The sequence below is a fragment of the Armigeres subalbatus genome, chromosome 3, assembly GCF_024139115.2.
Source record: "Armigeres subalbatus isolate Guangzhou_Male chromosome 3, GZ_Asu_2, whole genome shotgun sequence".
NCBI classification, from domain to species: Eukaryota; Metazoa; Arthropoda; class Insecta; order Diptera; family Culicidae; genus Armigeres; species Armigeres subalbatus.
Window position 1 is genome coordinate 324,451,683 of NC_085141.1, and position 71,325 is coordinate 324,523,007.

At 42.6% G+C, this 71,325-nt stretch overlaps 6 protein-coding genes across 6 annotated transcripts; 2 read left to right on the forward strand and 4 right to left on the reverse strand.

Annotated features, from left to right (window-relative positions):
• Positions 1 to 417: 417 nt before the first annotated feature.
• On the reverse strand, positions 418 to 16,254 carry LOC134222698 (zinc finger and BTB domain-containing protein 18-like). Its single transcript, XM_062701861.1, has 5 exons — positions 15,344 to 16,254; positions 9,696 to 9,700; positions 9,060 to 9,627; positions 691 to 981; positions 418 to 619 (listed from the first exon to the last, which is right to left on the reverse strand). The coding sequence occupies exons 1-5, from the start codon at positions 16,252 to 16,254 to the stop codon at positions 454 to 456; spliced, it is 1,941 nt and encodes a 646-aa protein (XP_062557845.1). The 3' UTR covers positions 418 to 453.
• Positions 16,255 to 19,108: 2,854 nt separating this feature from the next.
• On the reverse strand, positions 19,109 to 21,200 carry LOC134222699 (uncharacterized). Its single transcript, XM_062701862.1, has 4 exons — positions 21,079 to 21,200; positions 20,358 to 21,005; positions 19,774 to 20,038; positions 19,109 to 19,597 (listed from the first exon to the last, which is right to left on the reverse strand). Exons 1-4 carry the CDS (start codon positions 21,198 to 21,200, stop codon positions 19,109 to 19,111), a joined length of 1,524 nt encoding a protein of 507 aa, XP_062557846.1.
• A 6,332-nt stretch (positions 21,201 to 27,532) lies between these two features.
• Positions 27,533 to 28,223, reverse strand: LOC134222700 (gastrula zinc finger protein XlCGF71.1-like). The gene is made up of 3 exons (XM_062701863.1): positions 28,153 to 28,223; positions 27,792 to 28,082; positions 27,533 to 27,731 (listed from the first exon to the last, which is right to left on the reverse strand). Exons 1-3 carry the CDS (start codon positions 28,221 to 28,223, stop codon positions 27,533 to 27,535), a joined length of 561 nt encoding a protein of 186 aa, XP_062557847.1.
• A 26,276-nt stretch (positions 28,224 to 54,499) lies between these two features.
• On the forward strand, positions 54,500 to 55,404 carry LOC134221089 (exosome complex component RRP41-like). The gene has a single exon (XM_062700276.1). The coding sequence runs from the start codon at positions 54,610 to 54,612 to the stop codon at positions 55,345 to 55,347; it is 738 nt and encodes a 245-aa protein (XP_062556260.1). The 5' UTR covers positions 54,500 to 54,609; the 3' UTR covers positions 55,348 to 55,404.
• Positions 55,339 to 56,847, reverse strand: LOC134221088 (peptide chain release factor 1-like, mitochondrial). The gene is made up of 2 exons (XM_062700275.1): positions 56,325 to 56,847; positions 55,339 to 56,269 (listed from the first exon to the last, which is right to left on the reverse strand). Exons 1-2 carry the CDS (start codon positions 56,733 to 56,735, stop codon positions 55,415 to 55,417), a joined length of 1,266 nt encoding a protein of 421 aa, XP_062556259.1. The 5' UTR covers positions 56,736 to 56,847; the 3' UTR covers positions 55,339 to 55,414.
• A 3,742-nt stretch (positions 56,848 to 60,589) lies between these two features.
• LOC134221090 (zinc finger protein 691-like) lies at positions 60,590 to 62,294 on the forward strand. Its single transcript, XM_062700277.1, has 4 exons — positions 60,590 to 60,874; positions 60,936 to 61,486; positions 61,542 to 61,832; positions 61,894 to 62,294. The coding sequence occupies exons 1-4, from the start codon at positions 60,734 to 60,736 to the stop codon at positions 62,099 to 62,101; spliced, it is 1,191 nt and encodes a 396-aa protein (XP_062556261.1). The 5' UTR covers positions 60,590 to 60,733; the 3' UTR covers positions 62,102 to 62,294.
• Positions 62,295 to 71,325: the final 9,031 nt, after the last annotated feature.

A 71,325-nucleotide genomic window follows, 5' to 3' on the forward strand; every position in this document is an offset into this window, starting at 1 on the left:
ATATTGATAAGTTCTTGTTAATAGCAAAACCTGATATTTTTATGATATTTCGGTGCAAATTTTTGTTATTTTCGCTTGTTATTTTTACTCTTATTTCAAACAAGTTCATATCATGTTTTGTTATCAATATCACGTTTTACTGTTAATGAGCTATTATCGTCTACCCGGGTTTCCATCAAAGTTTTCCGGAGTTGTCGAGTCTCATTTCCATAAAAACTACAATGATAAATGACGGCAATCCATAGTATTGTTAAACTATTTTGAAACCATTTGACATTATCAGCCTTTCAGAAAAGCCTTTTTCGTCTTATCTCGGGTAAAGGGTAACCTTAGAATTTTTAAAGGGTAAACTAGAATTATGGTATTTCTTTCAATTTAAATAAAAAATCGTTAATTTTTTAAAATACCAACAAAAATGTTTGTATGTACCTATTATTTATGTTGCTGATCCAATCAACTTTCTTTTTTTGGTGCAGATGCCTGAGCCCGAACGCCTTCCTTTCTCTGGTGTGTTTTCATATGGGTTTTGAGATTGCTGTTCCGATAGAAGGCTCTACCACAAAGTTCACAGGCAAACTCTCTTGGTAGGTGCATTCTCAAATGGTTCCTCATTGAGCCACTGAAAAGAGGAAAGGCAAGGTGTTACGTTTATAAATCGATAATACACTAATGAATACGTTTTTAACTAACGGGCAAAGAAACTTGCGACCACACTCGGGGCACGGGACTGATGGTTCTTCGAAATGCGTTCGTTTATGCCGACAGAATGCCGTCCGTTGGTAGAAAGTCTTCTCGCACACCGGACACACGTATTTCCGGTCCTTGGTATGCGTTGACAGGTGCGCCTTCAAGCCGTTTCTCTGCGAAAACTCTTTTCCGCATTCTTCGCACTTATATTCTTTGGCTCGCGTGTGGATGTTCAGGTGGCGGTACCAGTTTGACTTTGTGTTGAAGTCCTTCTCACAGTACGGACATTGGTACCTGTTGGATGAGTAATTTATATCATTTTTGCGACGGCGTATTTTTTTGTGTTGAGCATGGTCGGGATGTTGTAATCATTAATGTAGGTTTGTAAGGTACAGTTTTATCATCGGTACCAGTTGAATGTGGTTGAATGAAAATGGTTCTCGACAACGATCCGACGGACACAAGAAGGCGAGGTGCGCAGCGGGCAAGGTGGATCGATCAGGTGGAAGATGACTTGCGGACCCTCCGTAGACTGCGTGGTTGGCGACGTGTAGCCATGGACCGAGCCGAATGGAGAAGACTCTTATATACCGCACAGGCCACTTCGGCCTTAGTCTGAATAAATAATAATAACCACCTGTCATAAGACCACCACTTAATTGTATCTTGACAGATACGTATTTCGACCTCAAAAGTAAGGCCGTCTTCAGTGTCTCGTACTTGACTCGACTTCGTACTTGACTCGAAGTCGAGTCAAGTACGAGACACTGAAGACGGCCTTACTTTTGAGGTCGAAATACGTATCTGTCAAGATACAATTAAGTGGTGGAATTCAATGGGATTGTATAAACTCGTCTTATGACAGGTGAAAACATTCCACTAAAAAGCTCAAAATAATTTTCTTATCAATAATAACCAGTTGAATGTCCCCATGAGTGCAACTAGCAAGTCCGTTGAAGACAGTCCTATGTATTACCGCGGAGATGATCCCCATCTGAGGAAAACGCTGGAAATCGGTTTGATTGGAAGACAGTAGCAGTAGATCGATCTTCTGCCATTGACCAGCACACAAAGTTACAATTTTTTTAGTGGTGGCCATAGCTACTGAACATTAAATCTACATCGGCCGAAAATGGAGATTTTTTTATTGTCCACAATAAACACAGAGCTGTCATTGCGTCTAACAATCACTTTGGTCGCGTTAGAGCGTGCTAGAACCAAAGCAACCAAATACCTACGAGTCCTGTCAAAGGCATTCGGCTAGCTAGAGGAGGAAGTTCAATACTTCCGTTGATGAAACAAGCGTGCATGGATGGACTCATTCCTGGCCGACGAAGAAGAGAAAGCCGCAACAACTGGGAATATGAAAGACGCGACCCACTGATCAACTGAAATGATGCAACTGTCAAATACAAACGCACGATGAACCATCAACATCTCGGCATGGCGTTACCCAATAAAGGTAATATTATTACCTCTATTCATAATCTGTATCACCTCGTAAGCCCTATCACTGTAGAACATAGAAGCAGCTATCTTAGGCATGAAATCCAACAAGGATCGGGGGTCGATCGCATTACAGCAATGTTTAAAGCTGACCTCGTCCCTAGAGCAGCACAATTCAGATATAGTTTTGATTACTGAAACTCATGATGGAAGCTAGGCAGTGACTCTACTAAACTCCAAAACGTAGCATCCCGTCATGATGGAGCGAAGCAACGCGGCAACCACAATTATATTTAGTGGCCATGAATCTGAAGATCATACCAGAGTCTTTTGATCACATCACAGCGGCGTTGGAAACCCGTGCGGACAAGGACTTGACGATGGAATTGGTAAAAATCAAGTTACTGGATAAGCAAAAAGAGAATGGAGAAGTCCCATCAAAGTGAGTCCATCCTACGCGTCGCTTCCGAGAAAAAGATAATTTCGGGCCACATAAAGCGTGACTGTTCGATGGCGAAGTACGAAGCATCAACATCCTATACGAAACGTGATTGTTCAATGATGAAGAGCAAAGTTTCTGCCACATCCGGTGGACGAGGGTAACAGAAGCTTGAGCAAAAGGGGATAATAGCGAAAACCTAACCATTTTCTTTCATGCTTTCCCACAACCGGAATCAATTGAAGAATTGGATAGTCGACTCCAGTACCACCTCGCATATGTGTTGCGACCGAACATCCTTCGATGAACTGAAGCCAAGCACGGATGTAGCCATCACTCACCGGTTCCGGTCACTTGAGTTGTTACAATGAGAACGGAGGCCAACAAAAGATCATCCTCAACGACGTATATTATGTCCCGGATTTGGAATCTAATTTGCTGAGCCGTTGGAAACCTCGTCAACAAGGGAGCGGAAGTTACATTTGAGAAAACCCGTGGCTGCTTGATTAGATGTGGAGACGTTGTGACAGCAGTTGCAAAGAAGATAGGTGAAATGTACCAACTGAAGACTATCCACGAACGAAGCATGAAGGTTGTGAAGCATACGAAAGATTGCATTCATCCTTGGCAACGCAAGCTAGGACACCGGGACCCGAACGCAATCCAGCGGGCTGTCCGTGAAGGACTGGCAAAGAACGTATTTATCAAGAAATGTGTCATTTTTTGGACCTGCGTATGTTGTGTTGAAGGGAAGATTGCACGGAAGCCACGGAAAACGGAGCGAGAGTCGATGAAGATCCTGGACCTATTACGTACTGACATTTGTGGTCCCATGAATACAGTGACACCGGGCGGATAAAGGTATTTTTTCATAAACGACGACTTTAGCCGCTACACGACGGTGTATTTCTTGAAACGAAAATCGGAAGCAGCAGAAGTGATCGAGGAATACGTTACCATGGTCCACAGCCGTTTTGGACGAAATCCCGTTGTCATCCGTTCAGATCAGGGCGGTGAATATAAGGCCAAGTGTTTAGGTTAATTTTATCGATCCAATGGAATTGTTGCACAGTATACAGCAGGTCCCGCATCAAAACGGAGTTGCGGAAAGAAAAAATCGGACGTTGGTGGAAATGGGTCGATGTATGTTTAATTGATGCGAAGCTTGAATATCGCTACTGGGCCGAAGCCATCAATACAGCTGTACACCTCCAAAACATCCTATCATCTAGGTCCATCGAAAAGACACCATTTGAATTATGGTACGGAAAACATTCGGACAACAGCAAACTACACATTTTTGGATGCTTAGCTATCGTTCATGTGCCAGCTGAGAAACGCACGAAGCTTGATCCTAAAGGGTAAGAAACTGACTGCGAACTTTATATAAATGGAGGATCATGAGGACATCAAGCATTCGGAAAAGTTGGATACTGAAATCGTAGAGTACGAACCAGAAGTCGTCCAGCAGTTCAATCTCGATATTCTGGGTGATCTTGTTGATGCGGCTCCAGAATCTGAAGAAGATATCAACGATGAAACTCTGGTTGAGGAGGAGCTATCGAATGTAGATTCAAGCATGTACGATACTCCGAACGAAGATGAAGATGACGATGGTGCAGCAGTCGACGAGGTAATTGAGCCAACTGCCACGCCGGTTAGACGATCATCCCGAAACACAAAAGGTGTGCCGTCTCTGCGTTTCCGAGAAGCAACAGGAATGGCAAGAAAATTTAAAGATGAGCCGAAAACATACGGCGAAGCAATGAATAGTCCCGAAGTAGAGCTATGGAAGATTAGATCAAATCATTGCATGAGAATTGTAAATGGCATTTGGCGGATCTACCACCTGATCGGAAAGCGATTGGCTGCAAATGGATATTTGTACGCAAATTGGACGACGACGGAAGATATCGAAAGTAATTGAATCATTTGTTTGAGAAACTGCATAAGTCCGTTTTACACTATTTCGAGAAAACAACAAAAAACAGTTTTTTAACAAATTTGCACCGAATCTTTCGATTTCTTCGATACAGATCAATAGTTTTTGGCAAAACTCAACATCCTGGGGCACTTTCAGTGCAAAAAATGTAAACAGTACTCCACAATTGCTCTTCAAAGTGCGTGGACATATGTAGTTTCTCAAACAAACGAAATTTTTTTCATACATTCCTGAACAAAAATTTTTTTTTTCGTATTTTTTGCCAGAATATGTATTTTTGGACGAGGATTCAGAATATATAAAAATCTCATTTTGGCCAAAAATGTTACATATGCAGTTTCTCAAACAAACGGTTCAATTGGTGGAATTAAATGGAGAGTACTTAACTCGTCTTCCAATCATAGTCCTTATTTCGTTGCCGGGTCGGTTGCCAAAAATAACGTTCTCTTTTTCTTCTATCTCCATTTTTCGTGCTATTTGAGAGGCTTCAGTAAGCTACCTAACCGGGGTCGCGTTACCTACATCGCGATGATGGGGCTGCCACCTTAGGTATAGCTGACGCGATACAGCATTTCGTTAATCAGCCGCTGGGTACCAGGCAGACGCTGTTTGAGCCGCACCTCCTGATGAACAGACGCTCGAGGCGTACCTTCTCACTCTAGCTGATGTCAGAAGGACAATAGTGCCCAGGCTGCACTACCAGCTAAGTACACAACCCTTAGCTGGCGGTCTTTTGTCATCGGACGACCCGTGGAAGCGTGAGATAGGGACTTGTGGGGACCAGAGCTCTGTTGGGCGCTCCTTCCTTGATGTCAACCCACCATTTTGCAGCCCATTGGAAACTCGGTACCTGGAATGTCAGGACCCTACATGAACCTGGACGAGTGAGCCTTCTGGCTCGTGAACTGCAGAAGGTTGGAGTGAACGTGGCTGCTATTCAAGAAGTCCGATGGCCTAGATCCGGAGAACGTGAATTCCGAGCCGTGGACCCCACGACCAATACTGCATTCAAGTATAACATCTATCACAGCGGCGGTGAAACAGCAGAGAATGGAGTTGGTTTCGTAGTGATGGGCAAGCAGATGAAGCGAGTGATGCGGTGGAAACCCATTAGCGAACGAATCTGTGTGTTGAGGATACAGGGCAAATTCTTCAATTACAGCCTAATCAACGTTTACGCACCGACAAACGATAAATCCGACGACGTGAAGGACACGTTTTATGAATGTCTTGATAAAGCCTATGGAGAGTGCCCAAAGCATGACGTGAAAATTGTTATCGGAGACGCTAACGCCCAGGTCGGTAGAGAGGACTTTTTCCGTCCCATAATCGGTAGGGAGAGCCTTCACTCCGCTACCAATGACAACGGCCTACGGCTAGTAAATTTTGCTGCTGCCAGAGGGATGGCCATCAGTAGCACCTACTTTGCACGAAAGAACATCCGAAAGCACACCTGGAGACACCCAAATGGTGAAACTTGCAACCAGATAGACCATGTTCTGGTGGATGGGCGCCATTTCTCGGATGTTATCGATGTGCGGACATTCAGAGGTCCGAACATTGACTCTGATCACTACCTCGTTGTCAGTAAAATTCGATCACGGTTGACAACTGTATCGAACGAAAGATCACAGCGAACGATGCGTTACAATATCCAGCGATTGTCGGCGGAAGGAGTATCGGCTGATTACCGCCAGAAGCTCGACGAACGGATAAGTGCAATCAACGTTAGCGACAACATCAACGATCTATGGGAGTCGATCCATGGAGCGGTGAGCACAACAGCACGAGAAGTGGTAGGCACTGCACAGAGGCGACCCAGGACGGGTTGGTTCGATGTGGAGTGTCAGAGAGTGACAGACGAGAAGAACGTTGCCAGAAGCCGGATGTTGGTGTCAGGTACCCGATCGAATAGAGATCGGTACAAGGAAGCAAGAGCAGCCGAAAAACGAACCCACCGCAGGAAGAAAAAAAAACGAAGAACAAGTCATTAGTGAGGCGCAGGGAAAAATGGAGCAGAACGATATGCGGAGGTTTTATGAGTCTGCAATGGCGTGTGGAGAAAGACAGCGCCATCTCCCGTCATGTGCAACGACCAACAAGGGAATTTGCTGACAGATAAAACTGAAGTGGCTGCCAGGTGGAAGCAACACTTCGAGACTTTGTTGAATGGAGGAAGTGACGGTGCATCGGTGAACAGAATAAATATTAGCGACGATGGACAAGCTGTGGAGTCACCTACACTAGATGAGGTTAAAAAGCTGTCAAAGAGCTGAAAAACAATAAGGCTGCGGGGAAGGACCAGCTCCCGGCTGAACTTCTCAAACATGGCAGTGAGCAGCTTTATGAAGTTCTGCACCATATTATGTCGAAAATATGGGAAGACGAGGAAATGCCTGCTAGCTGGTTGGACGGCCTCATTTGCCCTCTCTTTAAGAAAGGGCACAGACTGGAGTGCGCCAATTACCGAGGAATAACCCTCCTTAATTCGGCGTACAAAATTATGTCCCGTATTCTGTTCAACAGATTGAGACCGCTTGAAGAGTCCTTCGTCGGCGAATACCAAGCAGGTTTTCGTGAGGGCCGATCAACGACGGATCAAATGTTTACCCTGAGACAAATCCTTGATAAATTCCGGGAGTACAACTTGCAGACACATCATCTGTTTATTGATTTCAAGGCGGCGTACAATTCAGTGAAACGGAATGAATTATGGCAAATTCTGCTTGAACATGGTTTTCCGGCGAAACTGATACGGCTGATTCGTATAACGTTGGACGGATCGAAATCAAGTATAAGGGTAGCGGATGAAATATCGATGTCATTTGTTACCTTAGATGGATTAAAGCAGGGTGATGCACTCTCGAACCTACTGTTCAATATAGCGCTCAAGGGAGCGATTAGGAGAGCTGGTGTGCAAAGAAGCGGTACCATTATCACTAAATCGCATATGCTCCTGGGATTTGCGGACGATATCGATATTATCGGAATTGATCGCCGTGCCGTGGAAGAGGCTTTTGCGCCTTTTAAAAGGGAGACAGCAAGGATTGGACTCACGATCAATACCAGCAAAACGAAGTACATGGTCGCTGGCAATCAACGTGGGTTCATTAGTGGTGGTGATAGCGAAATAGTGCTGGATGGTGAAAAATTTGAAGTGGTAGAAGAATTTGTGTATCTTGGAACATTAGTGACGTGCGATAATGATGTTACCCGCGAGGTGAAAAGGCGTATTGCAACTGCAAATAGGGCTTATTACGGACTTCGTAACCAGCTTAAGTCCCGTAGTCTGCAAACGAAAACAAAACTCGCGCTGTATACTACTCTGATTCTTCCGGTGGCTTTATACGGCCATGAGACATGGACGTTACAGGAGGCTGATCGGAGAGCTCTCGGAGTGTTTGAGCGTAAGGTGCTGCGGACAATACTCGGCGGTAAACAGGAGAACGGTATCTGGCGGCGTCGCATGAATCTCGAATTGTACCAGGTGTATAAAGGGCTGGATATTATTAAGCTAATACAACACGGCAGACTACGGTGGGCTGGTCACGTTGTTCGTATGCCGGAAGAACGTCAAGCGAAGATAATATTTAGTAGAGAACCCGGAAGAGGCCGCAGGCTTCGTGGAAGGCCGCGTACACGATGGCTTTTTGCAGTTGAAGAGGACCTGAGGGCGCTCAATGTTCAGGGCGACTGGAAGCGATTGGCCCAGGATCGAGTCCAGTGGAGAAGGATACTCCATTCGGCGTAGGTTCATCGAAGAGCTGTAGCCCATCAAATTACAAAATTACTTAACTCGTCTTAGACGGAAATAAATAATGAAATTTACTCTAACTTAAATCTGTGTTATAAGCGAGAGATCTCATAAAAGCTGCGAGTATTCATCAAGTATTCGAGAGCTTAAATAGATGTAGGTTGCGGTCACACATTTCGAAAGACCGGAGAGTGACGAAATCTATTTTAAATATTTATTGGATTACAATCCGGCAGAACATCGCAGCAAATGCAGACCCAGGGGCTCGTGATGAGTTTCCTCAACAAATAAATCATGGAATTCAATAGAGATCTGACCTGGTGAAGGCTAAAAGCGAGCAGCCGCCCAGGATAGAGATTCTCTACGTTGGCCCTATGTATCCCTAGAGGTGCTAATGGCCTATGATTAAGTGAAGGGAAATGTCCAATTTGAGCCTGGATTGAGGCCTGAATAATGTCGTTGAAAGGCACTTTGCTTCGTGGATGGCGGGGAGAAGCGGCTGCATAAACGAAACCAAGCAGCCGGATAATTTCTTCGAGAAACACACAAAACCGACCTTAATTCCCACAACACGTTGGTAAGCAAACTTGGTAACTTCAAAAAGAAACAAAAAAAGAACAACAAAACGCAACATTTTTTTTCAGTTGACTCTTCAAAGAGAAATTGAATTTGAAGTTGTATCCAAGGTTGTATCAGCAATAAATATTGGTATTCATAAATTAATGCGAAAATATTGTTGAGTTTAAGGAGAATTTGATATAATAATTCTATAGGGTACGTATAATACTTACTTATCACCACAACCGTGAATCCGAATGTGTTCCGACAATGTAGAGACGAACTTTCCGCAGACTGGACACATCTCTCGGCGCGGTGGGGCCTTATAATCCAATGGATAGATCCTAGGTCTGCCAAGTTTCTTTTGCGGTTGGTCGGTATCCACTGATGGCTTTGATTTGTCGCTCTCGTTCGGTGAATGTTTCGAAGCTCTAGAGACTGGCGATTTCTTCAGAATTTTTGCTTTTTTCTTTGGTGCTTGTTCTTCGAAATCAGTTGTATCAGTTCTGGGATCAACATCGTTTTCAGAGAGTTCTATCTTCTCGCTTACATTTATAAGTTCGACCTCAAGGTACATGCGAGGTTTTCTAGTTTCTACTGCCGAATTTTCGGTAACTTCGTCTTTCAGTAGCACTAAATGTTCTTGTTGATTGAATGCATCACCAACTCTGTGTTGCAGCCGTTCTTGATAAATTTGATCATTTTCAATGCACGACGTGCAGAACCTGTGCCACTGATAGATCAACGAACTACAACCAGTGCAGATGAATGGATAATCAACATCATCCTCCGTTTTACGATCTGAAAAATGAAGAACTGAAACTATTTCAAAATTTCTTACAACGGAATTTCTAGACGGAACAACTTACCTTTACTGGCAAATATTGCAGAACAAGTTGTTCCAATTTCTTTTCACCGGGCGAGGAGTTCTCCTTAGAGCTATCGTATCCATAATGACTGGGATCGAAATAGGAACGTTCTGCCAGGCACAAACGACACACAGTTTCCATCATGCAGAACTCTGTGACTCTTGAACAGAAAGTTCTCTGTGAGTATTTAGCTTGTGTAGAAATTGGTTTCTTTTGCAACAGCACTGTTGTTGATTTCTTCCTTGATCTGACGATGTTTTGTTTATATGCTTTGGATTCGGCGGAGCTTTTTAGTTTCGCCGTCAATAGGGAAGAAGAATACCGCCAGCTAAGCTTTCATTGGAAATATGTATATTTTTATATTTTTGTTATAAAACAAAAATTAAAGATTTTTATCATAAAGTTTTTGGTTTAAGGGGTTCGAATTTTAAAAGCACACAGAATGATTATGTTATCTCGATTTTTTTGTTTCACTTGAAAAGCAGCTATTAGCATAATTAAATTAAATTCTTAAGAATGTTGACACTACAGACCAAAAATAGTTTGACTGAAATTTATTCATAACGTTTTAGAGGCATTTTAATTAAATCATGCCATTTCGAATTTCCATGTTACTACTTTTTTCAAGTTTTTTGTAGGTGGCGGCACTGATGAACGAACCCACCCCTATGGACCACGAGCGTCTTCTTTTTCCACGATTCTTCTTCTCATCGGTCGGAAAAGTGACATCCGCTGTGGGCCGATAAATAAATATTTCAGTGACCTCGGAGCATTTTAATTAAAGTGACCAGATATATTTTGTGCCAACGCGGGACAAAAAAATTCAGATCCTTGTTTTTATTCAGAAACGTGCTTAAGTCAAAACTTTAAAATTTGATAAACGTCTTTTGGACTCGCTTGGTCCTGAATTAATCACGAAATCCTACCCCTGTTGTGAATGAAGAGCGAGCTTCACTTGAATCTGTTTAACTTTTTACAACGGTGCGATTTCCGGAAGGTTAAACTTATTTGTATTGGTTACATGGTTACATGATTCATTTTGCTAACTTTCAATCTGATCGTATTATTTGTTTCGCGAACTCCACCGGCAGTTCCTCCGGGAAATTCCTCCAGGAGTTCCACCAGTTGCTCTTCCAGGAAATTATTCAGGCTTTTTTCAGGAAATCATTTAGACTTTCTTCAGAAGTTTAGCTAGAACTTCCTCCCGAAATTCTTCCGATAGTTTCTCTGGGAGTTCCTGCGGGAAGTCTTCGAGGAATTCTCGCTTAACTTTTCAAAAGGTCCTAAGTAACATTTTTTTCATGAATTAATTTGAATACTGCAATCAATAGATTTCATGTTGTTCTGTTGATTGCGCTATTCAAATTAAATCATGAACAAAATGTTACTTAGGTCCTTTTGAAAAGTTAAGCGAGAATTCTTCTAGGAGTTCCTCCTGAAATTCCTCCGGGAGTTCCTCCAGCAGTTCCTTCAGGAATTCCTCTGGGAGTTTCACCGGCAGTTCCTCTGAGGAAGAACTCACGGAGGAACCTCCAGAGTAATTTCCAGAGGAACTCTTTGAGGATTTTCCGGTGAAATTCTCAATGGATTTCTCGGAGGAGCTACAGGAATAATTTCCGGAGGAAATTGAGGAGGCTTGTTGCACAGAGAAACAGACGTCTCACTTAGAACAAAATGCAATCAAAATCATCGTCACGGAAACATTATCGCCCAATGCTAAATGCACTGTGATTGGACAATCGGAAACCAGATGGCGGTAGTGTGCAAACGTCAAACACAAGCAAAATCGATGGAAGCGCCATCGGTGGCCGATCGACCACCTACAAAAATTTGAATCTTCCGTTGAAAAGGTGAACGATGGAACATGTGTTGAGTGAGACGTCTGTTTCTCTGTGCTTGTTGCTTCATTTTTAACAATTTCTTTCTCATGGTCATTGTTAAAAATAGCGTGTAAAGCATTTTTGATAGCAGAGTATCCGAATAACAGTGCCTTCACGGCATCTGCACGACAAGACCATCTCGTATCGCTCAAGTTTTTGATCGTATACTTTCGTTCAGTGCTATCCAATGCTTCAGTCAAAATCTTATATCTTCCATTTGAGCTTGTAAAGAAAGTATACAAGTTTTGGACGAAATTGAAAAACTTAACAGCATCCGCACAAGCTACAGCAGCAGCTTTGCCAACTAAGTTCAACGAATGTGCACAACATGGAACAAAAGTCGCTGAATTATTAATGCTTGCATGCCCTTGTATTTACCGGACATGTTCAGAGCATTATCGTACGATTGACCGCGACAATCGGCGATATTAATCTCATGTTTTTCCAAAAATGATAGCAGAGCGTCTGTCATATCTTTTCCAGAGTGTCCACAGTTAGGAATGAATGTCAAAAACCGCTCAACTGGCTTGGTGCCTTCCATATATCTGAAAATGATTGTGAGTTGGTCGATATGAGCCTCATCCGGAGAAGAATCAACGGATATGGAATAATACTTTGCCATTTTTATTCTCTTGACAATATTCTTAACCATTTCTTCTGCCATTATCTCAATCAGCTTTTCACAAGTCGTCGATGAAAGATAATTTACATGACCTCTATGCTTGTTTCCGTGCTTCTTAATGTGCTTAGCCAGAAATGGATCGAATTCGGCAATAAGCTCCAGGATTTCCAAAAAGTTCCCAATAAATGGAGATCCAAAAGTCTCATCAGTTCCCCGGAAAGCCAATCCACGCTGTAATAAAAACATTACGGTACTTACAACTCGCTTAATAACTTCTCTCCAGTCCCAGCTCTCCAGTACTTCGTCGACTCGCGGTCCTGTGAATGTGGTGAATGTTTCTTATAATTTCTGGAAAAGAACTTATACGATATATGAAATTAACATACATTCATTAACATCGCATTTTTGTTCGGATTTGTTTCAGATAAATTCGTGGAGTTACATGGCGGTCACTCATTTTGACTACTTGTTTCAAATACTATTCTCAATCAAAACTAATCAAAACCAGTCAAGTGACACTTTCGTTTGTTTATGTTTATATCACGGTTATCCCACTTATCCCTTGCACACCACAAGACAGAAGTTGTGGTAGTGCATAACCGTCATGGGCTGCAACAGGCGAGGATAAGAGTAGGGACCTGCACAGTTAACTCCGTGAGGTCTCTCAAGCATCTGGGCGTGATGATCGATGATAAGCTCAATTTTACGAGCCACGTCGATTATGCATGTCAGCGGGCTTCATTGGCGATAAAATCTTTATCACGAATGATGTCCAACAGATCGGCGGTGCATAGTCAAGTGCGTAGGCTGATAGCTGGCGTAGCATTGTCTATCATCCGTTATGGCGTGCCGGCATGGGCCGTAGCACTAAAAGCCGAGTACAATGTAAAGAAATTGATCAGAGTACACCGGCTTATGTGCTTACGTGTCGCGAGCGCATATCGCACCATATCATATGAGGCGGTGTGCGTTATAGCTGGAATGATGCCGATAGACACACTCCTAGAGGAGGATGTGGAGTGCTACAACGAAAGGGACTCGGTGCAAGTGCGACGTGTCAAGAGAGCAGCTTCGTTGCTCAAATGGCAAAGAGCATGGGACACCGCAGTCAAAGGTCGTTGGACCCACAGACTGATTCCAGATGTGTCCAACTGGGTTGATAGGAAGCATGGTCAAGTCAACTTCCACCTAACACAGGTGTTGTCTGAACATGGCTGCTTTAAGAAATTCCTACACAGGTTTGGCTTCGCAGATTCTGCGGAGTGTCCTGAATGTGTAGGTGAGGTAGAATCGGCAGAGCATGTGATGTTCGCATGCCCGCGATTCGAGGTAGAACGCAATACCATGCTGCTTATTAGTGGTATGGATACAACCCCGGACAACCTCGTCGAGAGGATGTGCCGGAAAGAAGCTATATGGAATGCGGTGAACACAGCATCTCAACAGATCATGTCGAAACTGCAGCGGTGGTGGCGTCTTGAACAAAACCAACGAGTGCAGTAAGGGCACCTGTGATGCAGTGAACACCTTGCTCACCCCGACAACCAACATGTCGCGGGTGGGCTGCGGGGACCTCAGTATGTAGATATAGAGGTCATTGCGGTTCACGTGCGGTGGTTGTTGTCGGGGTGCTCGTCTCCAACGTGAGATTATGATACGGACCGTTAGGTTACTATCATAGCTTGCGATCGACGGGTGGTGAGGTAGCCACCCTTGAAGTCGATGTTGTGTGTATTGACGTCAAGTGCGTTAGCATAGGCGTGAGCGTTCTCAATAGTCCCCCTGATGTATTGCTTAATTGCGGGCCGGGGTACGGACTGGCGAAAGGGTTTTGGTTTTAGTGGGTCGGGTAAGAGTTACATGACATACCCATCCCCACACTACCTGAGTACCTCCTCAGGTGTCTGGTTGCAGATTTCCGTTTACCCTTGCTCAAGAAAAAAAAAGTGTTTATATCAATAACTCATACCACTACACGCTCATTTTTTTCTACTCAATAGTTAGTAGTTTTGTATTGCCGTTTCTTTTTTTTCCACAGAAACTTTTTACCGTAGAACCCCGCTCATTCGCCACCATTTAATACGACACTTTTTAATCCGTACCCCGCTCGTTCGACAATTGTCGAATTAAAAATGGTTTAAGGGGATACGGGAAGCACGAACAATCATCAAATCGTCATCATTTCATCATTGAATGCTTAATTTTTTTTCTACTACAAATATGATTTTGAAAAAGTACCAGCGTGTGCTTACTCTCCATCTACATGCTGATACATTTACAGTTTCATCAAACAACTAAAAACCCAAATACACCGCTCCAAAGTTACGAGGTGAAAATGCCAGAAAGAGACAAAAGATTGGAAAAATAACTCGGTGTGTAGTGCTTCCCCAAGTCACCTTAAAAGTCACTTTGATTTGACATTAAGAATGTCATCACAATCATCCCAAAACATTATTAACACCAAATTCTGTGAACAGTTGTAGATACCTTCTAACTTTTCGAAGTAGATAATGAAGTAGCTGTTCATATTCACTCGAATAATGAAATAATAGTGAAATATTCTGTATTACAGCTTAGTGTTATAGTTAACTTACTACTAACATCCATCGACATTGAAGGAATATAGAGAAAAGCATAAGTGTATGGAAGGCTTGCTCAGCTCTTATCCTCTTGATGATTTCGTCGAGAGGAATAAGCAATGCTCTAGATGGGACAACGACTGGTATTTTCGGCAGGAGTCACATCCCCGACACAGGTTTAACATATTAAATAGAACGGGTAGCGTGATAGTCACATCGGTCCCAATATTATAGATACCTTTTGTTGAATAAAAAAAAACGACTAGATTTGTGCCTAATCAAAATACAGATTAGAAACAATGAAGGTAATTGTACTGAAACTTTTGTTGAACTAATTATTACATTGAAAAGTATGAATCAAACCAACCTTAATGTTGACGACGTTGCCAATCCGATTCAATTAGCTTGCTTCGCAATTTCCGTAGTTGAATAGATTCCGCTGCATCTCGTCTGTGATCCATTAAATCGATCAGGAAATCAACGCAATCTATTGATTTTTGGTGGTTTTCATATGCCTCTTCGTATGGTTCAATAACAAGCAACGGCTCACTAGACAAATTTTCTAACCAGTCCTCATCGGGTTCCACTTTGTTCTCATGTAGAACGCTGTCCAAAATTTCGTTGTCAGTGTACACATCACAATCACCGATGATTTTGTTCCCTTTGCTGTCACATACTGAGTCATTCAACCAGTCTTTTATGTCATCGTTACTGGGATTCTCCTGGTAGAAATGTGCTGTAGCTTTCACAAGAGACAATACGTCATTATCTAACGACCCACTTTCAGCTTCTTCTAGATCGAAGAGCGGATATTCATCTAGAAGGTTCTTCCAAGAACCCTCAATTGTCTTATGTGAGATTTCATCCCATGATTGATGTAACCAGTCAATGACTTGGCGCAGACTGATTTTCTTAAGCCTTTCTTCAAAGATACTGCAGTCGGTGTCATCAAGAAGCAAATGAAGCATGAGTTTTTTCTTGTACCGTTTCTTCACCGCATGGAGTACTCCTTGATCCATTGGCTGACCGAGTGAGGTGACATTTGGTGGAAGGAAAATCACTTTTATTTTCCCGTCATTGCTTTCGAGAATGTTGCCACCATCGTGGTGCGCCGAACAATTATCTAGGAGCAACAACGCTCTAGGTTCTCGTCCTTTCTGCTGTGCAAAATTCTGTACCAAGGGAATTAACTGTTCGAAGAACCACTGTTTAAACAAATCTCGGTTCATCCAAGCCTTCTTCGAGCTTTTGTAATATACTGGAAGGTCAGACTTGTCTTTGGGCAGGTCACGTGGATTCTGAGACGTACCCAGGAACATCAGAAGTAGTTTATTCGAGCCGTCAATGTTGCAGCAAGGCATAAATGTAATTCTTGATTTAATCACCTTCCTACCTTCGGCAATGTCTTCGTCGTTGAAGACCAATGCGCGAGAAGGAAGTAGCTTGACGAACAATGCCGATTGCCGATTCATCAGCATTATAAATTTCCCATTTCTCGTAACGATTCTCCTGAATTTGTTGAAAGAAATTAATATTAAACTGTTCGAAGACATTAACGTTTGCAGAAGCACGTTCGCCTTTAACACCAATCATTATCAATCCGAACCGCTTCCTAAATCTGTCGTACCATCCGTTGCTCGAAGAAAATTGAACATCCAAATCATAAACATTCCGAGTCTGCAACATCGAAAACAATTGTTTCGCTTTTGCTCGCACTATTTCCGGGATTAGTATATGCTTCTTCCTACGCTCCCGTAAGATCCAAAGATACAGAGCTTCCTCTAGTGCAACCAGCTTTGCTGTTTTCATCGTGCGCCGTTCCGTCACGCCGGTCTCCTGGTATTTATAGGCGGTGTTCTCAATGGTCTCCTGGTTCTTGATGAATCCCAGAAGCGTAGTTCTTCCGATGTTATACTACCGAGAAACTTTTGTTACTGTTGATCCGTTCTCAACGCTTCGAATCGCTTGCAGCTTCTGTTGAAGCGTTAGCACTACGTGCTTTTTCTTTGGTGGCGCAGATACATTATTAAAATTTGATAATTTATTATACAAATTCAGTCTAAAAATATATTCAATATTTACCTGCTGTTCAGAGTTGCTAGGGGTTTCCTAGAACTACCAGGGGTCCATGGAACTACCTACACAGCACTCTGTTGGGTTTGGATACCGGATCCCACGCAATTTAAAAACTTTATAGATCGGCAGAAGCTGCAGCAACGGTAACGGGGACCATCTGGCACTTTCCGCGATAATAAATATCAAAGTGTTGAGGAACCAAGATGATTTTAAATAGTAATTCGTACGATTGCGATATTCACTTCAAATATTTTTCATAACTTACGATGCAAAACAAAAACAAACTTAGGGTTGCCATACAAGGTCCACCCTATCTTCCATCCATACCTTACAGGCATATCATACATTCAAAGAGACGGTGAGAGCCCACCAAAACCTAATACACTCTTGAGTGACGCTCTCATCATCGGCAGACTCTCTCCTCTCACCAGCAACCATCAATGAGTTGGAAGCAACATAACACATCAAAGTCAAACTCGGGACTCGAAGTCAACAAACAATATCGCGCTGTGACGAACACTCTTCTAGCTCCTACTCTATACTCACTTGTGCTCTGTGCCTAATGTTTACGTGACGTCACGGATTTGGAGGGCGCTCAGCTTCTACCAAGCCTGCGCTCCTGGTACTTGACAATAATTTTGGGTGGCAGCAGAACGGGCTCATGCACGCATATTTTCACGGGTCCGTGATGGAGGACCCAAGCGATAGTCGGCAGGCTTTCCGACTGGCACAAAAAAACGTTCCTCCGCGGCGCCCTCCTCGGACGCCGCACCCCAATCAAAATAGGGTTTGGTGACTCACCGGTTTGTTGTGGTTTCTACTTAACCAGTCGATGACCTGCTGGTGGGGTCGACGCTCCCGGCTTGTTCACGCTTCTTAACGAAGCCGACGAAACGGAATGGCGGTTGCTTGCCGTCTGGTGGATCTCGTCCACGCCAGGAACATACCGTCCGTTAGGGCGTCGCGCTTGGGTGCGATAATTAGCTGCGTGTGGGAAATATCTAGCCAATCTGGCGAAACAAAACACTTGAGTACAAGCACATCATATGCATATCACATTTAGAGCACAATTTGCCTATCTAGATGGTGGCATTTGCCGCACACAAATATTCACGCACACTTTCGAAATCTGACTATTGGAGAGCGAACAATAAATTAATTAAATAATCACATCTAACGCCACTATAGGAAACATACTTCAGACTATTGAAAACCAACTTTGCAAACGCGGACACTTCCAACTCATTTTCTGATCACGGACGAAATGATTGAGTCTGTGAATCTTCAGATTTAGGAAGGTGGGCTCGGACACAACCGGAAATACGGCATTTCCAGACTCTCTTTGTGTATGGTCGGGACCTTAAGTATCGGTACGATGGATAAACTGACACGAAAGTTGTGCTGCTTTCCATCTCCCACCTTATCCAGAAAACAAATGGCCTCGACCTTGGAGAGCCTGGCTTGAAGGAACTCTCAAATGCATTCCTGCAGGAAATACCGGAGATTTTTCTGGAAGAATAGCCGAAGAAATGTCTAGAAGTAAAACTTGGAGAGAAGAAAAGAAATCTTTAAGGAATTTCCTAAAAAAAAATAAGTAAGTTTAGAAGTTTCTAGTAGTTCTAGTTTCTAGGAGTAGTAGTCTAAATGCGATTTATGAATTTCTTAGTGAACCTAGATAGTCTTGAGAAAACCACTAGATAATATTCAAAATTAGGTTGGATTATAAATTATGTACGGATATTCGTATCCACGTTTTGATTCACTACAAATTTGTTTTAATTTTTTTAATGAACCATTGTTAATAAATATTTAAAATCTTAGCAATGAAAATGTAGGTGTCGATATCTCGATATTTATTTTTACTTGGTTGTTTGCTTGATTTTCGTCAGCGTGATATTTGGCCGCCACCCGCCACGTGGTGAATTTTGGTGGTGGATGCTTTGATAGCACGTACTTTTTATTTGTACTGCGGATATATTTTACATATCTATGGAAAATGATCACGGAAGTTGTCATTTAGTGGTAAGGCACAATACTTGATGAAGCATGAAAAAAAAAATTACGATAGGATTTTTTCAAATATTTTAAGCTCTTTTTAGTGGAATGTATTCAACCGTCTAAGACGAGTTTATTGGAATAGGAAGACAAACACAGTTCGACTGAACTGAATGACGGTTAACTAAAGACTAATTTATTTGTTCTCTTCATTTCATATAGACTACATCAATAGATTATGATTGCTACGATTCGTTAACTCTAACACTCCTCCTCGACATCGATAGCTAAAACACCTGTTGCTTCACGTAGCTTTCCCAATTTCACGCTTGTTAACGGTTTCGTCATCATGTCTGCCAGCATATCTTCCGTAGGACAATACAGCAAGCTAATGACGTTCTTGTTTTTCAGGTCCTTGATGAAACAATACTTCGTATCAACATGCTTCGAACGGTCGTCCACTTTCTCGTTCTCCCCCTGTTGGATGCAGCTGTGGTTATCCTCGCGTATCCAGATCGGATGATCCACGTTTTTCTCGAGATCCTTGAGCAGCTTCAGCATCCCTTGGATTTCTTTACATACTTCGGCTAGAGCAATGAATTCGGATTCGGTGGATGATAGGGCTACGCAGGATTGCTTTCGGGAGGCCCAACTCACAACTCCACCGCCGAAAAGATAAGAAAGCCTGATGTTGATTTTCGATCCAGCGTATCTCCAGCCCAGTCTGCGTCGCAGTAAACTTCTAATTCTCTATTTGTGGATCCTAGCTTCAAATAGTAGTTGCTCGTGTATACAAGATACTTTAGCACTCTCTTCGCTTCAGTCCAGTCTCGAACGCGGGGGTGACTAACAGATCGTCACAGAATTGATGCGCTAATGGAAATATCCGGTCGTGAATTTACTGCAATATACAGCAAACCACCTACCTGACTTTGATACTGGTCGCTGTTGGCTAATACAGCTGAATTCTCCTCCTTTTGCTGGTAACCAGGGTCCATCGGAATTCTCGAACCTTTCGCATTTGACAGACCAAATCTAGTAGCTAGTTTGGTGATGTATGCCTGCTGGTTGATAAGGTATCCACCTTGAAACTTGGTGATCTTCATTCCAACGAAGTGCTTGATGTCGCCCAACACCGTAAGCTTGAAACATTTTTTCAGGTGGTTCACTATCTCACAAAACTCGGCTTCACTGGAACAGAATACTAGTATATCATCCACATAAATAAGGATAAACGATCGCCGACCCTTCCTAACTCAAACGTATAGACACATATCGGCTGATGACTGCACCTGGATTGCCAGTTTCATAACCAGGGGGCTGCTTCATGAAGATTTCTTCTTCTAGTGTGCCGTATAAATATGCAGTCTTGATATCTACATGTTTGACTAGAAGTCTCTGTTCAGCTGCTACCGTTAACAGTGTACGGAAAGTGACTTGTTTAGCCACCGGCGCGAAAACTTCGTCATAGTCCGCTCCGTATTTTTGTGAGTACCCTTGAGCAACTAACCTGGCTCTGAATCGGACTACCATACCGGTTTCATCTGTTTTTCGTTTGAACACCCACTTACATCCAATTTTCTTACGATCCGGCGGCAACGTTGTGATTTCCCAGGTTTCATTTTCCATCAGTGAACGGAATTCGTCGTCCATCGCTGTTTTCCAAAATGCACTTTCCGGGCCGTTGATTGCTTCTTCAAAGCTTCGTGGTTCAGAAACTACATCTGATGCCATGCCCAATGTATCACGGTAGCGAGCTGGCAAAATGCCCTTGGTTCCTCGAGAAGATCTTCGAATCGGTCCTGGGTTGTCATCGATGCTACATTCGATTACCGTGGATTTGGTCGCAGTGTCATAATCAAAATCGTCCTCATCTGGGTTATCATTATCCACGTCCGACTCATCCAACGATTCAGTTTCATTGACCAGTGGAGTGGCTTGAACTTCAGCTGGCTTCATGGACAACTCATAGTTCAACCTGTTTTCCAATTCCTTACTGACTACTTCTTCGGGTACGACGCTTTCCTCCTCCTCAACGAAATTCGCATCTCGACTGATTATTATTTTCCGAGTCGATCGATCCAAAAAACGGTATGCTTTGTGCTCCAACGAGTACCCTACGAAAGTTAGCTTCATTGATGCAGGGCTTACATTCTTCCTTTTTTGCATCACGATTTGGACATGTGCTACACAACCAAATATTTGCAGATGAGTCACGTTTGGATTTTTACCATTCCAAATTTTGTACGGCGTTGTCGGAACTGATTTCGATGGTAGAAAACCGGTAGAAACTTACCGCCTCTGCCCAGTAGTACTCTGGTAGTTTAGCGTCGAACAGCTTACACCGGCTCATCTCGATTAGATACCGTTTTTTTCTCTCGGCTACACCATTTTGTTGATGTGAGTAGCTTGCTGTATACTGCACCCGTATGCCTTTACTTCTGTAAAAGTTCCTAAGCTTGCTTTCCGTATATTCGCCAACTTGGTCGCTTCTGATGACTTTCGGGGTTCACCCAAATTGTGTTTCATCATGGCCACATCTTTTATCTTCTCGGGTACCTCTTCCTTCTTCCGCAACAGATACAACACACAAAACCTGCTATAATCGTCGATGACGGTCATGAAATAACGATAACCAGACACCGATACATTCTCTACAGGCCCGCAAACATCGGTGTGCACTAGATCGAGAATTGAACGACTTTTTCTTTCTACTGATTTCGGAAACGGTTTTCTGCTCAATTTCGCTTTCTGGCAGCAATCGCACCCTTCGCGTACACCACAGTCGTATATCTTCAGACCATCCACGAGGTTATTCCTTACCATTTCATCAAGGGCATTTGGGTCACGATGTCCAAAGCGTCGGTGCCATACGTGCTGACAATCAACTTTGTGGTGGTCTCTGGCCGTCATCAGCACTTCTTTCGTTGTTCTTAATTTATACAGTCCGCCAGTCTTGACAGCTGCTGCTGCTAGTTGACCACCAACAAGAATTTTGCACCCAATTTCATCGAACATCACAGCAGCACCCTTATCCACTAGCTTCGGTACAGAAAGGAGATTGATTTCCAAGCTTGGTACATAGAGCACGTTGCTAAGAGTAACCGTCGTAGGTTCACCGTTGTCATGGTAACATAACAGTTCACCTGAGCCAACACCTTCCACCTTTGCAATTTTTCCATCCGACAAACTGATGGATTTCACTTCGCTTTCCATCATATTCTTGAAAAATTCTGGTTGGCCACACATGTGCCTGGTCGCTCTTGAGTCCACGATCCATTCACCGGAATCTTCATGTGCTCCCGCCATCAGAGCGAATGTTATGGACGATTCTTCACTACGAGCCGTTTTTGCTTTAGGTGACCTACCTTTTTCCGCTTCCGTATCCTTTGCATACAGCTTGCATTCTTTTTGCTTGTGGCCACTTTTCTTGCAAAAATAGCACACTATAGGCTTCTTTTTCTTCGCAAAACTTGCTTTAAGTGCTGAATCCGAAAGTCCATTGCTTCGCTTCGCTACTTCGTCTAGAAGCTTTCTTTTCACCAGTTCCAATTTCAGCTCGTCATCAGAACGGCTTTCCAATGCCGTTGTCAGCGTATCAAATGAGTCGGGGAGGCTCCTCAGTACTAGCGCAACCATTAACGGTTCACCAAGGTCCAGTCCAGCACACGACAGCTTTGCAAATAGCTCTCTGAGCTCGAAAAAATAGTTCTGCATGTCGTCCCCGTCTTTGTACGTTTTGTTGCAAATCCGTTTCAGCGCCGCAACCTTCGATCAAAGGGAAGTTTTCTCGTGGTGTTTCTTGAGATTCTCCCAAGCCTCCTTAGCCGTCTTCGTATCTCGTAGCAGGGTATGTTGCTGATCCTCAACTAGCAGTGCTATGGTCGCTCTTGCTTTGCTATCTCCACCCTTCCATGCGTCCGTCACCGGCTCCGGAGCGGCATCTTCAATGTACTTCCACAAGTCCTCTCGAGTCAACAGCATTTCCGCCTTGAATTTCCATACGGAGTAGTTGGAATTATTCAGTTTCACTATCGAAATCTTGCTTGCTTCCATGACTTCCAGAACTTTCCGGACCGACGATAAAAGAAAACTTCTGTTCCGCGCAAGGCCTACTGTAACTGGGGCCCATAACCTATTGGAATAGGAAGACAAACACAGTTCGACTGAACTGAATGACGGTTAACTAAAGACTAATTTATTTCTCGGGTACTTATTCAAAAGGACGTATGTGATTTTGTAAACAAAGATTCAAACGTCGATTTGTCCGATCTAATAGAATTCCCACGCAAACTATCAACACAGACAAGAAAGGAAAGCCTTCGGCTACCTGTTGGTGGTGTTGGTTTGCGTGTGAGTGCCATCAGTTTGGACAAATCGACGTTTGAATCTTTGTTTACAAAATCACATACGTCCTTTTGAATAAGTACCCGAGATTTGTTCTCTTCATTTCATATAGACTACATCAATAGATTATGATTGCTACGATTCGTTAACTCTAACAGAGTTTAGCACTTTCCATTTTCTCTCGGGGCAAGACGAGCCAGAACCAAAAAGTATATCAAAAGTGTGCTGAATTTATTTAGAACGGGTGACACATTTCTTACACTTCTTGTAATTATGTTTAAATGACTGGCTCTACGACAATATCTGAATTTGCTTAAAGCTATTTTTTACGATTAAAACCATATCCTTTTTGCCTTTCTCGTACAACAAAGTTGTACCGAAAGGCTATATGATTGCTTCAAAAAAGAACTTTTGATAGAAGGGCCGGAGACCCATAGTGTTATATACCGATCAACTCAGCTCGACGAACTGAGGCGATGTCTGTATGTATGTATGTGTGTGTGTGTATGTGTGTATGTGTACAAATTTTGTAGACACACTTTTTGGAACTTAGCATTATCCGATTTACTCGCAACAAGTTGCATTCGACGTGGAAAGCGGTTTCATTGTTTGCTATTGAAAATTGTTTCGATCGGACATTGCATTTCGGAATTATTGAAAAATCATTGTTTTTTCCCAAGGGTCATCCCCCCTTGGAAAAAAAAAATTCAAAACCGAAAAAAATTTTTTTTTCGGGATTGGTGGCAATGCTTTTTAACTAATGCAAAAACATGCAAAATTATCGAAAAAATGTGATCTATTCTCCTAAAGAGCTTTTTTGACCTTTCTAATTTGATTTTTTCAATATATTTTATAATGCACGAGAAAGGCATCATCACTGCTAGGTGGATTAATCTGGGTTTTTTTTAATCATCTCTGATTCAGGCAGAATCTATTTTGATGATTTTTGCAATGAAATTGGGCGACTCTTAATCCTTGAAATTACCTTGTTCTTAATACAGTTGGCAATACCGTCGGCATATATCCAACTACATATTTATATCCTATCGATCATAATTACTGTGAATCTTCTTAAATTACTAATGTATGAAGATAGGCTATCCAGCTTTCCACGCTCGCCATAATGGCGGATGCTATAAACATTTTGACATTAACTGCTTCCCGACACTGAACTGAAATTTTCATCCAAGCAAACTATATATATTTTCCGTAACTAATAACAGTCAATGTGTTGATCATCAACAAGAAAATTGATAATGGATTTTTTTCGAACAATTCCCATTATTTCATATTAAAATACTAATGTTTGTTTTATTTTAGAAACCCTAATCACTATTATGAGAGCAAATACCTTATGAATGTGTTTTTTCCGCAAGCTGAGAATCTGATTCCAAAGACGCTGATGAACATGATGATTTACTTTTACCGGTGTAATAGTAGACGCCAACCCAACAAACAATTTTAGCTGAATAAGCTACTTTCTTAGCTGAAAAAGCTGGTTTTGGTGCAATAAGCTTTTCATCAGTTTTCAATGTATGTTGGGAAGTTGTGCCATCTCAAGAATGTCCCTGCCCTCGAATATCAATTCACTGTGAACGAAATGTTATCGATTAATACTTTTCGTATACGAAATCTAGCCCTTTGTCTCAAGCTAAAGAAAATTGTTCATTTCGTCTTTCTCCGTTTTGATTCCTGGGCATACAAGCATACAATTTTATCAGACACTCTCTTCCCATCAACAGAAGACGTGGCTAAAAAAGGTGTGTGATGCCAAAAATGCTATGCGACCACTATCTGCCTGCGCAAAAACTGTGGAACAATATGAAGACAGAGGGGGTCAAAAACAATGTATGAGAATAGCTCACTTCCCGAAAGAACCGATGTTGATGGACTAAACATTTGGACAGACCCAGATTGCCAACCGCTGTTTCTCCATGCTCAGTGGATATTCATGGTGTGACAGAACTCAATTTTTGCCATACGACCAGCGAAGAATACCAAAATATACGAGATTCAGACGAATGCTACTGGAACAGATGAGATCCCATTTTCTTTCATTAAACTATTATGTCCTTTCATTCTTCCTCATCTGACTCACCTGTAAACACAATTATCGACACCAAAAATAAGTGAGTTTTCTTGGTTTAGCTTCCGTACGTGGTCTTGCCAGGAACTAATAACCTGGTCTTGCCTTGGTTGTTTCCTCTAAATCTGTTTGGGTTCTGTTGGTAAAGCACAATTTCTTTCAGAGAAACTACCTGCTCGATGTTCGTTGAGAAATTGGCTTGCGCCGGTCGATAGCACGGAAGTTCCTGACAAGGATAGTTTATAGAGTAGATTTACGTATTAGCAAGCGAGAACACTACCTCGTGGTTTGTAATAGAGTTTGCACTAGTTTGCAGTGCTGCTCTTCAACGTGAATACTGAATATACAGTCAGGAGAGTTTGTGATCAGAAGAAAGATGGTAGTCATTGTATTGTCGGTTATGCGTGTGGGGCCCGTTGGTAGTACACACTTCAACCTGTTTATGTAGTGTTTATACGATGTTATGCTCTGTGGTTCGCTGTTGGCAAGGAAGTGGAGGCGGCGTTAATGTTGAAATCTCCGACCACAAATAGCTTGTCGAACCAAAAATCAAGAAGATCAAGAAACATCTTTACATAACATTCTCGTGAGGATTCCAGCATATAGGATTGTAAATGGTTGCCACGCCGATATTAAGGTTGTTGATCATCGCTTGGACGGCAAGGAACTCGAAACTGGAATCTCAGGGTTAAATGTTAATTTGAGTATTATAATAGGGGTAGCATTGATTCCCTTTTGTACGTACAATACATCTCCACCACACCAAATTAAGCCACCTCCTCTGTTGACAAGAGAGTGTCTGATAAAATTGTATGCTGATATGCGAATGAGGCTCAGTGAGGTCAAGAAGATGTTCTGTACTGTTGACTGGAGTATACTTCTTTTGCCCTGGATTAAAAATGAAGATGTTAATACGGACAAAGATGGAATGAACAATTTCCTTTGTTTGAGACGAAGGGCTAGATTTCGTATACAAAAGAATTAATCGATAACATTTCGTTCACAGTGAATCGATATTCGAGGGCATGGACATTCTTGAGATGACATATCTTGGCGTCCTTGTGCGATTCGAAGTACCTCCCGATCCTTAATATTGTTACATCTGCTATTACACCGGCAAAAGTGAATCACCATGTTCATCATCGACTTTGAGATCAGATTGTCAGCTTGCGGAATTTTGATGTCCATATAGCTATGAGGGTATCTAAATATCTAAAATAAAACAAACATAAGTACTTTAATATGAAATTTGAAAGAATTCCATTATCAATTTTCTTATTGATGATCAACAAACAACACATTGGCTGTTATTGGTAACGAAAGATATAGTTTGCTTGGATGGAAAATTCAGTTCAGTGTCGGGAAGCAGTTAATGTCAATTTTTTTATAGCATCCGCCATTATGGCGAGCGTGGAAAGCTGGATAGTTACAGTCAGTGGCGTAGCCACGGGGTGGTTTTGGGTATAAACCCCCCAAAGAAACCATTTTTGAGAGAAATATTTTTTCGAAAAAAAGGTTCAGAAAATGCCCCCAGACCAATTTTCTGGCTACGCCACTGGTTACAGTATCCCCCGCTTATCCGGACCTCACTTATACGACGACTCGTTAGTCCAGATCTCGCTAATTCGGAATTTTCCAGATGGAAAAGTATAAAACACCCATTTAAACACATTATGCTATCAGGTTTCAAATTTTTGCTGTGATTTTGTTTTGATTCATTTGTATGGATTTGAAAGTCGGATTAATGAGATAAACCTCGATAAATCACCCATACATTTGTCGGAACAGCGGGGGTATGCTGTATATAAAAGCCTTGGTTAATATCACTTTGTGCTGAAAAATGAGTAATTTTGTCTTTAAACTTTACATTATGTAACTACAAAATTATAAGAAAACACGATGATACTTTAAATTATGTTGTCCATATACATTTTTCAGTTGTATAGCCCATTTACACTGTTGTTAATCATTCCCTCGTAATAATAATATGAATATAATGCTCACTTATCTCATAATCAACGTTGGCTGTCTTGTCCCATATGGCGATCTTGCCCCACTTTCCTCTACATCTCAAGGCAGAACTATTGCTAGATATCAAAATAATCTATCAAGTAATACAACTACAATTCACAAACCATTTGGAATAGCATAAAGAGTTTGTTTTGGTATACCATTATATGGAACGTTTTTTTTTGTTTTCTTTTATTCACAACTCAAGAAATGAAATTCCACATACATGAGCGATCATCAAATTATGTATCGTAATCCTCTTCATCGCTGACCGCACCATCAGGTGACTTTTTGTCCGCTTTTGGTCCACTTTTTGTCTTCGGTAGGTGTATCTTCATATGCGTTCGCAGGTTGCACTTCCGATAGAAAGCACGGCCGCAAATTTCGCAAGCAAACGGCCTATCCGGTAAATGTTTCTTAAAATGCTTGTTCAGCTCACCACTGGAAATAAATTCGAATTATATTTAGGCAATAACATGTGCGGAACTAATCGTTACGTACTTGGTGTAGAACAAGTGATCACACTCAGAACATTTGATCTGCGGTTCCTCGAAGTGGTTTCGCTTGTGGCGGGCCAGCGATGTCATTTGACGGTACGATTTGTTGCATATCGTACAGACGTACTTCCGTTCCCCGGTGTGGATAGCCATGTGCTGTTTCAAGCTTTTCACATAGATGTACTGCTTGTCGCAGAGTTTACATTTGTACCACTTGGTCCGTGTGTGGATGTTTACGTGGGTGAAAAAATTGCTCCTTCCAATGAACGTTTTCGCACAGTACGAGCACTGATACCTTTAATTAAACGGAATTGTAATTACATTTATTCATATGCGGTACGAAAAACAATATCAAAGTGAATTACTTGCGATCGTTATTGTGATTTCGAATATGCTCGCGTAACACCGTGAAGAACTTTCCACAAATGGGACACATCTTAGGGCGGGGTTTGTACTTCTTCGGCTCATGATTAATTTTTGGTCTTCCACGCTTTTTGTCCGAGGAAGGCGACAACTTTTTCTTCTTTAATTTCAAAGTGGGTGGGCCTCGCTTTTTGGCTGTCGATAATTCCGTTTTTTTCTCACTCGTGTTCAATCTTGGTCGACCACGCTTTCTCTTTGGAGGTTCCTCCGGTTCGGTGTAAGATAATTCATTGATGGGGAGCGTTCTAACTTCAACCGTTTCAAACTTCACTGTCTGATCTAGGTTCCAACTTTTACAGATATTGTCTGAAGATTCTTCTTTTAAGGTAAACGATACTTCTGGTTGCGCATCATGTGTTCCGCCAAATAATTCCAAAATTCGTAGTTGATAGATTTCGTTATTATTGACGCATGTTATGTAAAATCGATGCCATTGCTTTATCTGATTTTTACATACTGTGCAAATGTATGGGTATGAACAATCTTCGGTTTTAAAAATCTGTAATTTAGAAGTACGATTACTTAAAAACATTTCCAAAGCTTTATTTAAATTTTTTATCAGTGTACATATACAATAAACACAATGCACTATCCGAAAATTTTGGCGTGAAGTTAGCATAATGTTAATAAACGTTGCACATTACAATTCCTGTTTATACTATTTCTAATCATTGATTGAATAGTTCCATATTTTTGTCCAACAAAACATCCTGAAATCGGAACATGGTAATCGAAAGCACTATAGGAAAGCGTATCTTTCCATTACAGATCCCTAAGATTTGTACTGTTGGACACATTCAGTTAGACATTCAAGTGTTGACTTTGTTAGTTTGTAACGCGGTGTGGATTTTTTGGAATAATTTTATTGGATTTACTTAAAGCTTCAGACATTTTTATTTTTTTAAGCAAAATCATTTGTAAATATATTATGAAATTAAATTATTATGTTTAATTAATAAATAGCTTTGACGTTTTATCCTTTTAAGTAAAATATCATTGAAATGAGTTGAAGCTTAATTATTAGTAATAAATTATTTTTTGCTTTATTTTTTGTTGTTGTAATTATTAGATTATTTGAATTTAATTAGCTTTGGACGTTTTTCTCTTTTTAAGCAAAATAATGCTTGAATTCGTCAAGTCGGCTTGACGATTCACAGTCCAAAGCGAGACCATAATATTATCAGTATTTGCCCGACTATTTGACTGTCTTGGGTGAGGAAATATTTCGAGCGGTTTGCGTCTCGGCTAAGCAAAGTGGTATACTGTTTCAGTGAGTGCAGTAATGGCTCCTGAAACTAGATAGCTCTTTTTCAACCATTTGCTCGATCCTGGGAAGGCGCCAAATTGATATCGCCATTTGAATCTTTATACATAACCAGCAATTGTCCTTCAAGGTTTCTTGAAGATAGAAATCCTTAAGCTCGTTCATTTTCGCTCGCACTAGAGGAAGAGAAGTATCGCGGTTTCCAAGTTCCGAACAATTTAAGTTTTCTTCAAAGTGAAACGTGTTCCTTCAAAGTTTGCAGAAGGTAATAATTGAGAACAGTGGTGTAAAGTGAAGTGTTTGAAACAAAATCTTTTGGTGTCTTTCAGATAGCTGCTTATTTCGGTCAGTGCGTCTGACACTTTCGCGATTCTCTCCATTTGTCGGAGTAGATATTGCTTTCCTCACCGCAGAATAGACTACCGTGCAAATTTGTCGAAGTTCCAAAACTAATGCTCACACGTCAAATTGTATAGAAATTAGCGAAAGCACAATCCAAAACATCATTCTTGCACCTTTTCTCACACCCCAAACAGCTCTTTCTTGCAGTGGAGACGTCATCCATATATGGAGAAACTGGTGGGAACATATTGTGGTGGGACAATATTTTTTGCATGGGAGTCGAACACGGCGCAAAATTTGCAATATTGAGACAGAAAAAGGTAATTCTAATTTATGACTTTAATTTTGCACACGACTAACGTTTGCCATTCGCGTTGGACTTCCAGCGCGTAGGCGCTTTTTTTGTACGGGCTGGAATTTTGTGACGACCAGCGGAGTCGAATTGGGGTTCCATCTATTTTGCTGTGGATCGCGGTGCGACCAAAATTGAGCTTGGGTGTCCGCTAAGGCCCGCCTTTCGGGGTAGTTAAACGGAGGGGAGTGCAGTTCGTGAGATAGTCGAGCGAAATTCACCCGACAGTCGCCAAAAACTGTCGATAAGACCACCATTACGTTACACCCCCCCTGGTGGTCAGGTGTCGAGAGCGCGGTTCCCGTACGTCACCAATTATCGTACGCAGAACCGAACCCGAACCGAGAATTAGTAGCTTTCTTTTAGTCCTCGCCCGGTGAATCGGAAAGGTACGTGAAGCCGGGTCGTAAGGGAAAGTGGGCTACTAGTTCGAGGGAACGGTTATTCCGGACGCTCTCGGGAAGTTAAAATCGGAAGCTTTCCGTCCAGCCGCCACTCCCTCCGCACCTTTAGTTCGGCCATTTTCACCCAAGCTCACGCCGCCATCGTGTGGAGCATCGAACGCCCACTGGCCAGTCGCCGGTACTACGACGCCATCGCGACAACTGCGTCATCAGCAACGAACCTTCGTCTTCGGCACGTCGCCGGAAGAACCTTCGTCTTCGGCACACCGCCGGAAAAACCCTTCGTCTTCGACGTCCCGCCGGAAAACATCGTCTTCGGCACTCTGCTAGAAAGCCCTCCGTCTTCGGCACCCGCCAGAACCCGTCATCGCTACCAAAAATCCTGCGCAGGTACGTGGAAACTTGAATAATCATGGCCATGAATTAGTTTCCCCTAGCTAGTACAAAACCCCGTCCAACCCGAATGAAGTCGTATGAATAAATTTGTTGAATTTGAAGCTCTGAGAGTCAATTGATTTGTTTCGGCAGTTCCGTGAGAACCTGCTGTTCTCTTTTATGTTTCCGTTATTTCGTTGGTAGATTGCATCTCAGACTTCGATTCCTCTTTTGATTTTGCGTTTATTGTTGAGCGAGCTTAAGTGATTACAAGGGTAATCAGGGCAAGGGATTTTAGGGTGGTTTTCCAGGTAACAGCGGGTGATTTTGAAAATTCAGCCAGCAACCGTTCGAGGATTTCCCCTGAGGAATTGTCTCAAAAATAGTCGGGCAAGTCAACAGACTGGTGGTCTCTCGTACGCGAGAGTGGCGCTAAAGCCACCAAAGTTTAAATAATTCCCTCAGACGATTTTGCGATCGGTTACAAGTTAATAAGTGTTGAATCCAACCGTATGCTCTGTCCATCATCCGTATGCTTTTGCCTTTCTGGTATTGAGTGAACTAAATGATTGAAATGTTATTTAGTATAAGTTACTGCAACCCTTCAATTCCGATATTAGTGACATCCAAACATCAAACTATTAAACAGTGTTGTGGAAAAACCTTCACACCAGAAGTCCACCATACAACACATTTTGAAACTCAGCCTCTGGAATGAGATATTGACAAACTACTAGATGATCAAACTCAGATAATTAAATAATCGATAACATCCTTGGCTTGATGAGGATGTGTTTGAAGTTTTTGAAGAATTTGTTTTCCTGGGAACGCTTGTGACATGTAACAATGGCGTTTCCCCTGAAGTGAAATACGTATGTATTGTTCCTGTGAAGAGGGCGTTCTGCGGAATACGGAACCGGATTAGCTCCCGCAGAGACGCCGACAGAGGCGTATTGGAATAAAATCGGGGTTTCTGAGCAAAAGTATTGCGTACAATACTCGGAGGGAATCAGAAAATGGTGTGGGGCGCAGACGCATAAATCACGAGCTGTATCAAATGTACAAAGTACAAAATATTGTGAATCGTATAAAATACGACAGGCTTCAGTGGGCTGGTCACTTAGTGCGAATGTCGGGGAAAATGGAGGAACATCGCCCAAGAGCGACGATTATGGAACTCTACAATACGCTAGGCGTAGATGTATCTACGCTGTAGCCAACCAGGTATCCATGTAGATAGTTGATAGGCGTTTGTTAGCATAGCCTCTAACTGACCAGTTAGTTTAAAACGACCTAAGTAACATTGTTTTCATGAATTAATTTGAATATTGCAATAACCAGGCACGGCAAATGCTGGGTAAAGCGTACCATTGGTACTTCGCGTACCTGAAGGAATAAAATAGACCCCATCTCGCGGTCCTTAGCCTCTTACCCAGCAACTCCTATCCCTACCTCCCCGCGGTGCTGGCCGGGATACGAGCAACCTTAGGGAAGATCGGGTAACCAACCCCGGTGGGAACTATGGTCGTATGCTGACAGGGAAGGGGGGGTTTGTTCCTCTCCGGAGGTGCAAATCTCATTGAGCGTCTGTTCTCCATGTCAGGATCGGCTCACAACAGCGTCTGTTCTCCATGTTAGGGGCGGCTGATCATCGTCCGAGTGCCAGCGAGGGACTCTAAGTGAAACTGTGCACCATGGTCCACCGGAAATAAGGAGGAATGGCCCTCCGGAAATTTAGGGGGTTTGGTGTCAGGCCCTGCAAGCCAGCCTTTAAAAAATCATAAGCAACGAACAATCAACAAGAGAGTACGGACCGGAACCATCGGCGAAGACCACTGCGACGAAAAGGGACTAGCGATTGGAAACTCGGTTCGTGGAACTGCAAATCTCTCAACTTCATCGGGAGCACACGCATACTCGCCGATGTGCTCAAGGACCGTGGATTCGGCATCGTAGCGCTGCAGGAGGTTTGTTGGAAGGGATCAATGGTGCGAACGTTTAGAGGTAATCATACCATCTACCAGAGCTGCGGCAACACACATGAGCTGGGAACAGCTTTCATAGTGATGGGCGATATGCAAAGGCGCGTGATCGGGTGGTGGCCGATCAATGAAAGAATGTGCAGGTTGAGGATCAAAGGCCGGTTCTTCAACTTCAGCATAATCAACGTCCATAGCCCACACTCCGGAAGCACTGATGATGATAAGGACGCATTCTACGCGCAGCTGGAACGTGAGTACGACAGCTGCCCAAGCCACGACGTCAAAATCATCATAGGAGATTTGAACGCTCAGGTTGGCCAAGAGGAGGAGTTTAGACCGACTATTGGAAAGTTCAGCGCTCACCGGCTGACGAACGAAAACGGCCTACGACTAATTGATTTCGCCGCCTCCAAGAATATGGCCATTCGTAGCACCTACTTCCAACACAGCCTCCCGTATCGGTACACCTGGAGATCACCACTGCAGACAGAATCACAAATCGACCACGTTCTGATTGATGGACGGCACTTCTCCGACATTATCGACGTCAGGACATATCGTGGCGCTAACATCGACTCTGACCACTATCTGGTGATGGTTAAACTGCGCCCAAAACTATCCGTCATCAACAATGTTCGGTACCGACGACCGCCGCGGTACGACCTAGAGCGACTGAAGCAACCTGATGTCGCCACTGCATACGCGCAGCATCTCGAGGCAGCGTTGCCGGAAGAGGGTGAGCTCGATGGGGCCCCTCTTGAGGACTGCTGGAGTACAGTTAAAGCAGCAATTAACGACGCAGCGGAGAACAACGTCGGGTATATGGGTCGAAGTCGACGGAACGATTGGTTCGACGAAGAGTGCAGACAGATTCTGGAGGAGAAGGACGCAGCGCGGGCGGTCGCGCTGCAGCAAGGTACCCGGCAGAACGTGGAACGTTATAGACGGAAGCGGAGACAGCAGACCCGCCTTTTTCAGGAGAAGAAACGCCGCCTGGAAGAAGCGGAGTGCGAGGAGATGGAACAGCTGTGCCGTTCTCAAGATACACGCAAGTTCTATCAGAAGCTCAACGCATCCCGCAAAGGCTTCGTGCCGCGAGCCGAAATGTGCCGGGATAAGGATGGGAGCATCTTGACGGACGAACGTGTGGTGATCGAAAGGTGGAAGCAGCACTACGAGGAACATCTGAATGGCGCTGAGAGTACAGGCAGTGAAAGTCAAGGCAGCGGAGGAGATGACTACGTCAGTTCAGCGGACGATGGAAGCCAACCAGCCCCCACCTTGAGGGAAGTTAAGGATGCCATTCAACAGCTAAAGACCAATAAAGCAGCTGGTAAGGATGGTATCGGAGCTGAGCTCATCAAGATGGGCCCGGAAAAGCTGGCCACTTGCCTGCACAAACTGATAGTCAGAATCTGGGAAACCGAACAGCTACCGGAGGAGTGGAAGGAAGGGGTTATATGCCCCATCTACAAGAAAGGCGACAAACTGGAGTGTGAGAACTTTCGAGCGATCACCATCCTTAATGCCGCCTACAAAGTGATATCCCAGATCATCTTCCGTCGTCTGTCACCATTAGTGAACGAGTTCGTGGGAAGTTACCAAGCCGGCTTCGTTGACGGCCGCTCGACAACGGACCAGATCTTTACTGTACGGCAAATCCTTCAAAAATGCCGTGAATACCAGGTCCCAACGCACCATCTGTTCGTTGATTTCAAGGCGGCATACGACAGTATAGACCGCGTAGAGCTATGGAAAATTATGGACGAGAACAGCTTCCCTGGGAAGCTTACCAGACTGATCAAAGCAACGGTGGATGGTGTGCAAAACTGTGTGAAGATTTCGGGCGAACACTCCAGTTCGTTCGAATCGCGCCGGGGACTAAGACAAGGTGATGGACTTTCGTGCCTGTTGTTCAACATTGTGCTAGAAGGTGTCATGCGGAGAGCCGGGTGTAACAGCCGGGGTACGATTTTCAACAGATCCAGTCAATTTATTTGCTTCGCGGATGACATGGACATTGTCGGCCGAACATTTGCAAAGGTGGCAGAACTGTACACCCGCCTGAAACGTGAAGCAACAAAAGTTGGACTGGTGGTGAATGCGTCAAAGACAAAGTACATGCTTGTGGGCGGAACCGAGCGCGACAGGGCCCGCCTGGGAAGCAGTGTTACGATAGACGGGGATACCTTCGAGGTGGTCGAGGAATTCGTCTACCTCGGATCCTTGCTAACGGCTGCCAACAACGTTAGTCGTGAAATACAAAGGCGCATCATCTGTGGAAGTCGGGCCTACTACGGGCTCCAGAAGAAACTGCGGTCGAAAAAGATTCGCCACCGCACCAAATGTGTCATGTACAAGACGCTAATAAGACCGGTTGTCCTCTACGGACATGAAACATGGACAATGCTCGAGGAGGACTTGCAAGCACTCGGAGTATTCGAGAGACGGGTGCTTAGGACCATCTTTGGCGGTGTGCAAGAAGACGGTGTGTGGCGGCGAAGAATGAACCATGAGCTCGCCCAACTCTACGGCGAACCCAGTATCCAGAAGGTAGCTAAAGCCGGAAGGGTACGATGGGCAGGACATGTTGCAAGAATGCCGGACAGCAACCCTGCAAAGATGGTGTTCGCTTCCGATCCGGCAGGTACGAGACGGCGTGGAGCGCAGCGAGCGAGATGGGCAGACCAGGTGCAGAACGACTTGGCGAGCGTGGGGCGTATCCGAGGATGGAGAGATGCGGCCTCGAACCGTGCATTGTGGCGTCAAATTGTTGATTCAGTGTTATCTGTTTAGATGTTAACTAAATAAATGAATGAATTGCAATAACCAGACCCAACAATGAAAGCTTTGGTTACAGTACTCAAATTCAACGGCTGGACCTGAGGGACCTCAGGGCTGGACAAGCCGAAAGTTTTTTTTTCACTCCACGTTTTTGCTAGTTCTCAAGAAGCAACTCCAATTTAAGACGGAAGAAGAAAAGCAGATGTTTCGGCGGCGGTAACCAAACGGAAATGTAAATCAAGCCAGAAATAGAATCACGATGGTGGAACATCAAGTGGCAACGGTGGTAGAAAGGACTGATTTTCTTGATTTTACCAGCGTTTCTTTTAATTTCACCAACGATTTTTTTTTGGGTGTAGAGATATTTTTGGATGAGTTTTCGAAGGAATTTCCCGGAATTTGTCCTTGGAGGAATTTGTGAAGTGGTTCTTGAAAAAAATTTTGGAAGGATTCCTAAACAAATTTCCGAAGAATTAATTTCCAGAATGATTTATTTGTTAACAAGTTTCCGGGAGAAACCTTTGAGGAATTTTGGGGAAAGATATTTAGGAAGAAATCCCAGATGAATGCGTGTAGGATTTTCTGGATCTAGATTTGGCAATTTAATTTCCATAAGAAGGTCTTCAAGAATTCCTACACAAATTTCTGGAAGAATTCCCGAAAGGTGGGTTTAGTTGAATTTCATGTCAATATTGTCAATTTCAGATGGAATTCAGAATAAATATTTATTTGTTTATTTATTAAAATAATTCAACTGACAATGAATGTCTAAATGAATATTAGGCTGTGAACCATTCCACCGATTCATTTAACTTTTAGTTAAAATTTGACACTTTGATGGTTATTTTCTCATCGTGGTTAAAATTTTACTCCGAAGCCGACCCATTTGAGTTTTGACAGATTGATAGTTATTCGGAACGAAATGGATTTGGCGCCAATTTTCTCGCGAACAAAGTTTAACTATCGAACTGTCAAATCTAACCATGCTCCGGAGCATGGTTATTTTTAACCACAGCGAAATAACCATCGAACTGTCAAATTTCAACTAAAAGTTAAATGAATCGTTGGAATGGTTTAAGTTAAATGGCCTTAGTTAAACTAATTGGTTACGGTCAGCGGTACGGAAAAAGTCTAGTAACCGATGACGAAACACGTCAACTGATGAATTAAAGTCAAAAATATCGAAGAATTCGTTGAAGCGGCGACTGATGAATCGAATTGGTTCGTGTAGTGCATAGTTGCTAGTCTGTGGTTCTAGAAGCAAAAATAGACGTTGACGAAGAGGTTTTTCAGGTGCATATAGATTTAACTGCGACAGTAGTGCTGGACAATCTATGTGACCCGTGAGCAGCTTCCCAGCAAACGTAGCTGGAGCGGCGATCCGTCTAAACTCTAGTGGTTCGATGCTAATCAACCGGCACCGCTCCTCGTACGGTGGCAAGTTCGTCGGATCACGCCATCTAAGGGATCGAAGAGCGTATCGTAGAAACTTCTGTTGAACGGCTTCGATTCTAGCGATCCATGTGGTCTGGTAAGGGCACCAAACAACAGCGGATGATTCCAGTATTGATCGCACAAGGGAACAGTACAGTGATCTAAAGCATAACGGATCACGGAATTCACCGGCAATTTTGAAAATAAAACCCAATTGACGATTAGCTCGGGCTACAATGTCATCGTAGTGCGGTCTGTATGTAAGTCCGCTATCCAGGATAACGCCAAGATCCTCAATGTGCTGAACGCGAGTGAGCGATCGTCCAGACAGGACATATGATTAGTGCGTCGAATATGACTAGTGCATTTTCCGGTGATATGAAATGATGTTGCATTTTTCAATACTTAAGGTCACTCCTGACGGAATCCAAGTTTAAAAGTGCTCGCGTTTTCGGGGGCACACTAGTCGATTCAGAGGCGGCGCACAACTGTCAATTTTGTTGATTTAGCTTTGATGCGTCGCAGCATGCGTGCAATAAGTTGTTCGTTGCTTCCGTATCGAGTGATGTGCCCCCGAAAACGCAAGCACTTTTAAACTTGGATTCCGTCAGGAGTGACCTTAAGTCCATGAGATTTCTTGAGCACCAGTCCGCAAAAATATACAACATATTTTGCAGTTCGTTGCAGTCTGTCAGGTTTTTTATAACGTTATAGATTTTTGAATCGTCTGCGTAGAAGAGGCGGCAGCCTTGTGACAACAGCATGAAAATATCATTAATAAAGATCGAGAACAGTAGCGGGCCCAGATTGCTGCCTTGAGGTACTCCGGATTTGTTTGCGAAAACTTCTGATTCTGACGTGCCAATTTTCACACGCATCGAACGATTCTGCAAATATGACCTAAACCAATCGGTAGCCGTTGATGAGACGCCGAGTAACATCAGCTTAGCAAGCAGAATTTCATGGTCCACAGTTTCGAAAGCGGCTTTCAGATCCATATATGCTGCATCAACCTGCCATCCAGAATCCAAACAACGCAGGCAGCTGGACGTAAATTGAACCAAGTTCGTAGTAACCGACCGCTTCGGATAAAACCGTGTTGATCGAAATCAATGTAGTTTTTAAAACACGCAAATAAATCGTCATGCATGATAATTTCAAACAACTTCGAACAGGCAGGCAGAGATGTGATTCCGCGGTTATTGATAATATTCCGCTTATCTCCCTTTTTATGCACCGGAAATACGAATGTTTCCAGTGTGAAGGAAACTCGCTTTGCAGTGCCGAAAGCTGGAAAATTCTCGCAAGTGGGCGGCAGAGATTTATAGCACAACGTTTCAAAACTGATTATGGAATCCCATCTGGGCCGGTTGTGAAGGAGAGCTTCAGTTTGCGCATTGCGGCCATCACCATGTCTTCAGTAATGCGGGGAATGTCAAAATGCATCATCACGTGGCGTCCCGTCAATGGCACGTAACACTTGCACCGGCGAGGCAGTGAAATTGTGAAACACTTGCTTGAAACACTCGCCCGACAAGAACAGATTACATATCTCTTTTTCGGTATCTGCTGTGTCATTTCCAAGAAACATAGAACAAGGAAACCCTGATTCCTTCCGTTTGGATTTAACAAACGACCAAACGTTTTTTGGGTTCTTACATAGGTTTGCTTCGGTTTGTCTCACGTGTCGATTGTCGAGGCAATGGTTGTACTTCGGTAACGATTACTTGCGAAATTGAATAGTTGTTTTGAATATGGTGAGCGATAATTGCAGTATTTACGGAGAGCAGCTGAACGCTGTCGTTTCAGTGCGCGTAGGCGTGAATTCGACCATGGAGGTTTCTGCGGGGGTCGTCTGGTTGGAACAGTGTTGAGAAATACATCTTCCAGCGCAATACTAAAGAAATCCACTGCATCATTGATACTGTTAGTCGATTCAATAAATTGCCAATCAATTACCGCAAGCGCATCATTCAGTGCAGCATAATCGGCCCGTAGAAAGTCAAGAGAGTAACATTCAGATGGCGACGAATGACGAATCGGATCAGGTAGAGTAAAAGACACTTCGAGAGCAGGGTGGTCGGCATCTAAACTGATCAGTGGTTCGACTGGTAGGGAAATGTGTGTGCTCGGTAATGCGGGATCATTCGCCAGGACTAGATCTAGCAATCGTCCGTTTCGGTTCGGAATGGAATTCACTTGAGTGAAACCATTAAAGTTAAATCCATCCAACAGAGTACAGCATGCCACCGGCATATGCGAAAGCAGTGGATCTATCACAGGTATGTCGTTGAAGCGCCATTGTAATCCGGCTTGGTTGTAGTCGCCGAATAGGGGCGCCGGAGAGTGTGGGCCTAAACTAGTAGAAATTGAGGCTAACGAATCCACATGTTCACGGATAATAGTGCAGTCATTTTTCCTGTCAGGAGGAAGGTAAACTGCGCCTACGGAGAGAGTGTCTCGTGGAAGATTCCTCGTGGTAATTTCAGTAGAGTTTGCGAAGTAATTTATGAAGTGTTCTTGGAGAAGTTTTTGGAGGAACTGCAGAGGGAATTTCCGGAAAAATGCTATGAGCAATTATTAAAAAAGTTACAAGACTTCTCGGAGAGTTCTGAGCAAACATCCCGAAGCATTTATATAGGAACTTCCGAGAGAATTCCTGAAGATTACCGGAAGAAATCCTGGAGGCACTTCCGCAGATATATCTGGAGGAATTTCTTGTGGAGATTCCGTAGGAATTCTTCGAGGAACTTCCGGATGAATTCCCGGAGAAACTTTTGGACGCATTCCTGGATGAATTCCCGAGGAAACTTTCGGACGAATTCCTGGAGGAATTTCTGAACAAATTGCAGGAGGAATTCTTGTAGGATCTTCCGAAGGAATTCCTGGAGGAACTTCCGGAAGAATTCTTGGAGGACCTTACGGAGGAATTCGTGTAAAGACGAAAAAAGACAGAATCACTGTCTTCGACCAGAGGTCGCACAGACTGAACACCTAATATTTAGCATGACAACGGACAACGGACAAGGACATTTACACAACACCCAGTGGACCAGTGGAGATTTTTTTCCTTTACGAAAATTTTTCTTCTTGACGGGGCGGGAATCGAACCCATACTCTACAGTACATGCGTTTAGACGGTTGACGTCACTAACCGCACGGCCACGAAGCCCACAAGGATCTTCCGGAGGAATTCCTGGAGGAACTTCCGGAGGAATTCCTGGAGGAACTTCCGGAGGAATTCCTGGAGGAACTTCCGGAGGAATTCCTGGAGTAACTTCCGGAGGAATTCCTGGAGGAACTACCGGAGGCATTCCTGAAGGAACTTCCAGTGGAATTCTTGACGGAAATTCCTGAAAGATTCCTGGGTGAACTTCCGGAAGAATTCCTGGAGGAATTTTCGGAGTTATTCCTGGAGCAGTTTTCAGTGCACTTCCTGGTTAAATTCACGGAGGAATTTGTGGAAGAATTTCGGAAAATTTGTATTGCTTGAAATAAGTTCACGCCGACCCACGCCGCCGCCGATTACCAACGGAATGACGCCGCCACCACTGCACTGGCTGAAAATAGTATATCACGCCGCCGCCGATAAATTGTCAAACGGCGCACAGATATAGGGGAACCAGATTCCCGGAACACCTTTAACCGGATTTTGGAGGTCCAACGTTCAGTTTCCATTTCCAATATTAAAAAAAAAACACATACAGACATCACCTTAATTCGTCGAACTGAGTCGATCAGTAGGGGAGACTGGATAGACTTGATCCCCTTTTCTGATTTCCGATGTATCACAGCCAAAAATAAATAAACATATGCGATTTCCACACAGACTCTCTAAGAAATATAGTATTTAACTTTACTGATGTATGACAGTCCTTAAATTATTGTTGTTATTGATACACAATCGATTTTTTTGGAGTGTAAGTTAATTTTCGGGGTAATTGATCCCTCTCCAAGAACTTGCTTTGATAAAATTAGAAAGATGCCCTCAGATTTTTGAAATATTTTTTCTTCAAAATACGCAGAATTTTCGAATTGCTGTGCGTATACTTGAACGATTTTTGTTATTGAATTCGACAGCACATGCAATTTTGAAATTTGGGGAGACTTGATCCCCTTTTTATGATATCTACACGCAAAAAAATGTTGCGGTCGAAACTACCATTCCGAGGGTTAATTTAAGAATACGCACCGACGATTTTCAGCAGACAACAAACCCGTTTGATATTACCATGCGCGCAGTAAAAATCAACTGTGGTCCTGGTGGAATGTTGTTACATGAACTGAATCAGTGGTGAATTTGTCCGAATGCGTGGTTAATTTAACTGAAAATTTGTGGTTGTTTTAAAAACATGGCGTAGTCTACAAAATAGTAACCGTTACCATGGAATTTTTCTCAGTGTACGCAATAGGGTGTCCCAAAATTGGACAAAGTCTGGGATTTTGGGGGCTCAACCTTCAAATGAAAGCTTAGGGTAAAACAAAAGAAAAATTGTTCTACGACAACTCTGGGAAATGACGTTTAGGGGTGGCCCCGACGCGTTTTATGAAAAAAGTGCATTTTTTATAGGTAACATCGAAAATACCGGTATATCGGAAAGAAATTCGATGAAACCCATCCATTTTATATTTTTTACATTTAACTTAGGGTCTATACTTTATGGTAAAACTTTGATACCGCATGTTTTAGGTCTATATATTTTTCACTGATGCTTTAAATGCCCAAAAATGATGAATTTTTCTTAATATTTTTATTAATGCATGCAAAACGAGTATCCATCATAATGCTTTCGAAACTAGATATACATGAAAAGATGGGGAATTTTATAACGAATATTTTGCTAAAAATAGCAACCTTCTATCTCTATCCGTTTAAAAGTTATTCACGATTTACTGCAGCTTGGAAAAAGACTTTTTGAAATTTCGGATCATAATACCTGGATCATGTTTAAGTAAAAAAACGCCTACTTTTCCATACCAAATGAGCGCTTTAATAACCAATATAGTATTCATATGAGTTGCATAAAATTGATTTTAATACATATTTGAGTGTTATAATGGAAACCCAACTATGGACCAGCAGTAACATGACTGACTACAAATTGTTCAGTTAGTCTGGGTGAGTGCTCAAATAGATTGATGAATATGGTTTCAAAACTACCCATAGGTAGGTTCAGTTTTCGTGTCATGGCTTGTCGAGCTGTGCAATGTTTCTCGATAACATGGAAATTAGTTGTTTTGTGACCATCTTGATTTTTTGCAAGAACGATCATGTGAAGCAAATCCAACTAGATCATTTTGATATCGATTTGTCATATTTTACGCCATATTGAAGCTCATTTTACGCCATTGCAAAAAATAGTGTGTGCAACTAATTGCAAAACTCGATTTTATCAGCACTCGTAGTATTTATCTCATTCGGCAAGCCTCGTTGGATAAACGTACAACCATGCTGATTAAATCATTTGCAACTAGTTACACAAATTACTATTATCATTATTATTTTATAATGCATATTGAAATATTTGGCATCTACCATCTACGGAATCTCTGGAAATAAGAACAATCTACACTAATTACGAACTATTTTGCCTACCAATACTGAATACAATGATAAATTGATTGCATTGATAAATCGGGACCAAAATGATCCAGCCGGATTAACTTCACATGATCGTGCTGGTTAAAAAATCAAGTTGGTCAGAAAACAATTAATTTCCATGTTATCGTGAAACATTGCACAGCTCACCAAACCATGAAACTATGGGTAGTTTTGAAACCATATTCATCAATCTATTTGAGTACTCACCCAGACTAGCTGAACAATTTGTAGTCAGTCATGTTACTGCTGGTCCATCGTTGGGTTTCCATTATAACACTCAAATAAGTATTAAAATCCATTTTTTGCAATTCCTGATCATAATACCTGGTTTTCAGTTCGTCTTTGAGTGATAGAACGGCCTACTTTTCCATACCAACGAAAAGGGTGCTTTAATGAACATTATACAACTCAAATTAGTTGAATAAAGTTCATTATAGCACTCATTTGGGTTTAACTTTGCTTCTTGGCTTGTCGAACTATGCAATGTGGCACGATAACATGAAATCTGATTGCTCTCTGCAGCAACATGATTTGTTGGTAAGAATGATCGTGAGGATTAAACTAAACTATACAATTTTGGTACAGATTTATCATATTAAAGCCCATTTCTCGTCATTGCAAAAAATAGCGTGTGCAACTCGTTGCAAAACTCGATTTTTTCAGCACTCGTAGTATTTATCCAACTCGGCAAGCCTCGTTGGATAAACGTACAACTCGTGCTGAAAAAATCATCTTTTTGCAACTAGTTGCACAAACTACTATTATGCAACTCATATGAATGCTATATTGGTTATTAAAGCACTCATTTGGTTGGTATGGAAAAGTAGGCGTTTCTTTACTTAAACATGATCCAGGTATTATGATCCGAAATTTCAAAAAGTCTTTTTCCAAGCTGCAGTAAATCGTGAATAACTTTTAAACGGATAGAGATAGGAGGTTGCTATTTTCAACAAAATATTTGTTATAAAATTCCCCACCTTTCTATGCATATCTAGTTTCGAAAGCATTATGATGAATACCCGTTTTGGAAGCATTAATAAAAAATATTAAGAAAAATTCATCATTTTTGGGCATTTAAAGCATCAGTGAAAAATATATAGAGCTAAAACATGCGGTATCAAAGTTTTACCATAAAGTATAGACCCTAAGTTAAATGTAAAAAATATAAAATGGATGGGTTTCATCGAATTTCTTTCCGATATACCGGTATTTTCGATGTTACCTATAAAAAATGCACTTTTTTCATAAAACGCGTCGGGGCCACCCCTAAACGTCATTTCCCAGAGTTGTCGTAGAACAATTTTTCTTTTGTTATACCCTAAGCTTTCATTTGAAGGTTGAGCCCCCAAAATCCCAGACTTGGTCCAATTTTGGGACACCCTAGTACGCAATCAATATTTTTTCCTGTCAAAACTTCATCAAATCTGTCAAATCTACAAAAAATTAGAAGCCTGTACCGTGACATGCCCTACTACCGTGGGGTTAAGGACGTGTCCACAATAAATTCGCTATATAAAATTCAATTTGTAACAATCACCCTTGAAAACTTTGTCGCTTTAATCAATATTAAATACATTTGAAAGGAAAAATATGTTTTGTACTTCAACTCATAAAAAAATGAAGAAACTAGTATTCGACATTTGACTTATGAATATGCCTAATACCGCGTACATTCCGAAGAAGATTCCAAATACCGCGCAGAAAATTGCCTAATACCGTGCCCTATCAAACAAGCTCAAATGATGAGCTTAAGAGCACATTTACAATAAAATATGTAAATAATTGAATCATATACAAATTTCAATTAAATTATTAGGTCATACATACTAAAAAACGTCATAAAAATTTACTATTTTACACAGATACCTACTGGGAAAAGAATCATTTCCTTGGGAAGTTAGCAATTTCTCAATATTGACGGTTTAAAAGCGTTTATTAATTTTTCAAATAATTTACTTCACATTTATTTAGGTTTTAGATAGATGATATCCAATCGAGTGTCTAAGTAGATTTGAAGACAATGAGAGGATTTGTATTCAGATGAAAAATACTCTACCTTCATTTCTAAAGGAAACTGCTTAGGAAAAATATTTACGTCTATAGTCTGTGGTAAATATCGCATAAATGATATTGTATTCGTATGTGCTGAACGACACAATAAAGACGATTTGTATGTTCATTAGATGTATACCATCTTCAAGTCTTCCAACAGAAGTTTCTCTTTGGGGAAGTATTGGAATAATACATATTGCAATATGTAATTCATCTGAATGATGCTAGTAATCCTACGCAAAAATGTCGTATATATTTAATATGAACATTTCAATACCTATACGATATTGTCTAGTGGTCTATGTATTCAATGTGATGGTTACGTTTTATTTTTCTGAGTATCAACTTCACGGTATAGCCGGTATACCGTGACTAGTATTAGGCACTACTGGCGAAGAAGATGGCCTAAGACGATCCCCACCGATGTGTATCCAAATGAGTGTCTAGTATATGAACGAAATGCGTTCATATTTTATTCATGCACTTGTTCTCGCACCGGTTGTTTCTATCAAGGTTGTTGAAGTGCAATCATTCTTCGCACCGGTGGTGAATATCCGGTTGCTATTGAGACAAACACGGAAATAAATAAAATCAGGAAGAATTATTATTTATTTTCAAATCTTTCAGAGCGCGCTCCAACTTTTGTAATATAAATATGTGCGTAATACATTTTGTGATTATCAGATTAGCTAGACACGGTTCGAAGTGCCCGGCGTTTAAGCGTGCTGCAAAATCACAGTGCAGGTAACGCAGCTAAACCTGAACCACTGTGATGCAGCCCAGCAACTGCTGTGTCAGACAGCTGCTGAATGGGTGACGGATATCGCCATCATAGCAGATCCTTACCGGGTACCCACCAGGAACGGTAATTGGGTCACCGATGGGTCTAAAATGGCGGCGATATGGACAACGGGGAAATACCCAGTCCAAGAGTTGGTGTCTTCGACACACGAGGGCTTCTTCATTGCCAAAATCAACGGGGTCTTCTTCTGCAGCTGCTATGCGCCTCCTCGATGGTCGATCGAGCTGTTCGGTCGAATGCTAGATTGTTTGACGGCTAACTTGATGGGGCGTAGGCCGGTGGTGATAGCAGGGGACTTCAATGCTTGGGCCGTGGAATGGGGAAGCCGATCCACGAATCAACGGGGGCAGATCCTGCTGGAATCACTGACCATGTTGGATGTGGACTTTGTAGAAAGTACGACATCTTTCCATCATGTCTATGATACGGCGAAAAGGCGAAAAAGTACTATACCTGTTTCATTATAATGTATATTGATTCTTTGTGTCTCTCATTCTAAAAGTAAAGCTCGTAAACAGAAGTTGTGTTTTTTATTTTGCGCGTCCACCGTACACGCGAAATCCGAAAAGTTCCCGGTCGTTTGTGTTACAAGTCCGTCAGAGTCTTGTCCACCTTGTAACCTGCCGGGATCGGTGATCTACGTTCTACAGGTTATGGGCCCAGAACGGTGCACAGTGGTGCGTTTGGCTAAAATCGTTTTACCACTTTTTATTTTACCACTTCAGGGTGTTATTTTTTGACATTGGTGTCTTTGGGAATAAATTTTAGAAAAATATTGCGCATCGAATGACGAAAAGTTGTAGTTCCAATTTTTGCCACAGGTGGCGCTGCAAAATGTAACTTCTTTAATAAACGATTTTTAAATATGGTGTCTTTGGCAAAGTTGTAGTGTAATTTATTATGAATTTTATTGCTGAAGACACCGAGTGTCCATCTATCATCGTTTTTGAAATACGGGCGTTTTTTATGGACAGACCCTAAAAAAACAGTATTTAAAGATATTTTCGAAACTAACAGTTTCAGGTCAATACAATGTTCTACAAAAATGTATATATAATCAAAATAGACCACTTTCTGGAAGAAACCAGGGATGTTTTTTGCAAACATGACTTGTTATCGGCGATTTAGGGTCGAAAATAGTGATATTTGAAGACTTCATATGCAACAGAAGGGAAAATTGGGGCAAGGAAATCCCCACAGGGTTTAAAATATCTGATCTGTTGTTTCATATGCATATGAAGTCTTCAAATATCACTATTTTCGACCCTAAATCGCCGATAACAAGTCATGTTTGCAAAAAACATCCCTGGTTTCTTCCAGAAAGTGGTCTATTTTGATTATATATACATTTTTGTAGAACATTGTATTGACCTGAAACTGTTAGTTTCGAAAATATCTTCACTACTAAAAATCCACACATATTTATTGGCAAAAATCCATAGATTTTACTTATGATGTATATCAGCGCACACATAACCATTCTCCACGCGAACTGCTAATAAAATATATATCCAAATAAACTTTATGTGTGGTCTCGAATTAGCAATTATTTAATTTATGTGTGGTTCTATATCGATTATATTAGGGTGGAGCTATTGCAAAAATCTATAACGGCGACACATATATCTTATACAGATATTTTTGGCAGTGTTTAAATACTGTTTTTTAGGGTCTGTCCATAAAAAACGCCCGTATTTCAAAAACGATGATAGATGGACACTCGGTGTCTTCAGCAATAAAATTCGTAATAAATTACACTACACCTTTGCCAAAGACACCATATTTAAAAATCGTTTATTAAAGAAGTTACATTTTGCAGCGCCACCTGTGGCAAAAATTGGAACTACAACTTTTCGTCATTCGATGCGCCATATTTTTCTAAAATTTATTCCCAAAGACACCGATGCCAAAAAATAACACCCTGAAGTGGCAAAATAAAAAGTTCACGATTTTAGCCAAACGCACCACTGTGCGGTGTAGTTAATCGAGTGAAATAGTGATTTGGGAAGATCCACAAAAGTGCGAAAAAATAGGCTGGAACGTGGTTCCGAGCGAAGCCATTTTGTTTCGTTTTTTGGCTGACTGTTTGCTGCTGTGACGTCCAGCAAGGAGCAAGGGCGATTGTCAGTGTATTAGTGAGACGGCACTGTCGTTCACTTGATGCAAGCAAATAACGGGTCTTCTCGAGTGTCGTGTGGGTTGGCATCAACGTGTGTGCGTATCCATTCGGTGACGGTAAAACGACGTGTGTAGTCGGTCGGTTGACAATATAAGTGTTTTTACGGCGCGTTCAGATTAAAAGCGATGAGTGAAAAGTTCTTATTTGCCCGATTGAATAACAATAATTATTCAATATGGAAGACGCGAATGGAGATGCTTTTGAAGCGAGAAGAACGGTGGTACGTTATTAACAGTATAAAGCCTGTGCCGGCCACGAGCTCGTGGGAGAAAGATGATTCGAAGTGTCATGCGATTATAGTGTTGTACCTGGAAGACAGTCAATTGAATTTGGTAAAGGATGCCAAATCCGCCAAAGAAGTGTGGGATTGCCTACAGAAATATCATGAGAAAACTACCATGACGTCGCGTGTGTCCTTGCTTAAGAAGATTTGTAATTTGAACTTGGCCGACGGAGAAGATTTGGAAAAAACATCTGTTTGATTTGGAAGAGCTTTTTATTCGTCTGGCATGTGCGGGCCAAGCGCTCGATGAGTCGTTGCAAATTGCAATGTTATTGCGGAGTCTGCCGGACTCTTATGGTGGCCTGGTCACGGCTTTGGAAAGCCGGCCAGAAGCGGACTTGACGATGTCGCTAGTTAAGCAAAAGTTGTTAGATGAGTATCAGAAGCGGGTCGAACGGAATACAGTGTCGGGTGAAAAGGCCATGAAGTTTAATCAGAGGGACCAGAAGAAGCGACTGTGTTTTCACTGCCAAAAACCCGGACATTACCGGAAGGATTGCCGACAGTGGCTGCAACTGCAGCATAAGAAAAGTGACTCGGAAACAGTGAATGGAAAGGCAGAAAAACAGAAGAAAGGTGCAGTGAAGGCCAAACTAACGGGCAAATTGATTTTTAGTTACGCGTGTGTGAGCACCGCCGGTAAAACCGTTGCATCCGGAGAACTGAGTGGTAATTTATTTGTACTGAAGACAGTGGAATACGCAAAGCTGAGTAAGGAGTTACAACATCTGCCGAACTGCCAACACATGTGGCATCGGCGATTTGGTCACCGGGATCCAGCTGTGCTGGAAAAGTTGAAAGCAGGTAACTTCAGCGAGGACTTCGAGATGAAGGATTGCGGTTTGCGGCAGGTATGCGATGACTGTCTTCAAGGTAAGCTTCCACGCACTTCTTTCCCTAAATCTTCCGAAAGTGGAGCCAGTAGAATACTCGACCTTGTGCATACGGACGTATGCGGGCCAATGGATAACGTGACCCCAGGTGGCTGCAGGTATCTGATGACGCTTATCGACGATTTTAGTCTCTATATACCGTCGTATGTCTTCTGCGACAAAAATCCGATGTAGCAGACTGTATAAAACGATATGTGGCTCACGTTAAAACGCGTTTTGGAAGGGCTCCATGTGTTATCCGGTCTAACGGAGGTGGAGAATACGTGAACGGCGTATTGAAAGCATTGTATGAGAAGGAAGGTATACAAGCTCAATATACCGCAGCCTACAGCCCCCAACAGAATGGCGTGGCTGAGCGGAAAACCCGCACGTTGCAGGAGATGGCAACGTGCATGTTGCTAGACGCAGGGCTTGGTAAACGATACTGGGGCGAAGCAGTTATGACAGCTGCTTATGTCCAGAACCGGCTACCTTCTCGTGCAATTGATAAGACACCATACGAAAAATGGTTTGGCAAAATGCCAAAGTTGAGTCACCTACGAATTTTTGGGTGTTCGGCATATGTGCATATTCCGGACGAGAAACGGAAGAAATTCGACTGTAAATCGAGAAAATTGACTTTCGTGGGATATTGCGAAGACCGCAAAGCGTTCCGATTCTTGGACACTCAAACCAACACAATCCCGATCAGCCGTGATGCTCGCTTTATTGAGCAACAGAACAACCCCCACATGGCAAAGCCAGAAGCGCAGGGAACGGAAGAAATCGGACATGATCCGGAATGGCCCGAAGCTGTATCGTCTCAGGAGGAGATAGTTGCTCAGGAAGAACACTGCGTTCAGGAAGAGAAGCGTTCCCCGGAGCATACCGATCAAGATACGGATGAAGAATTCTACGGATGGGAAGACCAGGCTGGTGATATTACGGATGGAGAAGAAGCATCTGGTGGTCAAAGAAGCAATGGTAAACGGTCAACGAGAGGGGTTCTTCCACGAAGGCTTCGGGACTATGAAGTCGATATAGCTCTGGTAGTTGAAGGTGATCCAGTTTCATATGAAGACGCCGTACAAGGATCGGAGCAAGGTTTATGGAAAGCGGCTATGAAGGACGAGTACGATAGTTTGATGCAGAATGAGACGTGGACCCTTGTGGAGTTACCTGTTGGCCGAAAACCTATAGGCAGCAAGTGGGTCTTCAAAAAGAAAGAGGACAGCGCTGGAAACGTGACCAGGTACAAAGCCCGCCTAGTCGCGCAGGGGTTTTCCCAACAATTTGGAATCGACTACGATTCCGTGTTTGCGCCAGTTGCAACTCAAGTGTCGTTGAAAGTTTTGTTGACTGTCGCCGGTTATAAGCAAATGAAGGTTCGTCATTTGGATATTAAGTGCGCATATCTACACGGTCGACTGAAGGAGGAGCTGTATATGCAGCAGCCGAAAGGTTTCAGCAACGTGGTCAAGAGAAGCTGGTGTGCAGACTTCAACGCAGTATCTACGGAGTGAAACAGGCAGCACGGGTATGGAACGAAACAATTCGTAGTATCCTCGAAGCAATGGGTTTCAAGCAATCGGTTGCAGATCCGTGTCTGTTCACAAAGCATGTATCGTCTGGTTGGGTCTACATACTGATATATGTGGACGATATCTTCGTTGCCTGTATAGCGGAAGAAGAGATCACGAACGCGGAGAATGCGCTGAAAAAGAAGTTAACACTATCGTTGCTAGGAAACATTAGTTGTTTCCTAGGAATTCGTATACGGAAAGACAACAATGGATATTACTCTATGGATCAACAAGGTTATATTCTGAAGATTGCAAGTCGGTTCAATCTTGACCGTGCCAAGGGATCTAAAATTCCATTGGACACAGGCTACTACCGTAGCCAGGAAGGCAGCAAGCTGATGGCCGATAACAAGCAATATCAATGCTTAATCGGAGCGTTGCTCTATTTGGCCGTCAATACGCGTCCCGACGTGTCAGCCAGCGTAGCGATCCTCAGCCGACGAGTGAGCGCTCCAACGGAAGTAGACTGGGTGGAGCTAAAGAGGGTGGTCAGATATCTCGTTGCCACCAGTGATTATGCACTTCAACTAATCAGCTGCAGAGATAAGCCACTCAAACTAATTGGCTACAGTGACGCCGATTGGAGTTCCGATACCGATGACCGGAAGTCCAACACCGGATACTTGTTTAGGCTTGGACAAGCAACCGTTGGATGGGTGAGTCGAAAACAGACATGCGTCTCTTTGTCGACAATGGAGGCCGAATACATAGCCTTATCCGAGGCTTGCAGGGAAGCGCTGTGGCTACGAAAGCTACTTCAAGACTTTGATGAGAAGCAAAAAGGTCCGACTACTATGCTGGAAGACAATATTAGCTGCATCGACTTTGTAGCAATCGATCGTTCATCCAGGCGATCTAAACATATAGACACTCGTCTACATTTCGCCAAGGATTTGTCGGAGAAAGGCATTGTAGTTGTCGAATATTGCCCCTCGGAAACTATGATCGCAGACATCCTCACCAAGCCATTGGGAAGCCAGAAGCAGAAACAATTCTCGGAGATGATGGGCTTAACCGAGTCCAATACCCGCTAAAGATATCGAGGAGGAGTGTAGAAAGTACGACATCTTTCCATCATGTCTATGATGCGGCGAAAAGGCGAAAAAGTATTATACCTGTTTCATTATAATGTATATTGATTCTTTGTGTCTCTCATTCCAAAAGTAAAGCTCGTAAACAGAAGTTGTGTTTTTTATTTTGCTCGTCCACCGTACACGCGAAATCCGAAAAGTTCCCGGTCGTTTGTGTTACAAGTCCGTCGGAGTCTTGTCCACCTTGTAATCTGCCGGGATCGGTGATCTACGTTCTACAGACTTGGCTAATGTCGGTACCAAAAGTACCTACAGCTGGAACGGTGCCGAGTCGATTATCGACGTTACGTTCTGGAGCCCTGGCCAAACGAGTAGTTCGAACTGGAGGGTAGATGATGGCTACACTCACCGCGACCACCTGGCGGTTCGCTACAGTATCGACTATACGACCAGCATTCAGCGGACGGAAGAAGGGGCGAGGCCTAGTCCTCGTATGTGGAAGACATCATACTTCGACGACGAGGTGTTTAAGGAAGCGCTCCACCGCGAGCACAATACTCTCGGTCTGAGTGGCGAGCAGCTGGTAACAGTACTCTCGCGTGCATGCGATGCCACCATGCCTAGGAAAGTCCACCCTAGGAATGGGGAGACCACCGGCTTACTGGTGGACTCAAGCAATTGCGAACCTGCGCCACGCCTGCCTACGGGCAAGGAGGCGGATGCAGCGAGCACGCACAGAAGAGGAGCGTGTTGAACGACGGGTGGAACGATGGGCTTTTCCCACGTCACGACCCAAGTCCCTGGCCTCCCTTTGTGGAGCTGCCACAGGCCAGGGTGGCCGACGAGGGAAGAGAAACGGTGGCGGAAATTGTGGCGATTGCACAGTCCCAAAGAGTAGGTAAGGAGAAAGGACCGGATGGTATTCCGCACCTGACAATCACAGCCGCCATTGCTGAGGCTCCCGAGATGTTCAGATATGTCATGCAGAGATGTCCTTTTTTTTTTTTTTTTTTTAAAGGGAGAATGCATTTACACACTAACTCAGTACACGTGCATTGTAGTTGCCAAACTACCACACGGAAGTGTACTGGAGTGTCGGACTCGACCATACCGGTAATACCGACTAAACTCCCTTGGCTCCACCATCGTTTCCCAGGAACTACCTCCCAGTACTACTTCTGGAGGATGGCAGTACTAAGCGTACTCACTCATTATCGCTCACACAGGCACTCGTCCCACGCGAGACTGACTTGGGTGCTCGCACACCATTCACTCCATTTGAGTCTTACTTGGATGCTCTCCCGGGCGCTCCGCTGCCATGCCTCGAGGTGTCAATAGCGGTAACTGCCTGGGCCTACAGATATTACGCTACGACACTCCTGCCACAGCACGAGCAGATCAATCACACCACTGCCGAAGCAGACCACACGCTACCCTGCCGAAGCAGGGACACTCCCCATGCACCACATGTGCACAACTGTAGGTGTGTGGGTACAACCCACTGCTACCCTGCCGTCGAAGCAGCTTCTCCAAAGACCATTCGCTCCATGTGACCCTTTTTCGGGTGCTCACTCTAACACTCCACTGCCATGCCTCGAGGTGTCGATAGGTACCTCGACTCCTACCTCAGCATGTGCAGTTCATACTCAGACTTCTGCTGCGCTTCGAGGTGACAATAGCGGCGACACGCTATGACACTCCTGCCTCAGCACAACCAGATCACTCACTCCCTGCCGAAGCAGCACGCGCGCTACCCTACCGAAGTAGGGACACTCCCCAACTCACTCTAACACTCCACTGCCATGCCTCGAGGTGTCGATAGCGGTATGTAGGGACAAATCAACGATACTACGCTACGACACTCCTACCTTAGCATGTGCAGTCCATACTCAGACTTCTGCTGCGCTTCGAGGTGACAATAGCGGTGACGCGCTATGACTCCCCTGCCCCAGCACAAACAGACCCCTCCCCCCCTGCCCGAGCAGCCCACCCGCTACCCTACCGAAGTAGGGACACTCCCCATGCCAATTGGCACTCCCTGGGCTTGTGCTTTGAAGCGGCACACAGTCGCTTTGATAGAGTCTGATTACGGGCACTTGTGGTTTTTGGGAGGGATTTTAGCAGAGCCCACTGCTAAATCCCACCACGCCCTAGGCAGTTCTCCCTGACTCGCAGACAGCTGGGGAGGGGTCGTCAAGCCCTTGGACATGATGCAGAGATGTCTGGACGAGGGAGTCTTCCCTGAAGCATGGAAAAGGCAGAGCTTGGTCCTATTGCCAAAGGCGGGAAAACCACCGGGGGATCCGTCGGCATATAGACCAATATGCCTGCTTGATACGGCGGGGAAGGTGCTCGAGAAGATCATTTTTATAGATTGAAAAAAAAAAATTCGTGATATCCGGAACTCACCTGAATTGGCAAATACTGCAGAACAAGTTGTTCAATGCTGGTCTCTGAAGATTCTTCCGGATTTCCACTTTCAATTTTGCGGGAATACACATTATCAGGGCCCTCTTGCAGGCACAATCTACACAGCCGTTCCACTTCCATTGACCTTTTGTAGATGAAGTTTCTAAAAAATATGTGCAATTGATTGGAATTTTGGGACGTATTTTATTCAGAATTTGTATTGCTTCTTTAGTAATAAATATTACCTACCTTATCTAAAACAATTTTATTTTTCTTCCTAGAAGGAGTCCTGGCTATTTAAGAATTCCTGAACGGCACCACACAGAATATGCACCATCAGAAATAATCTTACCAAGCAGTTTCAAAACGTCAATGCCTCTACTATTTAGACTATTTATGTTTATGTGAATGTGTGAGGAAAAATTACCTATGTCGATTATATCGACTTCTGTTTATGAATGAAACTGCCGAAACTGCATTTTTATGAATGTGTGCATCAAACACACACACACGAAGCCTAACCTCCGAACCGACGAACAAGGCAAAGCGAACAGAATATAAACAAAACCACGCGCGGCGCGAAGTGAAGCCGCTGTTGTGTTATTCCAATCCTCCAAACAGAAAAGTGCTATAAAATAAGAAAATAATAATGGAACTCCTATCGGATGAAGGTCTCCGTCTGGACGGGCGGCGAGCCAACGAACTGCGTCGCATTCAGTGCAAACTGGGGGTATTCAGCCAGCCGGATGGAAGCGCCTACATTGAGCAGGGCAACACCAAGGTGCTGGCCGCCGTTTACGGCCCACATCAGGCTCCGGCAAAAAAGAGCAGCCACGAAGAGGTCATCGTCAACTGTCAGTACAGTATGGCCACCTTCTCCACCGGCGAGCGGAAACGGAGACCCAGAGGTGACCGGAAAAGTCAAGAAATGACAATCCATCTCCAGCAAGCGCTGAGTGCGGCCATCAAGACGGAACTGTATCCGAAATCGCAGATCGATGTTTACATAGAGGTACTGATGGCAGATGGCGGCAATTACTGTGCTTCGGTCAACGCAGCCACCCTGGCTCTCATCGATGCGGGTATCTGTCTGAAGGAATACGTTTGCGCTTGCACGGCCTCGCTGGCCGGTAAGATACCTCTGATGGATGTGTCCAATTTGGAAGAAATGAGCGGAGGACCAACATTGACGGTAGCATCACTGCCCAGCAGCGGGAAGATTGCCTTTATGGAAATGTCCCAACGATTCCATCTCGATCATCTACCCAAGGTGTTGGAAACGGCCCTGCAGGGATGCCGAGAAGTTCAGAAAATCATCGACCAAGCTGTCAGGGAACACGTAACCCAGCTGGGACAGGCAGGGGATTGGGGTAGTTTAGCGAAATAAAGGTTGAAGCTTTTTTAACGGTTTAACGATTTGTTAATGAAGCGTTTATTAATGATATATGTCTCTTCTACTTAGTTTCTAAAGAGCTGTTAATAATGTCCATCAGTTGCTTCTTTCGGTGCATAGCCTGCAATTTTGCAATCATGTCTTCCAATTGAGAACCACCCTCGAGGAATGCTTTCAGATTGTGCGTGGTCCCACCCTCGACTCTGTGGTCGGTAATGCGATCCTGGTTGTAGTTGTAAGTACGGATTTTTTCATTCCTTAGACTGCAACCAACTTGAGATTTTTTCAAGGACTGTGATGCGTTGAATTTACTTTCCAGTTCCTGCTGGGTAAGTTTGGCTAAAAGTTTCTGTTTGGCAATTTCTCTATTCTTGATTTGCGATCGATCCGTTTGACACTCAACTGCAATCCCTGTAGGGATGTGAAGAATTCGAACTGCGCTGTCGGTGGTGTTGACATGCTGACCTCCCGCACCGCTGGCACGTTTAGTCTCAATTTTTAAGTCTTTATCTTTGAGCTCGATATGAAATTCGTCCGGCCGTGGAATTACCGAAACGGTTGCAGTACTGGTGTGTATTCGAGCAGATTTTTCCGTGGTTGGCACCCGCTGTACCCGATGCACACCGGCCTCGAACTTGAGATACCGATAGGCATCCCTTCCACGCACGACGATGGATGCATGACGAATTCCTCCCAGTTCAGTGTTCTCGGTTTCGAGGACTTCGGTTTCCCATCCCTTGTACTCGATGAAGCCACAATACATATCAAATAATTCTCGTGTAAATAACATCGCTTCCTGGCCACCAACTCCAGCCGCAACTTCTAAAATGAGTGCATTGAAATCTTCTTCATCGTCCATCGATAAAATTCCATCCATTATTTCGCCATCCAATTTACGAAGAATGTTGATATACGCCTGAAAAATAACTGTGATCAGCAAACGAACTGACTGAAAACATATAAAAACTTACCTCTTTCTCCTCTCTCATCAACTGCAACATATCCTCGTCCTTTTCGGAACTCATCTCCTGCAGGGACTTGAGATTGTCCATAATTATCCGCCTTTGCTCGTACATCTCCACCACATGCGACAACAGTGTCATCCGCTTAATGTCCTTTTTGTCCAGCTGATCGGAAACTTTCAACGCATAGTACTCCAACCGGATGTTCTCCAAGTACTTTTGGATGCTTTCATCGGATATCTGGAATCCTTCGTCCGGCCGCTGTCCAATCGGTGGCACCAGCTGATGTGCGGCCGGGGGAAATCGAACTACAGAAGAGATTACACGATTTTTCGGTGCACTAAAACGCGACGACGATGGGGCCAAGATGTTCCTACTTCGTAGAACACCACGCAGGCAACATACACGATTCAGAAACATTTTAGGTTGTTAGAAAACTAATTTTCATGTTCGTTTGTTCGCGAAATTTGAATATCGAGCGATTTCCGTGCCGTCCCGTTCGCGGATAACTTCGCATCAAGTCATTGAAAAAAAATTAATTGTCAAAGTCAGCTGTCTATGCCAGGGTCGAACTTTGATCTAGGGGTGCCCGTTATTATGTCAATCGATTATTTTCTGCAAACGCGATGTCATCAGCTCGGAGTTTAATTTATTTACACAAATATTATAAGATATTTTAGGGTCTGTCTCATTTGGAGAATTAAACTTAAAAGTGACAGTTCGAAAATTAGCAAATCACCCGTTCATAAGAATGGCTGGTGCTACCCATCAATTCCAATAAGACATCGATGCAAAATTATTCGATATCTGTCAAAAGTAATCTTGCCCTGCGAGCAGGGTTATTTGATTATTATTGAAATGTCACTTTTAAGTTTATTTTCAGTTTAATTCTCCAAATGAGACAGACCCTTAGTTACCAGCCCGGATAAAAGTGTACCATAGGCTCAACAGTGTAAACAATTGAATTACCATACTCTCTACGGTATACAATAGGATATATTGTTTCTTGATGGTTGTCCATATTGTATCAACACCCTGGATTTAATACGTACACAAAGTTCTCTAATGTAACAATACTTCCAATTGTTTTTAGAACATTTAGTGCATAAATTTAAATCATTGATAACTTCTGAAAATTTTGTTCAAATTGCATATAACCAATATAACAATATTTATCCCATTGCCGCAAATATGCATTATTTTTCTTCAAATTTCATTGTTGAACGGTAAAGCCGTCATAATTAAGAGGATGTAGGATCCCTAGTCCCATTCTCCCACGAAAGAACGTACTTTGAAGTCATATTTGAATACTTTATATTCACCACTGCAGACAGAATCACATATCGACCACGTTCTGATTGATGGACGGCACTTCTCCGACATTATCAACGTCAGGACATATCGTGGTGCTAACATCGACTCTGACCACTATCTGGTGATGGTTAAACTGCGCCCAAAACTATCCGTCATCAACAATGTTCGGTACCGACGACCGCCGCGGTACGACCTAGAGCGACTGAAGCAACCTGATGTCGCCACTGCATACGCGCAGTATCTCGAGGCAGCGTTGCCGGAAGAGGGTGAGCTCGGTGGGGCCTCTCTTGACGACTGCTGGAATACAGTCAAAGCAGCCATTAACGACGCAGCGGAGAACAACGTCGGGTATATGGGACGAAGTCGACGGAACGATTGGTTCGACGAAGAGTGCAGACAGATTCTGGAGGAGAAGGACGCAGCGTGGGCAGTCACGCTGTAGCAAGGTACCCGGCAGAACGTGGAACATTAGAGACGGAAGTGGAGACAGCAGACTCGCCTTTTTCAGGAGAAGAAACGCCGCCTGGAAGAAGCGGAGTGCGAGGAGATGGAACAGCTGTGCTGTTCTCAAGAAACACGCAAGTTCTATCAGAAGCTCAACGCATCCCGCAAAGGCTTCGTGTCGCGTGCCGAAATGTGCCGGGATAAGGATAGGAGCATCTTGACGGACGAACGTGTGGTGATCGAAAGGTGGAAGCAGCACTACGAAGAACATTTGAATGGCGCTGAGAGTACATGCAGTGAAAGTCAAGGCAGCGGAGGAGATGACTACGTCAGTTCAGCGGACGATGGAAGCCAACCAGCCCCCACCTAGAGGGAAGTTAAGGATGCCATTCAACAGCTAAAGACCAATAAAGCAGTTGGTAAGGATGGTATCGGAGCAGAGCTCATCAAGATGGGCCCGAAAAAACTGGCCACTTGCCTGTACAAATTGATAGTCAGAATCTGGGAAACTGAACAACTACCGGAGGAGTGGAAGGAAGGGGTTATATGCCCCATCTACAAGAAAGGCGACAAGCTGGGAGTGTGAGAACTTTCGAGCGATCACCATCCTTAATGCCGCCTACAAAGTGATATCCCAGATCATCTTCCATCGTCTGTCACCATTGGTGAATGAGTTCGTGGGAAGTTATCAAGCCGGAATCGTTGACGGCCGCTCGACAATGGACCAGATCTTTACTGTACAGCAAATCCTTAAAAAATGCCATGAATACCAGGTCCCAACGCACCATCTGTTCGTTGATTTCAAGGCGGCATACGACAGTATAGACCGCGTAGAGCTATGAATTATGGACGAGAACAGCTTCCTTCACACTTAAAATAAATCGCCGAATTCGGTAAAATTTTACCGAAATCTCAACAGCAGAACTGTTCGGTAAATAATTTAACTGATTTTCGGTGATTTTGACAGTTGAACAATGGAAAAAATTACAAAAAATCTGTAAAATAAATTACCGAACAGTTCTGCTGTTGAGATTTCGGTAAAATTTACCGAATACGGTGAAATGAGTTAAGTGTGTTGGGAAGCTTACCAGACTGATCAAAGCAACGGTGGATGGTGCGCAAAACTGTGTGAAGATTTCGGGCGAACACTCCAATTCTTTCAAATCGCTCCGGGGACTAAGACAAGGTGATGGACTTTCGTGCCTGTTGTTCAACATTGTGCTAGAAGGTGTCATGCGGAGAGCCGAGTGTAACAGCCGGGGTACGATTTTCAACAGATCGTACGGATGACATGGACATTGTCGGCCGAACATTTGCAAAGGTGGCAGAATTGTACACTCGCCTGAAACGTGTAGTAACATAAGTAGGACTGGTGGTGAATGCGTCAAAGACAAAGTACATGCTTGTGGGCGGAACCGAGCGCGACAGGGCCCGCCTGGGAAGCAGTGTTACAATAGACGGGGATACTTTCGAGGTGGTCGAGGAATTCGTCTACCTCGGATCCTTGCTAACGGCTGATAACAATGTTAGTCGTGAAACACGAAGGCGCATCATCTGTGAAAGTCGGGCCTACTACGGGCTCCAGAAGAAACTGCGGTCAAAAAAGATTCGCCACCGCACCAAATGTGTCATGTACAAGACGCTAATAAGACCGGTTGTCCTCTACGGACATGAAACATGGATAATGATCGAGGAGGACTTGCAAGCACTCGGAGTATTCGAGAGACGGGTGCTTAGGACCATATTTGGCGGTGTGCAAGAAGACGGTGTGTGGCGGCGAAGAATGAACCATGAGCTTGCCCAAGTCTACGGCGAACCCAGTATCCAGAAGGTAGCTAAAGCCGGAAGGGTACGATGGGCAGGACATGTTGCAAGAATGCCGGACAGCAACCCTGCAAAGATGGTGTTCGCTTCCGATCCGGTAGCGAGCGAGATGGGCAAAACGACTTGGCGAGCGTGGGGCGTATCCGAGGATGGAGAGATGAGGCCTCGAACCATGTATTGTGGCGTCAAATTGTTGATTCAGTGTTATCTGTTTAGATGTAAACTAAATAAATGAAATAAAATGATATTCAAAAGAGCATACTTCAAAGTCTTTTGTGTGTAAACTTTTTTAGCAGTGTACGGGTGGTCAGCTCTGAATTAGCTGTTTTTGCTTAACATGATTAAAAAAAGTACCTAAATTTTAAGTACTTTTTTCTCTCCCTTTTCCTTTTGTTGTCATAAAATGAAAAGCAAAACAACTACTCAACAAGCGTAGTAAAGTGTGAAAAGCCAATGTTAAGTAATCTCATGTTCACAAAAGTAAAATTGACCAGCTCGTCTCATAAATATTGTGATAAATAAAAGAGCAGATTTTTTTGCCAACTGTGTAGGACATCTCTGCTGGAAAGTCGATAAATTATTTTATTCTAAACTATTCAGACACCCCTATCTGCAAAGCTTGCAACACCACGCACACATCCAAAACTTTGCGTTTATTATGCATTTTGTTTTGCTCACGTTCTTGCTGCAGCGGTTGCAGAAGATAAGCCAAAGAATCAAAAAATGTAAACAACTACCGTCGCAACATTCAATACTATTTTTACAAAACATTCATAACGGTACTGTGCGTAATTTTGAATTCTTTTTTGTATGCCGTTCAGTCATATCGTATTACAATGGAACGCCTCTGTAGATTGTGCTTACAAAGTGCTTCCGATTTGGAACCGATTGCCATTGGTGAACATAATATTCATAGCTCTGACGCTTCTATTGGTCACAGTTTAGTCCAACTAATTATCCAATATCTTTCGATTCAGGTAGTGGTTCAGACTAATCTAAAACAAAATATCAGATCATAAGATTTTTTTTTATTTGTAGATCATCAAGGTTGAAAACGAATGTCCGTTCATCTGCCCTGGTTGCAAATCTCTTGTCGAGGAGTGGCATCGGTTTCACACTTCCTGTGTAAAAAATAATGAAATTTACCAGCGACGCGTACAGGAAAAGGAAGATCACGATAAAGCCGATTCCGTTCATCATAATTTGGAGGAATCGTCTGAACTCGAACAAATTGATATAAAATCGTTCAAACCTGTCGAAGAGGACGAAGAAAATGATCCTGACTTTGATCCGAACGGTGTAAGTGATAACGAAGATGATGACGATGACGGCGGTGATGTCGGTTCCGTATATGAATATGAAATTCTTGAAACGGAGATGAAACTGGAAGCGGAATCCAAGAGCAAAATCGAGACGATATCGGACGACAAAGAAGATCCGAAGCCACGGGCGTCAAAGCGCGGTAGGCCCAGGACGAAGTCCTTGGATGATACATCGAGAGCGGCAAAACGTGCCGAGGTGTGCACGATTTGTGGAAAGTTTATAAAGAACCTCACCGAGCATATGAGAATTCATAACAATGAACGAAGGTTAGAGAAATAATTGAAACTTTTTGTTTTTATTATATTTCTCTATTTTTTTCAGACATCAATGCCCTTACTGTGCGAAATCGTTTGTCAGTGCTTCAAATTACAGCTCACACGTGAACATCCATACGCGTGCCAAAATGTACAAATGCGACCTTTGCGACAAACAATATGCGTTGCTCAACAGCCTGAAGCAGCACCGGATAACGCACTTTAAGGAACGAATCTACTTGTGTCCGGTCTGTGGGAAGGCATATTATCAACCGACGGGATTGGCCAGACACAAAAGGACCCACTTTGAGCAACCGACAATCAAATGCACCGAGTGTGATAAAATGTTTTTGACTAAGTAAGAATAACGCTTTTATACAGAATGCTAGTAAGTTCTGAAAATTCATTTCTTTCCACAGTGGTGATCTGAGAAAACACTTCAAGAAGCACCTACCGGAGAAGCCGTTCAGTTGCGAGATTTGCAATCGGGCTTTTAATCGGAAGGACAACCTCAAGACGCATATGAAAACGCATCGAGAGAAGGGATCCAAGTTGTCTCCATGTGATGAGCCAGAGAAACAAGAGAACACACCCATAAAGATTAAACTGGAAATCACAAAGGTGTGAAAAATGTTGTGTTTGTAATGAATCGAGTTTTTCTCATTTGCTCAGGTATCAAATGACTTGCAAATTAACTGCATGAATTTATTTTCAAGTTATGTTAGGAGTGATTTGCTCTTCTCAATGAAAATGTTAAGTCTAATGAAATGTATGACGATTGTGGCAAATACAGTTTTGACCCAATTTGGCCACTCCCCGATTTTATCTACCCCCCATTTTATCACTTATGGAATAAAATAGACGTTATTTCGCGGTTCTTAGTCTCTTACCCAGCATCTCCTATCCCTACCTCCTTGTGGCGCTGGCCGGGATAGAGCAACTTTAGGGAAGATCGGGTAACCAACCCCGGTGGTAATTATAGTCGTGATCGAGCGTATGTCCTCCATGTTAGGAGCGGCTCACAGAATATCCACAAACACACCTGCAACATCCGAATGGAGACACTTGCTCACAGAGCGACCACGTGCTGGTCGACGGACGACATTTCTCGGATGTTATAGATGTAAGGTCCTTCAGAGGTCCGAACATCGACTCGGATCACTACCTCGTAGTTGCAAAAATTCGAGGCGCGACTCTCCAACGTCACGAATTCACGAAACAACAGAACAATGCGTTTCAATATCCAATGCTTGTCAGTTGAAGGAGTTGCTGAACAGTACCACCAGAAGCTGGACGAGCGGATAGGAGATGCCACCGGATCTGGCGACGTCAACAGATTGTGGGGAAATATCCAGTGCCAGCGAGTGACGGACGAGAAAAATGTTGCTAGAGAGCGGTACAGTATAGCAAGGGCAGAAGTGAAACGAATCCACCGCAGGAAAAAAGGCAACACGAAGAGAGTGTGATAGCTGAAGCGCATGAGAACATGGATATAAACGATATGCGGAGGTTTTACGCAACTATCAATTGCGCGCGGCATAAGCCCGCCATGTGCAATGATCGAAAGGGGAATTTTCTGACAGACAAGACTATGGTGGCAGCCAGGTGGAAGGACCATTTGGAAGATTTGTTGAACGGTGGAAATGAAGGTGTATTAAGGAACACGGAAGTAAGCAGCTGCATCAATCAATCCACCACAATATCCAGACAATATGGGAGGATGAAGAACTGCCTGTCGGCTAGTTGGAGAGCCTCATATGCCCAATCTATAAGAAAGGATACAGACTACAGGGTGCCCATTACAGAGGGATCACCCTTCTGAACTCGGCGTACAAAATACTGTCGCGTATCTTGTTTAACAGACTGAGACCAGGCATGTTTTCGCAAAGGCCGATCAACGACGGATCAGATGTTTAGCCTGCGGATGATCCCTGATAAATGCCGGGAGTACAAACTCACCATCTGTATGATTCAGTGAAAAGAAATGAGCTGTGGCAGATAATCTCCGAACATGGTTTTCCGGCGAAACTGATTAGACTGATACGAACAACGCTGGATGGTTTGAAATCAAGTACAGTCAAACCGGTGTCAGGCCATTAGGCCGAAGCCCGTAGGCCGAAGGCCATTTGGCCCAAGGTCATTAGGCCGAATGGTCATTAGGCCGAACGGTCATTAGGCCGAATGGCCATTAGGCCGAATTAGCAAAAATGAGAAGTTCTTTCTTCACCTTACCCCTTTTTCCTTCTCCCTTCTACTTTCTTCCTTCTTCCTTCTTTCTTTTGCCTTCTTCCTTCATATTTTCCCCTTCTTTCTCTTTCTTCTTTCTTCTTCCTTCTTCTTTCTACCTTCTTTCTTCTCCTCTCTTCTTTATTCTTTCTTCCGTTTTCTTCCTTCTTCCTTCTGTTTTATTTCTTTTTTCTTTTGCCTTCTTCCTTCTTTCTTCTTCCTCCTTCCCTTATCCTTCTTCCTTCTTCTTTCTTCCCTCTTCCTTCTTCTTTCTTCCTTCTTCCATATTCTTTCTTCCTTCTCCCTTCTTCCTTCATCCGTATTCCTTCTTCTTTCTTCTTTCTTCCTTCTTCTTACTTCCTTCTATCTTCTTCTTTCTTCTTTCTATCTTCTTCTTTTCTATCTTCTTATTTCTTCTTTCTATCTTCTTATTTCTTCTTTCTATCTTCTTATTTCTTCCTTCTTCCTTCTTCCTTCTTCTTCCTTCCTTCTTCCTCCTTCCTTCTTCCATCTTCCTTCTTCCTTCTTCAATTTTCCTTTTTTCTTCTTCCTTCTTCCTTCTTCCTCTTCCTTCTTCCTTTTTCCTTCTTCTTACTTCCTTCTTCCTTCTTCTTACTTTCTTCTTCCTTCTTCTTACTTTCTTCTTCCTTCTTCCTTCTTCTTCCTTCCTTCTTTCATCTTCCTTATTCTTCCTTCCTTCTTCCTGCTTCCTTCTTCTTTCTTCCTTATTCCTTCTTTCTTCTTTCTACCTTCTTACATCTTCCTCCTTCTTCCTTCTTACATCTTCCTCCTTCTTCCTTCTTACATCTTCCTTCTTCTCCCTTCTTACATCTTCCTCCTTCTTCCTTCTTACATCTTCCTCCTTCTTCCTTCTTACATCTTCTTCCTTCTTCCTTCTTACATCTTCCTCCTTCTTCCTTCTTACATCTTCCTCCTTCTTTCTTCTTACATCTTCCTTCTTCTTCCTTCTTACATCTTCCTCCTTCTTCCTTCTTAAATCTTCCTCCTTTTTTCTTCTTTCATCTTCCTCCTTCTTCCTTCCTCCTTTCTACTCTTTCATCATTGCACACTACCCACTTCTCACTCCCCAGTTCTCATTCGGCCTAATGACCGTTCGGCCTAATGGCCATTCGGTCTAATGGCCTTCGGCCTAATGACCCAGCATCAGTCAAACCTCCATGAGTCGATATTGAAGGGACCATCGACTCACGGAAATATCGAGTTGTGGAATAAAAAATTCATGAGAATCTATTTCAAGGGACCATCACAGTAACCCAGAAAATATTTTTTGATATGGCATAATTTGCTTCCACGAGTCGATAAATATCGAGTCATAGAACATCGACTCATGGAGGTTTGACTGTATTCGGATTGCAGACGAATTGTCAACCTCGTCTGTAACCTTAGACCAGTGATCCCCAAAGTGCGGCCCGCGGGCCGCATGCGGCCCTTCAAGCCTTTTTCTGCGGCCCGCGAAGGATTTCAGAGAATACACTACATGTGGCCCATTGTTAGGCTTTATATGACCAAAGAAGCTTTTCATTGTGCACTATATTTCGTTGCATTCGGGTATTCTGTCAAGATTGCACCGTTGTTGATAAATGAAGCATGAATAGTGTTATAATCATGATTAATTAAATTGATCACTACATCAATATTATGTAGGCCAAGCCCGAAAGCAAATATGCTTCATTTTTATTGCCCCGGGCTATACAAATAGCAAATGTGTGTTTTTTCTTCGTTAATGTGTTGAACTGTTAATGTGTTGAAGTGTTGAACTTCATGTAAGATTAATGCTGCCTGTACACTGCTCCGCAAGAAGAATGCTTTTACTCTTAAAAAAAAGTTATTGTTCTGTAAAATTCAACTGGAAAATTGCTGGATTATTAACTCCAGAAAACACGCTGACTATCACTTGTCATACCAACGTACTTTAAGCTAATATAGAACTTTCTTTTATTTTTTTCCAATCTCCGGTATTGTTGAAGAAAAGGTTTCAGAAATTGATCAATCAATTGATGGGAAAGCACCAAAGCAAGGCTCGGGATGCAGATTTATTCGATTTATATTCAACACTGCTGGCATGATTACCTGGCTTCAAAAACACTTTGAAAACATGTTATTGTTATTGGGAGCAAAATAAAATTTCCATAAAGAATTTTCGTTAAATAAAATTGCCAAAATATTTATTTTGTTTAGAATTTTGTAATTGTTCAAAACTATTAATTCATGGAAATTTTGTATTTTTTTCCGTGGAATATTTAGATTTTTTCTATGGAAAATTCTTTTTTCATAATTGCAATTTTTGCTTTTAAAAATGTTAATTTATTTTTGCTTTGTGGAAAATTCTCAATTGTTTGTGGAAATTTTATATTTATTTATTGCTCATACCCTGATTTCTTTATTGGCAATTATCTTATTTTTAATGGATTTTTTTTATTTTCTAGGAGGAATTTGTATTTAAGTCGTTGTCATTTGCCCGACAACCTATAGTGAACAATAAATCCTTAAAAATAAATAAAAAAGGTCATATGATCATTTGGAAACAAACAGCTCAGAATATTTTCTGCCAACTGAACCGAAAAGATGGTGGTGCAAAAGAATTTTATCAAGTCTGAAAGAGCAGAAACGATCAGTCAGCCACGGCGATAAAACCTGCAGAATTGAATGTCCTTCCAAGTATGTTATTCGAAAAAGATTTACGGGAATAAAATATTTTGTTAAAATTTTATTTTATTTATATAAATCATGTACTAAAATTCAATTTGAAATTAAAAAAAACAAATATTGTGAATATACTGCGGCGGCGGCCCGCTTCAACAGTACGAAATTGCAATGCGGCCCTCAATAGTGAGTATGCTGGGGACCACTGCTTTAGACGGACTGAAGCAGGGTGATGCACTTTCGAATTTTTTATTTAACATTGCACTCGAGGGCGCTATAAGGAGATCTGGCGTGCATAGGAACGGCACTATTATCACACGGGCGCATATGCTCCTGGGCTTTGGAACGCTTGTGACATGTGACAATGACGTTTCCCGTGAAGTGAAAAGACGTATTGCTGCTGCGAATAGGGCCTTTTATGGATTACGTAACCAGCTTAGGTCCCGCAACATGAAGACCGAAACGAAATATGAAATATGCTCTATACAAAATTCTGATTCTACCAGTGGCTTTTTCGGGGTTTTCGAGTGAAAAGTGCTGCATACAATACTCAGAGGGAAATTAGAAAATGGTGTGTGGCGCTGACGCATGAATCATGAGCTGTATGAAGTATACAAAGAAGGAAATATTGTGAATCGTATAAAATACGACAGACTTCAGTGGGCTGGTCACTTAGTGCGAATGTCGGAAGAAAGAATAACGAAATCAATATTCAACTGAGATTCTCACATCCGAATGTGTGAGTGGCGATAAAAGGAAAACAAACACTCCTAGATGGTGCAACTCAGCAAAGATTGGGTAAAAATGAGTATATTTCCATATATTTTTTAACTCTTTTGAATTCATTGTGATGATCCGATTATTTTTGAGGTTATGAGCAGAAGGAAAACAAACATGTTTTTACACATGCCGAAGTGCACATTAGTGTGCGAACGCTAAACGTCACTCATCTCTACAGAGAACCAGATAAGGGCCGGCGACTTCGTGGAAGGCCACGAACACGCTGGCTGGACGCGAAGGAATCGGACCTGGGGACTCTGAATCTTCTGGGAAACTGGAGGAACATCGCCCAAGACCGACGATTATGGAGCTCTACAATACGCCAGGCATAGGTGTATCGACGCTGTAGCCAACCAGGTATCCAGGTATCCTGGTAAGTAAAAACGGGCATGTAAGAAAATCTATATACATAAAAGTGAATTTCTTTCTGTCTGACACTTATAGACTCGGAAACTACTGAACCGATTTGTATGCAGAGGTTTTTGGGGCCGGGAAAGATGGTTCGAGGCTCCTCCCCCCTTATACAAATGAAACTCTTATACAAATGAAACACTATTTTTTCATAACTCGAGAATTATTGTGGATTTACTTGACCAATGGATTCGAAGGTCGGTTCACTTGCCTATTTCAAACATTCCCTTCTCCAGCAAGGTTTGCCAAACTCAATAAATGTTTGGTAGATTACCTTGTTTTGGCTCCTTGTCTACCAAAACAGATGTCAAAACATCGGAAAAAGAAAGAGAAGTCCGAGGGAAACAGCAAAAAGCACGTGGCAGACTTGTCAGTTTTGACAGATTTTACTATGAAGATGGGTGTGAAGGTGAAAACGGCGATTTCAACGACCGTTCAAAGAGCGACTATTTCGAACGGTCGGGTCCAATAGGGAAATCCACGTACAATAATTACGACTGAAATTAAAAAAAAAATTACAAACATTTCGGATATTTTTACAAATGTACCGTAAAAAAATACCGAATAACTGTTAGAAAAGTACTGAGACATCTGTAAAACTGATTTTTTGACACAAGAATTGTCTTGGAAATTACCGGAATGCTCGGTATTATTTTACCGAGTGCTCGGTGGATTTTACAGAACATATCGGTAAAATTTGACACTTCATCAGATAGGAAGCAATACCGAGGGCTCGGTTGTCGATGTAGTTTACCGAGCTGACTACCGAGAGCTCAGAATTTTGTGTTAAATTCACTACTGGATAAATATGTTACAAATATTCATATTATTTGCTTTCTCTAAACGTTCCTTGCTATCATTTGCCATTAATATTTTAAATTTTCCATGAAAGAATTGCTTTTTGGACTTTTTTTCGCTTTCATGTTATTTTTTTATTCCCCCCTTGTACCTATCAAGAGCTGCCGGACATAAAATAAATTTAATATTCGCATCGGCCTTAATATAATCCACAATTTATTTAATGAAAATCAGTGTTGTTGCCGTATTATTTACGAAAATAAGAAGACCCATTAAAATTTTCATTTGTTTAATGACAAAAACGGGTCGAAAACGTGATAAAATCAGGGGTATAGACAAAATCGTGGAGTGACAAATTCACTGTACTAAATGAATGGCTTACTATTCGAACAGAAACAAACAGCAATTAATTGCATATTATTCGGCAACTCGGCCGTACGAAAACCATTTTTTTGTTAAATATCTATGCACAGCACATGTTTCGAAATGGACAAATTGATATGAAATTTGCGAAAAAGAATCCACGTGCCTTGGACGGACTCAAATCTTCAACCTCCTACTCTCTAGATAAGCGTGATAACCCCTACACAACAAGACCACTTAAAGGTCACGTTAGCGGAAAAGCCATCAAAATCCGAGTACCAACCTCCACCGCGGTTAGCTCTCTTCACAGACAAACAGACATAACACTCGTCAAATTTCCATCGTTCACTGGTTTACTGGTCAATTCAAATAATATTAGTTGGCCAATCGATCACTAGGGGCGCGCGCATCGGATTTGCTAGAGTTTGACGTTTGCTCACTACCGCCATCTGGGTCGTGATTTGCCCAACTAACTGAATTCAACAGATGTCGTTAGTGTTTGAACGACGATGAATTTGATAAGTGAATGTTCAATGTGTTATGTCTGTTTGTCTGTGCTCTCTTTTTTGCAAATTGAATATCTTTCGGATGCTTTATTTGTCCAATCTCCACATGTGCTTTACTGTTGTATATCCACAGTCAAGCGAGTGCACATTGTTTATTAAACGAGAGGATCACACTCCATGCCTCCTAGCAACGGGCTGGGCGGGCTGGTATAGAATGCGAATCAATCGCACTCTGCTGTGCCAAAGCACAATAGGAAAAAAGGAGGTATTTTTGGCCAAAATTATGAATCCTGCAATAAATGGTGCTTTTAATCATAAAAACATAGATAGAAACGAAAAATATTTTTTTCGAGCCTTTAATGGGGTATGGGACCAATTTTTGGCATAGTATCGATTTTAGTCATATTCTACGAAACCAACGGAATTTTGTCACTTTTTTTTGGTTTGCAATAAGCTCGCTTGATGCTGGATAAAATACTAATGGTCATATAAAGGGTTTTACTGTATATTCGTGTCACAGACAAATGGACGCAACACAGTTTTCCTAAAATGATCAAAAAAGCACTATTAGCTTCTGGAGTTGAAAATTCACTGAATAAAACTTATTAAACCAGCAAAGGAGAGTAGAACAGATTCAATTAGCGTCATATTGTGACATCAACGAAATGGAATTTCATTTATTTGATATTTCCATAAGATTTCTTTCATAAATATAAAAACGTATTGTGACAAGGAGTTATTTAACACACTACTCATCCACCACTTTATAACACGTTATGATTAAATCTATAATTCGCTTCTATTATGTAGTAATGTCAAAATTGTAAATTTTGAACCCCTTCCCTTCTACTGCGTGACGCTTTTTATGTGTTAGTTGATTTTTTCTTGAATTAGGCGCAACGTTAAGACATAACCCTCCCCCTTCAAATGTTATGTAAATTGTGTTCGTCACCGTTTTCAATTGAAGTGGCATTATTGAGTAACTCAGATGAAAATTGAAAAAGAAGAAGTTTACCAAAACACCTGATTAATCCCCCTAGCGGTAATGTTAACTTTCCCGTACATTATTAGAAAATGTATTTTGGCCATAACTTTTGAGCCCATAGTCCGATCCAGCCTATTTCTAATAGGGAGCAATGGAACAACGTTCTCTGACGAATGAAACTCGTTGCGAGTAAATCGGTTGAGTGTAAGTGCCTAAAAAATAATTAAGATAATTTTTGCTCACACACATACAGACATTAACATACACGTTCACACAGACATCACCTCAATTCGTCGAACTGAGTCGATCGGAATACAACACTATGAGTGTTTGGGCGTTCTTTTTAATGCTTTTGAAGCAATCATATAGCTTCTACGTATACTTAGTACACGAGAAAGGCAAAAATAGGCATTTTTAAAAAATCATGTATCTTACAAAGTTGTGAATTTGGGCAGAATTTTATTCATGGTCCTCAAAGCTTAAGCGTTCAATAGTATAGTGCATGATGTTTTACTGCGGGGTATTGCGGGGTACCAAACTGTTTTGTTCGTTAAAACTGCGTAAAATATGCTTTTACAAAACTACTTAAAATTAAATTCTGGACGGAGCTATTATTACATTATCAAGCCTATTGCATAGATCTGTTTAAGAGCTTTGTAACGATATATAAATATGTTACTTTTGAGACGAAAATGTGGCAAAGCTGGCCGTTTTCCCAATAAACGTAAAATATCATTTCTAGGAGGGGCTAGTTTGAACGCCCCCACCCTCCCAAAAAATCTAAAAATAAAAACCGTCCTGATTATAAAAATAGAGGGTCTAAGCTGTGTATTCATCACACTTTACTCGATCAAATCGAAAATTGGCCTTTTGGTAGTTTTGGCCACTCCTTTATATGGGGCTGTCCTATTGTGCAAAGGTTTGCTTGGCTCAAGCATTCGATGAGTTTGATTGCTTTTCGTAAGCGGTCGCGTGTACTCAGACGACTAATGACGGTGGAAGACCGACACTTGATTACAATTAATTGCATATTATTCGGCAACTCGGCCGTACGAAAACCATTTTTTTGTTAAATATCTTGGCAAACAGAGTTCAACCACCTTCAATATGCCCCATCC

Coding starts and splice junctions, on each gene's coding strand:
- LOC134222698 (XM_062701861.1), bottom strand. CDS start 16,254: ATGCTGATGAATCGGCAATCGGCATTGTTCGTCAAGCTACTTCCTTCT. Junction 982..9,059: donor ATTCACGGTTGTGGTGATAA/GTAAGTATTATA, acceptor CTCATCCAACAG/GTACCAATGTCCGTACTGTG. Junction 620..690: donor GGTCGCAAGTTTCTTTGCCC/GTTAGTTAAAAA, acceptor TCCTCTTTTCAG/TGGCTCAATGAGGAACCATT.
- LOC134222699 (XM_062701862.1), bottom strand. CDS start 21,200: ATGAGCCGGTGTAAGCTGTTCGACGCTAAACTACCAGAGTACTACTGG. Junction 21,006..21,078: donor GCCGTACAAAATTTGGAATG/GTAAAAATCCAA, acceptor GATGCAAAAAAG/GAAGAATGTAAGCCCTGCAT. Junction 19,598..19,773: donor GCGACCAGTATCAAAGTCAG/GTAGGTGGTTTG, acceptor ATCCACAAATAG/AGAATTAGAAGTTTACTGCG.
- LOC134222700 (XM_062701863.1), bottom strand. CDS start 28,223: ATGTGTCCCATTTGTGGAAAGTTCTTCACGGTGTTACGCGAGCATATT. Junction 28,083..28,152: donor AATCACAATAACGATCGCAA/GTAATTCACTTT, acceptor GTTTAATTAAAG/GTATCAGTGCTCGTACTGTG. Junction 27,732..27,791: donor GATCACTTGTTCTACACCAA/GTACGTAACGAT, acceptor ATTTATTTCCAG/TGGTGAGCTGAACAAGCATT.
- LOC134221089 (XM_062700276.1), top strand. CDS start 54,610: ATGGAACTCCTATCGGATGAAGGTCTCCGTCTGGACGGGCGGCGAGCC.
- LOC134221088 (XM_062700275.1), bottom strand. CDS start 56,735: ATGTTTCTGAATCGTGTATGTTGCCTGCGTGGTGTTCTACGAAGTAGG. Junction 56,270..56,324: donor TGATGAGAGAGGAGAAAGAG/GTAAGTTTTTAT, acceptor GTTATTTTTCAG/GCGTATATCAACATTCTTCG.
- LOC134221090 (XM_062700277.1), top strand. CDS start 60,734: ATGGAACGCCTCTGTAGATTGTGCTTACAAAGTGCTTCCGATTTGGAA. Junction 61,487..61,541: donor ATTCATAACAATGAACGAAG/GTTAGAGAAATA, acceptor TATTTTTTTCAG/ACATCAATGCCCTTACTGTG. Junction 61,833..61,893: donor GATAAAATGTTTTTGACTAA/GTAAGAATAACG, acceptor TTCTTTCCACAG/TGGTGATCTGAGAAAACACT.